General features: G+C 35.4%; 2 protein-coding genes across 2 annotated transcripts; both read left to right on the forward strand.

Moving 5' to 3' along the window:
* The first annotated feature begins 37607 nt into the window (after window positions 1-37607).
* LOC140768532 (uncharacterized) lies at window positions 37608-38866 on the forward strand. The gene has a single exon (XM_073108846.1). It carries the CDS (start codon window positions 37891-37893, stop codon window positions 38554-38556), a length of 666 nt encoding a protein of 221 aa, XP_072964947.1. The 5' UTR covers window positions 37608-37890; the 3' UTR covers window positions 38557-38866.
* A 14014-nt stretch (window positions 38867-52880) lies between these two features.
* On the forward strand, window positions 52881-54707 carry LOC140775055 (protein IQ-DOMAIN 17-like). Its single transcript, XM_073118299.1, has 5 exons — window positions 52881-52988; window positions 53082-53345; window positions 53431-53673; window positions 53763-53879; window positions 53975-54707. Exons 1-5 carry the CDS (start codon window positions 52896-52898, stop codon window positions 54542-54544), a joined length of 1287 nt encoding a protein of 428 aa, XP_072974400.1. The 5' UTR covers window positions 52881-52895; the 3' UTR covers window positions 54545-54707.
* The last annotated feature ends 17382 nt before the right edge of the window (window positions 54708-72089 follow it).

Consider the following 72089-nt stretch of genomic DNA (forward strand, 5'->3'; position numbering starts at 1 on the left):
AGTGCTGGTTAGTTAACTCTCCAACTATCTCTGATTTTATTAAGGAAACTAATCCGAAAGAAATGGAGTGGAAAACATACATTTATAACAACTTTAACTTTTAAATACTAAACAACTTTATCCTGCTCCTAACTCTTTGATGTCAATAATATTAATTCCTTTGTACCATTCAACACTATTTAATGTAAGATTCTTAATTAATCTATCTTTTATCATCAGCATTTGGATATACAGTTGAACTGGATTATCATTTAATGCATTTGTTGTGATGAGCTCATTTTGTTTAGTAATAATAACACCTAGACTTTCTGGATTTATCCCTTTTTATAAAGCTGTCTCATTTATTTTTCGTAATATATATTAACTATGTAAAACCTCTGAATAACTTACCTATGAGAATAATAAAACAAGTACAAATAAAATACTACATTAGCCCACCCAGGAAAGTTGATAGATAAGAGATATATTTTATCTATTTTGTGATTCACACATTTTATTTTTAAGATTTTTATAATTCGATCTCTTATTTTCTTATATAATTTTTATTTAACACTATGAGTTAACTTAAACGGTATTAGAAAAGAAATATTTTATTATAATATATAAAATCATTTATAAATACCTAAATTATCTCTATTTTCTTCATTTCTCAAAAGGAGGAGGAGGGGAAGGAAAGAAGATAAAAGATGGAGACAGAACGAAGACAACAGTGAAGGAGGTAGGTGAGAAAGATGATGGAGGAATATAGAAAATAAGAATAAATAGTGAGGAGATTTTAGTAATTTAGTCGATATTAGTTAGTGAAAACAACGTCAGGATGTTAAATGAGAATTATAGGAGAAAAGAAAATCTCCGGTTATAAAAAATTACAAAATAGTTAAAATGTAAGATTTGATTTATAAAAATTTCTAAAAGAAATATAAATTGTTATAAAATATTAAAAAAGAAAAAGTGTTATATAAAAATGAGCTACAGTTTATAGTCGATAGGTGTAGGCTGTAATTAACGGTATCCTTTTCTGACAAATTTCAGTAGTCTTTAATTTTTTTTTCTGTCTCTCTTTTCCTAAAGAACGAAAAGGAAAAGGTTCTCTCTCTCATATCCTTTGCTGACAAGTTTGAGTAGTCTATTTGTAGACAGACAAATTTCAGTAGTCTTTTTGTAGACAGACTTCTGTCCCTCGCTTGTCGCCATCCAATCTCGCTTTCCAAACTTTCCAGCTTTCCAACTTGTCATCCCGATAGATGGCAGGCAATCCAGAGGTCTCCCCCTTACGCACGCCTCAAAGCAATTGGGACCTGGGAGATCTGCATTTAAAACCACGTCTTTTAACATATTTGTAATTCACACTTAGTTTCAATATTTATGAATCAAGTCTTATATTTTATATTAAAAAAATATAAATATATATAAAATATAGGATGTGATTTATAAATATTGATATATATTATATATTAATGTTATTGTTCTTTTGGTTTGAAATTCTGCCTTATAATGATTGTATTAGACGGAGAATTAATTATATATTGCACTATGGGACATAAGTCACATGTAGTAACTTTTTACAACCATGCTTATAATAGGAGTAGTATTTTGTTCTTGTGCGAGGTAGCACTATTTATAATCATGCATTTATTATCATGAGAGTTACTAAAGATTTGCTCGAATTTTATAATCGTAGCATCATGACAATTATCTGTTATGAACTGGCTTAATCTGATATGAAATGGTTCTGGATTAGATTGAAGACGTGATTTTCAAAGGAAGCTGCAGATAATTTAGCTGCTGGATCTTACTAAATTTTGGATATGTTGTCGTTCTTAAAAAACTTTCCAATGAATTCAAGATCGTAGGGTTTGAACGGTTAAATCTTGAGATATTGACCAAACAGTGGCCGAATGTCAAATAAACCTTAGTTTATTAGCCCTCCAATGGCTAGATAAGTACTCGGTTAATTCCTTGGTGTGAAGAAAAAGAAATTATTGTAGAAGAGAGGGATTACAAGTTAGAGGAAGTCGACTAAAGACTTAGGCGGTGGAAGGAAGGAGGTGAGAAAGGGTGCCAATGGCTAAAGATAGTTGAGAAGAAGATAAATGCACAATGTCAATTTTAATTATCAGATTCATAAATTCCAATCAGGGTTTCCTCCACATATTTATAGAGGCTCACCCCTAGGGACCCAAATAACTAAGTTAAAACCCTAACAAACCAACTAAATTAGTCTTCCTTGTCTTCTCGGATTAACCCTTTGTTTCGCCGCTTATCTTCTTAGATTAACCCTTCATTTCACTGTTTTTCCATAGATAAATTTCGAATCTAAAGAAGTCATGAATACCAAAGTTGTAAGTCTGAAGGTTGGCAATCTTATACAACTAGTTTGATATTATTCGGATATCTGTAGAATATTTTGTGAATATTTTCTCAAAACTGCGCAGAGTCGAATTTAGCTAATTAAATAAAATCCTAACCTACTATAACTCTAACTAAACCAAATAACCAAATAATATAATTAGACTTAATTCATTGAGCCCAGTCTCTTCTTGATGTGATCCGATCTGACACGGTTCATATTATAATCCCTCTGGCAAAATCCTAAAGTATTAATAAGAAAACACCTTTTAGAAAATAATAATTACATCAGACTCATTAAGAACTCAATCTACGCTATCACATAGAGCAGCTCGCCATAGAGATAAGAAAAATTAAGAATCAATGCTCTTAAGTATATCTATCAACAGCTTTGTTTCTACCTAGCTCCAAATCCGAATAAGAAATTTTTTGCATATAACTGTGTCTTTTAACGAAATTGTTGTTTACATCCTATATTTTTATGATTTGTAAATCGAGCCTTATAATTTAGTAAATATGTGAAGAAAACATCCTACTGTTAGACTTTTTAGTTAAACTTAATAAAACCTCTAGGTTAAGTTAATTATACTACAAAAATTATAAAAATACCTTCAACTAAGTCATACTAAGGGCATTTAGTTATTTCAAAAATAAAGACATTTTAGTTATTTTAGTAATAAAATATCTCTATTTAATGAAATATTTTCATGGTGTTAGTTCAAATTTAATTTAGAATATTTTCTGCTTATATTCGCTAAATCATAAGGCTCAATTTGTAAATAATGAAAATACAGGGTGTAAATCACAATTTTATTTAAAAAAAGCAGAGTGTTATATGCAAAATTTTATTTGAATAAATCCAATCATGTTGTAGGAATCCACTATTAAAACAATTATATGAGCTAGCCCTATCCCCATTTATTGGAAATCTAACTTCAATGCTAGTCTTAGGATCTCGCCCATTTAGACTATTTGCTTCACAAAAAATTAGTTGAACAATATGTTAATAAATTTTTTGCAAAAATTAAAATTTTAAAAGAGTTAAATATATAGTACCACCATATACTTATGACTAAAGTGTGACTATTAGTTTTTTCTACCAAACTTAACTTAGCACCATGATTATTTTGGTCATTTAGCGGCATTATCTCAAAAATCTGTATATCTTGTCTAACAAATATGGTGGGATATTTTGGTCATTTTAATACGAGTTAGTTAAATTTAATAAAAAACCTAATTGTCCTACTTTAATTATAAATACAGGGATCGGTGGTGCTAATGACTTTGGATATCGTCTTTAAGATCATGAGAGTCATACGATCATTAGGAGCATGGATATAATATTTAATGAAAAGGTAATGTACAAGGATAGGAAGAAACATAGGGAAGTCTCTGCAAAGACAGGTTTTGTAGATTTTGAAGAAATATCTATCAAAGATGCCCTAGGATAGTAGAACTAGATTGTGGTAGGAGATCAAGCAGGGTTACTAGAGCACCAACTCATTATTTTTCATCATTATATTATTTGTTACTGATTGATAATGAAGAACTATAATGTCTTGATGAAACATTGCAAGTTGACACTAAGGTTGAGCGGGGGCATGCTATTGAATGAAGCAATGAACTCTTTTAAGGCAAATCTTAATTATATGAGATTTGGTTTGGCTACCAAAATGAAAGAGTGTCTTGCAGAATAAGTGCGTATTGATTTTATAGAAATTTTCTCATATATTGTAAAATTATCTACTATTACGACTACACTCAAAATTGTGGCTACAAAGGACCTACACCTAGAATAGTTAGATGTGAAGATAGCATTCCTTTAAGGAGATTTGGAGGTGGACATTTACATGAAATAGCGAAATAATATGAAGCAAAATCTAAGGGTTTGTATATAAACTCAAGGAAAGTTTATATGGAATAAAACAGGTTTTGACCAAGAAGTTTTACAACTTCATGGTACAACATAAGTATAATTATTGCAACTAAAATCATCATTGCTTTTTTAGAAAGTTTAAAATCTTATATATTATTTTACTCCTATATGTAAATTATACATTAGTTGTAGGTTCTAATATGAATGAGATTAAGAATCTCAATGTTCAATTATCACAAGTTTCCTATATGAGGATTTAGGTGTAGCTAAGCTAATCCTTGGAATACATATTGAAATAGACATAGAAAGGCAATTTCTAAGGCTATGCTAGAAAGACTACATTGACAAGGTGTTGAAGAGGTTTAACATGGAGAATGTTAATTAAACTAGTTAGCACACCTCTTGTAGGCCATTTCAAATTTTGAATTCAGTAATCAACAAAGACACGGGATGAGAAGATAGAGATGACGAAGGTTCCATATGCCTTGGCAGTTTGAAACTTAACGTATGCTTTGGTATGTATAAAACCAGACATTGCGCATCCATTGGAAGTTATTAGCAAGTACTAGGGAAATCCTACTAAAGGGCATTGGAAAATGGTGAAGTGAGTATTTCAGTATCTACATGACACAAAAGATGTCCCTTTATGTTATGGAGATTTCAAGATCAAGCTAGAAGGTTTCGCTAATTCAGACTCTTTTGGAGATAATAATGAAGCAAGAGACCAATGGGTATGTGATTATCTTAGGTAGCACAATAATTTTTTAAGTTTCAAGGTTACAAAAGATTGCCACTTTATCAATTATAGAGGCAGAGTATGTTGTAGCTTCAAAAGTCACCATGTTCTAGCCTTTCCTTTCTCTTTCCCTTTCTTGCAATCTAAGAAATTGATTCAAGTTTTTGGACTCTATATTAAGTTTATCAATTTCAATCTTAGCATTATACAATTTATTATTAATACACAACCTTTTCAAATAAAATTGTTACAAACTAGATTTGGACCGATCTGGAAGTAAAAAATTATAAAAATTCAATGGAGATAGCCTTGGAAATTAAGGTTTTAATGGATCTAGTTTCACAATAATCTGACATCTAAATGAAAATATATTAATAAAATAGTGGTGCAAGGTCATATAGAGCAGAATGGTAATTAACTAACATTGCGGCGGTTATCGGAGGGTGGTAGACGGCCAAGGGTGGTGGTGGTGGCCAAAAGGTAGGGTGGCTGCTGGTGGAGAAAGATGACTAGGGTTTGGAAGATCGAAATACTTCTACAGCTATGATATATTTCTAGAAAGATAAAAACGATCTAACGACTATAGTAAAAAGATAAGAATGAAAATATTAACTTGGCTAAACTCATATTCCCTCAATGATTATTATCAACATATGTCTATTCCTATTTATAGGCATAAAAATTCCTAGTGGATTGGATTTTTTGATTTATTTGAAATTCAAAATAATAAGATAAAACTAACTAACTAACTTGACTTGACTCGACCAAACTCATGTTGTTGGATCGTAATAATCCACTACGCTTCCGACACCTTATCCTCAAGGTTACTAGTCTCTCACATCTTTATACTTGTACAACTTGTCATGCCAATTAGTGGATTCGGGTTCATCCTCCTCAGGTCTGCTTACGAACTTGACATGGGCTGGCTGGCGCTTGCATTTATGATCGGGGGTAAATCGATCATCACAGTAAAAATACAAACCTTTTTTTTTCTCTCTTCCAAGTCACTGGGTACAAAGTGGCGCGAGATCATCTGTTGGTTAGGCTAGGTGTAGGTTGAGTCAAGGCAGATGCCATCTCTAGTGAGCCGTGGGCTTGGGCCATCTTTCTTCTCTCTTCCTTGTGGATTTGATTCAACTGATCCAACTTAGACTCCATCAGAATAGCTAAGGAGAATGCCTTGTCAAAAATAATGGGCTTCAAAGCCTTGACCTCAGCTTAAATGTCTAGCCTGAGCCCACTAATGAAGATATTCTTTAGTGCCTAGCCAGACTAGATAGTGACCCGGTTGCAGATCCGCTCGAACTCCTCCTGATAAACTTGAACTATTATTGATTGAGTTAGCTTAGTCAACAATACCTAAAAGTCCTCGTACTAGGTCGGACCGAACTGAGCACAAATGGTATCCACAAAGTCCTACCAAGAATTGAATGGCGAGTCTGCTCAGCCAACTAGTACCACCTAATCGCAATTCCTTCCAAGTGGAATGAGGCTAGCTGGACCTTCTAGTGGTTAGGCGTGCCATGGTACGTGAAAAATTGCTCTGCTAGATAAGTCCAGTCTAGCAGGTCTCCTCTAAAAAATTTTAGGAAATCAAGCTTGACGAATCAAGCTTGGATTCCAAGAGGTAGCCTGTCATCGTGGGCCAAGTAACCTCACGATTGAGGCTGGTGACGTGTAAAATGAGCCCATGGGTCCGGCTCATGTCACCTGTGGGCTACACGCGGGTTCAACTCAGTTTGATAGTGCGAGCGCACAGTTCATTCCACAATTCATCCTTGGCCTCGTACTTGTGCTTGGGGTCATATTCATGGGTTCCCAATTAGTTCGCACGAGGTGGTCGAATTGGTTTGCAAAAATCTGGCCTGCATTAAAATTCATGCACTTCATCACTGATACAAATCAGGTCAGATCAGATCACATCAAGGGGAGATTGGACTCAATGGATTGAGTCTAGTAATCTTATTTGCTTATTTGGTTTAGTTAGAGGGTTATGATTTTATTTTATTAGCTAAATTCATATTTGCACAGTTTTAGAAAAATATTCGCAGAATATTCTACAGATGTTCGAATAATATCAAACTAATTGGATACCAGATCTACAACTTTGGTATTCATAACTTCCTCAGATTTGAAATCTATCTATAGAGAAACGAATGATTAATCTGAGAAAGATAAGAAAGGCTGATTTAGTTAGTTAGCTAGCTTTATCTTGTTATTTGAATTTCAAATAAATTGGATAATCCGCATGTGGATCCGATCTGCTAAAGATTTTTACTCTTATAAATAGGAGTGGACATGTATTGAGAATAATCGTTGAATTGAATGGAATGAATCTGATAACCAAGTTATTATTTTTGTCCTTACCTTTTATCTAGTCGTTAGATCGCTTTATCTTTCTAGGAATATATTATAGCTGTAGAAACATTCCAACTTTCAAAACCCTAGCCACTTATTGCCTCTAGTAGCCACCCTATAATACGGCCATCCACCACCACCCTTGGCCGTCCGCTACCCTTCGACGACCGCCGCAACATCGGATATTTACCGATCTGCCCTCTCTGACCTATCTCCACTATTTTATTTTAAACTTCTTATCCCAACATCCGATATAGATGAAACTAGATCCATTAGAACCCTAACTTAAGAGGCTACCTCCACCTAAATTTTCATGATTTATTTATGTCCGGATCGGTCCAGATCTGGTTTGTAACAATTACTTTCATGTAAATAACCTAACTCTGACCTTAGTGTTGAATTTGAAATTCGGCCTAAGGGCGCCGCCACAAGTTGCATAGGGGGCGGCGGTGGCTGGGTTTGATCGTGGGTCGCTGGCAATCAGCCCCTAGCCGATCTAAAGGACAACCTCCTTAGCCCATAAGCGATGTGCCAATGGCTATGGAGGACTAAGAACTCATCTCCATCCCTGTGGAGGTTTCCTTGGCACAACCAGCAACTATCGACGATGAGCCGCCAACGTGGGCAAAATCATTTTTTAAAGACTTTTTAGCTGTGTCGAAGAAGAATTCGAAGGAGATCCAAACCACCATCAAGGACTCGTTTCAGGCCTTGATAGAGGTCCTACTAGCCGCCCTCCACCACCCCGCACCACTTGCGCTGTTGGTCACTGTGGAACAGGGACCACCTCCTTCTTCAAGTACTAATAATGGTGAAATCATGAAGACCATCCAAACCACAACAATCATCCCTTCTCCGATTACGATGGAGCACCCTCCATCCCTGCAGATCAAGCCCTCCACCGTAGCAACACCAGAGCAGCCCCCAGCAACAGTCGTGATGCTATCTTCTCCACCCGCGATGGAAGCTAGGGCCAAAAACTCTAACTTTCCATCGGTGATAATCTAGGTACTTTCAGTCCAAGCCGCCACTGTCAGCCTTCCTTGGACTAGTTGTACCTGAGCTATGGCCTAAACTGCATGTGCCAAGACCTTGGCTCGAGCCATCTGTAGCTAGGATGGACTATGACTCAAAATGGTGGGCCCTAGAGCAGCACCCACTATCGGCCCCTCCTCCTTGTGGTAGGTGAGACTCACACGAAGATTGAGGATATAAAGTTCGAGAGCAAACAAAGGTAACCACTATGGACACCTTGAGGATGAGGTAGTCGGAAGCGTGGTGGGTTGATACAATCTAGGTCACATCATAGGGACATTGGGCTCAATAGATTGAGTCTAGTTATCTTATTTGCTTAGTTAGAGCCTTAGTAGGTTAGGATTTTATTTAATTAGTTAAATCCACCTCAACGTAGTTTCGAAAAAATATTCATAGAATATTCTATAGATATCCGAATAATATCAAAATAATTGATAAGATCGCCAACCTCCAAATCTACAACTTTGGTATTCAAAATCTAGCTATAGCAAAATGAAGGATTAATCCGAGAAGATAAGGAAGACTAGTTTAGTTAAATTTATTTAGGACTTTTTGATTTAATCTCTATAAATAGGGCTTTATGGCTTGTATCTTAGGCATGCTTAGAATGAAAGATCAATTGGCTTTTGCCCTGGCATCTCTCTCAACTAGGCCACCGACCTTTACATCTCCCTCCTCCTCCTTTACTAACTAGCGCCACCTCTTTCGCTAGTATGATATCGTCTAGCTTCTAATCTCCCTCTTCCGTCGATCCCCTAATCTCATAGGGCAAGCCTACTTCTCCCCCTTTATCTTTTTACCTTAACATTCTCCGCCTCCTGTACGATTTTTACCATAATTGTAGGCTAATTATAGCCTTTAACCATCTATCGCATCCGCATTCGTATCCGCAAACCACCACCACCACCATCATCTATTACCAAGCCATCTCCATCAACTACTCGGCCTCCACTCCATCATCACCTCTATTCTATACCTATGAATCATGCCTCCACCAACAGATCTCAAATCCCGTGCAGACTTGAATCTCAACTGCTACGAATCGGATCAAGCCGGTTCGTAACACTCGGGCTCAAACTAGTACAACGACGACCATAGCACATCATCGACAGGTACATCAGCCCCAGGCGGCCACGAAAGAGACCTATGGCCCCACTATAAGGGAGCAGTGGCAGTAAGAAGCCACTACGGAGCCACCCCGATGTAGGGGTAGCTTCCCACAGTGGTAGCTATCGGGTTTGGTCACCGGACGATCATCAACAACTACGGCAGCCACCAGTGGCTGGTAGTTAGCCCGACGAAGCTAGTTGTGGCTGCCGATGGCTGTAGCAATAATAGTTTTCGTTGGCAATCTTCTAGCGGTTGTTGGTGCGAATGGAGGCCACATCCCGAGTGCGATTGGTCCGGGGACGCAGTGTATAGGGCCGGGAGCTGCTAGATGGGTGTGAGTGGGAAGCTAGGGTTTTCGGCCCTAACTCCCATTGCAGGTGGGGAAGATGACTAGCGGCATGGGTTGGTCGTGCTGGGCTGGGAGAACGACCGTTAATGCTTGGATCGCCTTCTCGATCCTTTCAGAGCTCTCCTTCGATTTGGTCAAAAATTCTTTAAAAATAATTTTGCCCACGCTGGCGGCTCATCGTCGACAGTTGCTGGTGGTGGAGGGGGCACCGAATAAACTCCCATAGGAACGGAGATGAGTTCCTAGTCCCCCATGGTCGCTCCTTCCTCGTTTGTCTTAGATCGTGTGATAACTATTGTCCGAGGAGCATTGACTCTGATACCAATGTTACGAACCAAATTTGGACTAATTTGGATGTAATAAAATTATGAAAATGTATATGGAGGTAGAATCAAAAGTCAAGGTTCTAATGGATCTAGTTTCACAAGAATCTAAATGTAGATAAAAAGATAATAATTAAATAGTGGTGCAAGGTCATATAGATAGAATGGTAATTAACCGACGTTGCGGTGGTCGTCGAAAGTTGGCAAACGGCCAAGGGTGGTGGTGGACGACCGTAAGGTAAGATGTCTGCTGGTGGAGGAAGATGGCTAGGGTTTAAAAGATCGAAATGCTTCTACGGCTATGATTTACTGTTAAAAAGATAAAAATGGTATAACGGCTAAGGTAAAAGTTAAGGACGAAAATATTAACTTGGCTAAACTCAGATTCCTTCAATGACTATTATCAACACATGTCTACTCCTATTTATAGGAGTAAAAATCCCTAGTGGATCGAATTCACATATGGATTATCTAATATATTTAAAATTCAGAATAATAATATAAAGCTAACTAACTAACTTAACTCGACTCGACTCAACTCGACTCAACTTGACTTAACCCATGTGGTCGAATTGTAACAAAAATCTAACCTCAATAAATTTGATTTTTTTTGTAATTAATGACTTTTCAGAAATTAAAGAAATTGAGTTAAGAGAGTGTTATGCAATTTTTTTTGGAGCTTTAAGTTTTCTTCTTTGAGATGCTTCAAATCTTTCAATATATCCTCTTGTTGCTTCGCCATCTTGGTCTTTTCTTTAAGTTTTTCACAAGTTTTATATTAGCCTTCTTGAGATTGCAGGATTCTTGATACAATTCATTGTAGATTATTTGAATTTTTAAGTCATCTTCAAAATATGAAATGCTCAAGTTTTGTTCACTTACACCCAAACAACCAATAGAAATTTCACTACACAAAATAGAATGGTATATGCTACATAATTTCCTTATTTTGTCTCAAAGGCTTCGCTATCATATTTATCCGAGTCATTCCAAGTAGCTTTAATAGCTTTCCCTTTTTTCTTAAGATGATTTGGATATTCCTGAGCTATGAAGGCAAATCTCGGACATTCGTAACATTAGATAACTCTCTCTAAATATTCATTCTTAGGCTTGTTGCATGAGTCACTTTTAAAATCTCTAAAAGAAAAATTTTAAATCATTTCCTAGAACAAGTTAACTCAGGATCAACATTATTGCTCTCATTTGACTCTAAATAACATGGATTCTATTTTTCTAACCTAAATGATCACATTTATCTAAACGGGAGGTCTATTATTAGATTGACTTTCTCTCAAATAATTCAATCAAAGTTCAATTAAAAAGAAACATTACCCCATTTAATAAACCTGTAGCCCTCCCTAACCTATTTAATAAGTAAGATAAACAAGTTATTTAAGTTAATATGAGTTATTCGGATTATAGACATATTAGGATTTTAGTGTTGGTGGATGCATACAAAATAATGTAAGTGCTTTTATACTTGTAAATGAGCATGTCTATAAGTTTTGAAAATATTCAAACTAATGATTTAAAAGATATAGAGTAGACAAGTCGCTGTGTTCGCACCGTGTTGGAACGCGGTCTCAAACGTTCGCACATACAAAGAAAGTGTTTCAATTGTTTGTACGCAAACTCAGGTGTTTGCACATACGGAGATGATATTTTGGTTGTTCGAAGTACCGTACATGCCTTCATAATGCATTCGCACATACAGACGAGTGTATTTGCGTGTTTGAACGTGCATGAAAAAATAAGCGCGTTCAAACACACTCGAGCCGTATTCGAATGTCCCTACGTAACATAGTATTTCTAGACTTTCATGAGATTTGCTCTGACTTGGATTTTGCCTTATCTTGTTAATATCTATAAGGGTTGAGATGCCCTAAACTAAGGATGTTGGTTCTTGCTTTTGAAAGGGAATTCTTAGAGATATAACGTTCTTTCACCAACAAGGTCTGTCTAATCTTTAACGCATCAATCTCGAGGGCTACTAAGGTTCGAGATCAATCACGAAAAGTGATGAATTGCGTGCTCTAGCGAGCAAGACTAAGTTAAATAAAGTCTTAGAGATTGATGGGTTGTTTTGTAAGTCAGTCTTGTAAACTACTGCACGTTTAGCGATTAGTTTCGATCTGCGTTTGGATTTATGGTTGTTTCTTATTTGGGTTTTTCTATGTAAAAATCTTAGTGTTAATCTTTCCGTTACTCTAAAAAGGGCTAAAAATATTACCTAAGGTTTAGATACATGCGCATGTCTAAATTTTTTTAATTAGTATTAGAACATGCTCTTTTACCTTAGAGAGAAATCTATTAGGCATGAATATCTATAGAGATCGAAAATCTTTAAATTATACCTTCTATTCTTGATAAATTAAACTATGAATATTGAAAGGCTAAGATGACGGTATTTATGAAGTCTATAGATGAGCATGTTTGGCTTCCCATTGTGAATGGTTGGAGTGCACTTATGCACTTGGTGAACATTAAGTTAGTTAAAAAACCTTCGGAGTCTTGGAATAAGTTGAATTTTGAAAAGGTTGGTTGAAATAGCAAAACAATTTATATTATTTTTAATTGTGTTCTTCATATGAATTCCGAAGAATTTCTACATGTGATTGGTAATGATGCTTGGACTATCTTAAAAACTACACATGAAGGAACCATAATTGTTAAGCTTTCGAAGCTTCAGAGATTGACAACTTATTTTGAAACTCTTCGTATAGAGGAGGATGAGACCTTTGATGATTTTATGCAAAACTTAATGACATAATCAATTCCAATTTCAACTTAGAAGAAGAAAAACCCTAAACATAGAATTGTTGGAAAGATTCTTAGGTCTCTATCTCAATGTTTTAGGCTAAAATTATTACCATTGGGGAAAGTAATGACATCGATAAAATACAAGTTGAACAATTGGTAGGTAACTTATAAACATCTAAGTCCACTCTTTCTGAACTTAAGAAGTCCAAAGGTATGGTCTTAAGAACTCAAGAAAAATTTAGAAGAATTGCATGATGATAGTGAAATAGATATTGAGATGTTGGCTATGTTTGTCAAAAGGTTTTCAAAATTTTTTAAGAAGCCAAACAAGTTTAATGCTGTGAAGCTTGAGAAAAATAAAAATTTTGAGAAAAAAAAAGAATTCTGCGAGTTCAAATGTTGCGGTGCATAATAATAATTTTAAATATAAATCATGATAGTAAAATTCGTTGCTATGAATGTTCTGGTTTTAGACATATTGCACAGGAATGTCTTAATATGCACAATAGAAACGGTAAGGCTATGAAGGTCTCTTGGCACGACTCAAATGAGTCGAATGATGATTCCGAGACTACCAAGAGAACTATATAGCCTTCACCACCTCTCTCTCGCATTGACTCTATTGTTGATTCTAATAGTACATATTAGTAGGAAGTGTTACTATCTTAAGGAGAAAAAGAAACAGTTACAAAAAGGATATAATGAGTTGTACCTAGAGTCATTCAATCTTAAGAAAAGCAACCTTCAATGACTCAAAGTAATTAAACTTAAAAGAAATCAATTTGAGAAATACAAAGAAAAACTTAAATGTGTCAAAATCCTCACACAACAACTGGATGAAACTAAAGATAAGATGAAGACCGTGGAGACTGAATTAGAGTGATTGTTGAAGGATGTGATATTTTTAAAATGGAAGAACAAACTGGACAAAATTTTAAAAGCTCCAATTTCTAGAAAAGACATATATGAACTTGGATACACTAGTAAATCAAGTAATAATGTTATGATTTGACCATGTGGGTTAGGTTAGTCGAGTCGATTGAGTCAAGTCGAATCAATTTGAGTTAATTAGTTAGTTTTATCTTATTATTTTGAATTTCAAATAAATCGTATAATCCGCATGTGGATCCGATCCGCTGGATTTTTACTCCTATAAATATGAGTGATCATATGTTGATTATTACTGATCATTGAAAAATAATTGTGGGATTACGGTACCAAAAGATCGGCTACAAAATGATTCTTTCAAGATCTGGATTTATTATAGGAATCAATCCGCGCAATAATGAGAAAATATTTACCAAATATTCTCCTATAGTCAGAAAATTACGAAAACAATTGAGTTAGTTCCATAACTCCCTGATCTACAATTTTTGTATTTATTCCCTTTGCAGATTGAAAGGGCAACTGGGAAGAAAATACGAAAGAACGCGGGTGATGGTGTTGGTGACGGGTGGAGTGGATGTTAGGGTTATAGATGATTATAGAGATAAATGTGGATGGTGGATGTGGTTAATGAAGAAGTGGTCAAGATCCCAAAGAAGAGGAATGACTCGACAGACGAGGAAGATTAGAAGTTAGGAGAGACCTTGCTAATGGTTGAGGTGAAAGGTTGGTGAAGAGGGAGGAGGGAGAGAGAATAGAGAAAAGATAGAAGGCAAGAAATCAATAATCCAATAGCATTATGAATTTGGCTGCCATCCACACCTTTATAGAGGCTAGCCAACAAGCCCTAATAACAATAACTACCACTAATCCTAGTGCAATCCCGCCGATCGCGTTCGAGCGCACCTGATCATGTTCGAAAGCACAAAAGACGTTATCTATATGTGCGAACGCGATGCAGGCGTTCGAATGCATTCGACCGCATTCAAACATGCTTTTCGCGTCAGCGTTCGAACGCGGCATTCGAATGCACCCGACCGCGTTCAAACACGCTTTTCGCGTCCTCTGTATTTGCGAACCTAATACAGACGTTCGCAAGGTCATTCGAACACGACCCCTTCCGCGTTCGAACACGACCTACATGAATTTTATTTTAATGAAAATAAACAACTAATGCAGTAAGAAAAATTCCTAACTAAATGTATTAGCCCACCACGCTTCCCCCACCTTGTCCTCAAGGTGAAAAGTTAGGGAAACGCTCCAAAATATCAGTCTCCAATACCCATGTCGCCTCATCGGATGGCTTGCCAAGCCACTCGACTAGAATCTCCATCTCTGATCTAATACCATGTCGTCATCGACGCTTAGCAAGTACATGAACTGTCTCTACGATCTCTATCCTCTAATGGCTCCGATAGAACTGATCCAATGACCTCATGATCTCCAATCCACTCTCTTAGCAATAAAATATGGAAGATAGGATGCATTCTCGACCCCTTCGGCAATGACAAACGATATGCAACCGAATCAATATGCTCCAACACTCGAAACAGACTAAAGTAGTGATGTGCTAACTTCTGATTTCACATCGGATGCAAAAGTCACCTGTCGATACGGTTGTACTCTCACAAACACCTAACTGCCAATGTCAAACTCCTGCTCCCGATGGTTATGATCATAAACTTGCTTCATGTGGTTTTGAGCAAGTTTAAGATGGGCATGCAACCTCCTCAATGTGGCGTCTCTATCCATCAAAGCTAAGTCCACTTCTGTCCGATCTACAGATGCCACTAGATCATAAGCGCGTAATGTCGGAGCCGTGCGTCCATACATGACCTCAAATGGAGTCATGCCAAGGCTGCTATGGTAGGCGGTGTTGTAAGACCACTTCGCCCATGGTAAGAACTCTAACCATCGTCTCGGCATCTCTCCAATAAAGCACCTCAAGTACTGCACAATGCCTCGATTGACTATCTCAGTTTGGTCGTCCGTCTATGGATAGTAGGCCGAACTAAAGTTCAATCGAGTCCCCTACAATCTAAAAAACTCCATCTAAAAATCACCCATAAATACACGATCACGATCCGAGACAATCGTGCATGGCATGCCATGTAATCGAGTAACATCTCTAAAAAAAATTTCAGCCACTGACTTGGTTGAAAATGGATGAGACAATGCCGAAATGTACGCATACTTGCTCAATCTGTCAACCACCACAAAGATAATGGAATAACCACGTACCAACGGAAGACCCTCTATGAAATCCATAGAAATATCTTCCCAAATACGGTCCGGTATAGGTAAATGATGTAGTAATTCGACCGGTTTCAATGTGGTTACCTTAGCACTTCGACAGACTTCGCAAGCACGGACAAAACTCCTCATATCCCGCCTCAATCCTGGCCAAGTGCAACTCTGAGATATCCTCCTATAAGTCCTCAAGACACCCTCATGACCAGCTTTTGGAGTTTGGTGGAAGTGCTCCAACAATTTCTGTCGCAATCCATCGTTTGCGGGCACCCGAATGCATCCGCGGTCCAGCAGCAAACCGCCTCGATTCTCTTACTCTAGATGGCGCTCCGAATCATCCAACACCTCCTGCAATAATCTTAAAACATCTGGATCAAATGTATATGCATACTTCAGCTCGTCAAAGGAAAGAAAAGTGGGAGAAGAATAGGCTGCAAGCTCGGCGGTATCGGGTTGGCGTGATAATACATCCGCCACTCTATTTTCTGTTCCTTTCTTTTATTGAATTTCATAATCATATCCCAGTAATTTTGTGACCCATCTCTGCTATGCCGGAGTGTGTATACGCTGTCCCATAAAATACGGAAGGCTCCTTTGATCGGTTCGAATAATTAATCGCCTATCAATTAAATAAGGTCTCCACTTTGTTATAGCATGCAGAATTACAAATATCTCTCATAAATCAATAATTGCTGAGATTTATGTGATAAAGCCTTACTAAGAAAGGCAATGGGATGTCCTCCCTGTATTAGTACAGCTCTTATGCCAACTCCTGACACATCACATTTTATAATGAACTCCTTGGTGAAGTCCGGTAGCGCTAAAATGGGCACCATCGTCATTGTTGTTTTTAATTTTTCAAAAGCTGTAATGGCTTCATTCGTCTATCTAAAAGAGTTTTTCTTTAATAAAGAAGTGAGAGGAGCAGCAATCTTGCCATACCCGGCGATGAAGCGGTGATAATATTCGGTCAGCCCCAAAAATCCTCGCAATCCGGTGGTGGTAGTAGCAATAGGCCAAGCAGTCATACATGTTACCTTTTGAGGATTCGCCGCTACACCTTCTGCTGAGATGATGTGGCTTAAATACTCCACTTGTGGTACTCCCCATAAGTACTTGGACTTCTTGATCTTCAATTGGTTTTGCTTTAACAAATTCAGCACATTCTCCAAATGCCGCCAATGCTCCAATTCATTCCTACTATACACCAAAATGTCGTCGAAATATATCAAGACATATCTTTATAATAGAGGTCGAAATATATCATTCATGAGATCTTGAAAAGTAGCTGGAGCATTGATGAGACCAAAAAGCATAACCCAGAACTCGTAATGCCCGTCCAAAGTCTGAAATGCAGTCTTATGCACATTTGCCGGGTGAACTCTAATTTAATGATACCCGACCTTCAAGTCAAGTTTGTTGAATATAGTCACCCCTGTAAGCTCGTCCAGCTGCTCCTCTATAACCAAAAAAGGATACCGGTCCTTGATGGTAATAGCGTTTAGTGCCTGATAGTCGACACAAAAATCTCATGTCCCGTCTTTTTTCGCACTAATAGCACGGGCGATGAGTAAAAGCTATGACTTGGTTGAATGAGGCATTACTCCAACATCTTGACTACCATCTTGGAGATAACTTCCTTTTGCACATATGGATATCGATATGGCCTCACATTCATCGGTGCAGCCCCGAGCACAATCTCTATGCGATGGTCCGCTGTTCTCCTTGGTGGCAACTCCTTTGGTTCCTCAAATAGTCCAGCAAATTTGTCTAATAAATTAAACAACTCGATGGTAGTGTCTAGACTCATTTGAGACTCATCTCCTACTAGTCCTAATTGAAGAAGATAGGCCAAATCACACGCACATGGCAGCCCCACCATTGGCTGCATTGCAACAATCGGCGGAGATCGAACACCATCAAGTAACACATCTTTACTTCCTTGCTTAAATTTCTTCCACATGCTCCGAAAATCAAAAGTGACGGGTCACAAGCTTTGTAACCACTGAGTGGCAAGGACGATGTCCGCTCCTCGCAGCGCCAACGGATACAAGTCCACAATAATGTCGTGTCTTTGCACCCGTATACCGACCCAGCGACACAAGCTCTCCGTCTTAACCTTCGTGCCGTCTCCAATAGCAACGTCAAACCCCGTGGTTGGTTCAGCATCAAAACCCAATCTCCTCACTAACCTCTCATCTAGAAAATTGTGTAATCCCAGAATCGATGAGGATGTGTACACAATGCTTTCTAACAAGTCCGTCTACCTGTAACGTCATCGACGCGAAAGTATCCGAATATGTATGCATCAATATTTCAGCTTGGATATCTTCCTCCGCACCCTTCTCAACGGCCTCCTCATGGACCTCCTTTGGACAGTCACCATCATCAACAACCTCATCATCCTCCTCAAGACCGTTGATGTGCATCACACTCTCGCTCGATTTGGAACACCGATGACTGGGGGTGAAACGTTCATCACATCGAAAGCAAAGGCCCTTCACTCTTCGCACCTCCACCTGGGCAGGCATGAGAGTTTGAATGGGGGTTCTTGTACCTCCTCTAACATTAAAAGAATATCTCAAAGGTGGTTGTGGTCTAATACTAGGAGCCGCTTTCTTTAAACCTGTAGAATTTCCAACCAACATTGCCCCAAATTATTTTCGTTGCCATCTTGAGAGCCTTATGTTTTTGCTCCATCCTTACGGTGATGTGATCTTATACCAAAAGGTCGACTACGGAACAATTCCTTAAGATCTGAATTTATTGTAGGAAGCAGTCCGTGCAACCGTGAGAAAATATTCGTCAAATATTCTTTTGTAGTTAGACAATTACGAAACCAAGTGAGTTAGGTTCGTAACTTTCTGATCTACAACTTTTGTATTTACGCCTTTCATAGATTCAAATTGTAACTAGGACAAAAATATGGAATAACGTGGGTGATGGTGGTGGTGACAGGTGGAGTAGATGTTAGGGTTATGGATGGGTATGGAGATGAAGGTGGATGAAGGATGTAATTAAGGGATATAGATAAAGGAAACGAAGCGGTCGAGATCCCAAAAAAGAGGGGTGGCTCGACAGTCGAAGGAGATTCTAAGTTAGGAGAAACCTTGCTAATGATAGAGGTGGAAGGATTGTGATGAGGGAGGAGGGGGAGAGTCTAGAGAGAAGATAGGAGGCAAGAAATCAATAATCCAATAACATAATAAATTTGGCTGCCATCTACATATCTATAGAGATTAGCCAACAAGTCCTAAAATAATAAGTAACCCTAATTCTAGAGGATTCTCGTCGATCGTGTTCGAACGCACAAAAGACGTTCTCTATATGTGTGAACACGATTCAAGCATTCAAACGTGGGTGTTCGAACACACTTTTCACGTTTTCTGTATTTGCAAACCTGATGCAGGCGTTCACAAGGGCGTTCGAATGCGACCCCTCCTACGTTCAAACGTGACCTATAGGGATTTAATTTTAATGAAAATAAACACCTAATGCAATAAGAAAAGATCTTAACTAAGTGTATCATATGGCCTTCTTAAAGGCCTCCTCAAGAGTGGTTGGATATAGAGCACGAACATTCGCTTGTTTCTCCTCTCGCAGCCTTGAAATAAATATGCTCATCAATGTCGGTTCGGACGAAGGTGGCTCACATCGACTACTAACTTTTTCAAATTTAGCTTAGTACTCCAATACGGTCATCATTTGAACCATCTTACTTAATGTGGCAGCAAAATCTTTATATGTCGTTGCCCTAAATCTGCGTGTAATCCTCCTACAAAAGTCTACCCAATTAGTAAATTCTCCATCATGAATAACCGATTTATACCAATGCAGTGCCATTCCTTGCAAGTGAAAGCTTACCATCTGGACTTTTGCGTCCTCCACTATCCCTTGATAATCAAAGTATTGTTCAACTTGAAACACCCAATCCGTTGGATCACCGTCTTAGAATTTTGGAAAGTCCAAGCATGCAGTTCTCCCCTGACTGGCATTGTCGGATTCGCGAAAGATCCTTGGTTCAGGTCTGAACCTTTGTGCATGTTGATCTCTTTCTCTAAATCCTCGAGCACGTCCATCACTATTTTCGAAGGGATCAATATCATCCTCAAAGTGCCAATCCTCCTCATCGATGAAGCGCATTGGTGCCGCACGCCTCTTGGGTTCCACCACCGCTAGTCTTGGGTTTTGTAACGGAGGTGGGGGATGATGTGAAGGCATAGGTAAAAGAGGATCATTGACACTAACATGTCGCACCTGGACCTATGGGGTATTGGTTCGGTGTGGTCCCACCGCTGGTCCTTCTTAAGGCATCAATCATCGTCGAGGAGATGATAAAGCCGATCGATTCATGGCATATTTTTTTTAAATCATTATGATTTAAAAAAATATGTTTGTGTCAATTCTATGCAACAATGTTTGGAACATGTCCCTAAGTTCATCCGCCAAGCCCATATTCACACCTATGGATGTTGGTTGACTTGGTCCTGCCGGGTCGTTCCAAAGGAATCGGCCTCACGGTTAGGGTTATCGTGGGTTAAGTCTTCCCTTGTCGGTGTGCTCTCTATTAGTCTCCTTATTGATGTCATCTTTCTTGTTTAAACCATTAATAGAGGTTTGAGGTTCGTTTGGCTTTGATACCAAATTTGGTGGGATTATGGTACCAAAAGATCGGCTATGAAACAATTCCTCCAAGATCTTGATTTATTACAGAAATCAGTCCGCGCAACTGTGAGAAAATATTCACCATATATTCTTTTGTAGTCAGAAAATTATGAAACTAATTGGATTAGATCTGTAACTCCCTAATCTACGACTTTTTTTATTTATGCCCTTCATAGATTCAAACTACAACTGGGATGAAAACATGAAAGAACGCGGGTGATGGTGGTGGTGACGGGTGGAGTGGATGTTAGGGTTATGGATGATTATGGAGGTGAAGGTAGATGATGGATGTTAAGGGATATAGACGAAGGGGAAGAAGTGGTTGCGACAAAGAAGAGGAAGGACTCGATAGACGAGGGAGATTAAAAGTTAGGAGAGATCTTGCCAACAGTTGAGATGAATGGTTGGTGAAGAGGGAGAAGGGAGAGAGAATAGAAAGAAGATAGGAGGCAAGAAATCAATAATCCAATAGCATTATGAATTTGGCTTCCATCCACACCTTTATAGAGGCTAGCCAACAAGCCCTAATAAAATTAACTAATGCTAATCCTAGTGCAATCCCACTAATCGCGTTCGAACATGCCCGATCGCGTTTGAACACGCCCGATCGCATTCTAACGTACCCGATCATGTTCGAACGCACAAAAGGCGTTCTCTGTATGAGCGAACACAATGCGGGCATTCGAACGTTGCGTTCAAATCCACCCGATCGCGGGTGATGGTGGTGGTGACGGGTCCTTCGAATGAGCTTTTCGCGTCCTCTGTATTTGCAAACCTGATGCAAGCGTTCGCAAGAACGTTCGAACGCGATTCTTTCTGCGTTCGAACACGACCTACAAGAATTTTATTTTAATGAAAATAAATAACTAATGCAGTAAGAAAATATCCTAACTAAATGTATCAAATAATCTAAATTTAGCCAAATTCTTTTTATCTTTATCTTTTACTATAGCCATCAGATTGTCTTTGTCTTTTTAAGAATAGATCATAGCCGTAGAAGTATTCCAATTTTTAAAATCTTAGCCACTTTTCTCAACTAGCAGCGACCCTACCATACCACCACCTTTGGCCATCCTCCACTCTCTAACAATTTCTGTAATGTCGAATATTTACTGTTATGCCCTGTTTTGACCTTACTCCACTATTTTATTTATATTTTTTCATCTAGATTTCCGATTTAGGTAAAACTAGAGCTATTTATGAATGTCTGAATAAAAATTAAACTAAATTGGAGGTTTTGATGAAAAGATATTAATAAAATAATAGAGAACAGTAAATATCCGACGTTGTAGCTATCGTCGGAGGGTGGCGGATGGCCAAGGGTGATAGTGGACGGCCGTATAGTAGGGTGGCTACTGGAGGAAGGTGGTGGCTAGGGTTTGTTAACTGCTATAAAGGTTCAGATGCCTTAACCTAGGGACATTAGTTATTGCTTTTGAAAAGGAGTTCTTGAAGATATAACGTTCTTCCACCAATAAGGTTCAACTCATTTTTGACGCATCAAGCTATCGTTTTAAGGGTCATTTAGACGAAGGATCAATCTTGAGGGTTATTAAGATTGGAGATTAATCATGGGTAGTAGTAAATCGCGGGATCTAGTGAGCAATATTTAGTTAAACAAAGTGTGTTATAGACTAGATCTGAACCCATCCAGATATTAAGAAAATTATGAAAATTTAGGTAGTGGTAGCCTCATGAGATAGGGTTCTAATGGCTTTAGTTTCACATAAAATTGGATGTCTGAAAAAGATATAATTAAAATAGTGGAGTAAGGTCAAAATATGATAGAACGGTAAATATCCGATATTGCGACGGTCGTCAGAGGGTGGCAGATGGCCAAGGGTGGTGGTGGACGGCTATATAGTAGGGTGGCTAGGTTTGGGTGCATAGGAGGGTTCTACGATTATGATCTACTCTTATGAAGATAAAAATAGTAAATGCGATAAGAAGATAATAACTAAACTCAATTAATTCTCAATGCTTGGATGTATAAATGCTTAAAGCCCAACCCATATATATATAGAGGTTAGGTACAATGAGTCATACTTGGACTTAGCCCTAAAGACTTATACGACTTGAACTAAGACTTGCCTTAGAGGCTTTTATAACTTAATTGAACTTGTTTTAGAAACTTACATGACTTAATTGAACTTACTTTAGTAACTTACATGACTTAAGTAGACTTGCCTTAAGGGCTTATATAAAAGATAAGCATGAATCAAATAAAAGATAAATAGAGTCGATCTATCGAGCTTAATATCCTCATGATTCAATCCGATTAGACCCTGATCGTATCAAAGTTATAGGAATTGACGTGTTATTTTGTAAGTCGATCTTGTAAGTTGCTACACGTTTAGTGATAAGTTTTAATTCGAGATTGGGTTTATGATATTTTTCCCGTTTGGTTTTTTTATGTAAAATTCTTAGTTTTCATCTTTGCGGCACTTTTTGTTTTATATTCTACATATTTATTTAAGTAAATGAGTAGAAATATTATCTAGGGTTTAGATACATACACGTGTTTAAATTTTTTCAAAACTGATAAACACAACACGACTTATTTAATTTTAAAAAATTAATTTTAGATTAAATGAATTAGAGGAACAACCACACACATAATTTTTGTTTAATAATAGATTAAAAATGTAAATAGTTTTATGATTTATCAAGTCAGATTCGTGTCGAGTTATCAACTCTGGTCAAAAGTTACAAAAGTTATATTGAAAGTATTCAACTTCTAGCAGATGTTAAAAAAACTTGATGGTACTGTAAAAGCTAACTCTTATTCTCTATTTTTAGATTTCCCCTCACTTTATTTGAATAAAAAAGAAGAGTGAAATAAAACATCCCTCACTTTGTATTGCCACATAAAATAAAAATTATGTTCGCAATCAAATTTCTTTAACTTAAATTTTACATAATCTCTGATAGATATTCGACATTTCCGATCGCGTTGCTATTGCATAAGACAAGCATAATTAATAATGAACTTATAAAAAAAGAATACCTACTCCTAATTTTTTGCTCACCACATTGCTTCAGTAGAAAAGAAAATGTGTGAGCTCTCCTAACAGGATTTCAATTTAATGATCTTTTGGCTCTTTTTTGTGTCCTCTAAACAGGAACCTTGATGGATCACCATCCAATCATTTTATATACACTATTTCATGGAAATTTATGAACTACTTCCAATTTGAATGAGAAACACCCTCTCTGCCTTTAAGTGATGAAGTTGATCTTTGATTATTTCCAATTTAAATATCTCTTAAGTCATGAGATTAAGATCTAATGGTTTGAGACAAGCCAGTTGAGTTATATTGATAAAATATGACTTATTTAATTTAAATAGATTAATTCTGGATTAAATGGATTAGAGGAACAAATACAAACACAATCGGTTTAATAATAGATTAAACAAGTCAACAAGTTTAATTTAAATGGAATTACCAGATCTGGTCAAAAATTACTACAATTCAAAATGACCACTTAGCTCAACTTCTAGCAAGGTTAAAGTAATAATTCTCCATCTAAATCCTATTTAAATTTAAATTTAAATAAAATACTACTGTGAGGATAAAAAATTATAAAAAAACATAACACTGACAGTACTTTAAAAGGCTAATTCTTATTCACCAATTTTGGATTTTTCTCTAACTCTTGTTAAAATAAAAGGAGCAAAACATTACATCTATTACTTCGAATATTACCACATAAAAAAGATTATGTACTCTATAAGACTTCACTACCCAATCACTTCATCCACAAGTTGGTCCTTATTGAGAGAAATTAATGAACTACTTCCAAATTGAATTAGTAAAGTCTTCTCTGCATTAAATGAAGAATTCGATTATTTCAAAGTAAATTTTCTCTTCTGTCATTGTCACGAAAACCTTTCCAAATAGTCATAATCATATTTTGGGTTTTTTATTTTTATTTTTACAGAATATGTATATAATATTTCTAACCAGTAGTCCCTAAAGTTAATAAATGCATATTAATAACTAAAATATCTTAATTTTCTTTTAAGTTTAGAGTGTAAAACATTAATTTTTGTCTTGCATGAAAATAATCTTATTTTCTTGTAATATTATGTTGGATAATGTTAGAGTATTTAATACAAGGATTAAATGATGTTTTTCAATCTAAGTTCAGTTTTAATCTTAATTAATTAGATTTAATTTTATAATTGCTGCCGAACACTTTAATATATCATAATTGCTGATAATTATTTTTACTATTTCAAAATTGACAGGATATTTATACTATTGCTAAAGTAAATAAATGCATATAAATAATAAAGTACCCTTCTTTCATTAATTTGAGAACATAAACTACGTATCAATAAATTTCGTATTGTATGATTACTTTTTAATCTAAATTTAGCTTTAATTATGATTATAATGTTTATATATATATAATGATAATTATAATATTTAAAATATCTTTCGTAACAATTCTGTTAAAGTTCCTATTTGTCAAACATGAGAACAAAAATTACTCTTTAGCTTTTCCTTTATCCTTTTGTTTGGATATCACTCTCCCATTTAATTATCTACAGCCAAAATCATTTTATTTTTTTGTACTTAAAAGAATCTCAAATTAGTCTATGTATTTATATGTATTTATAAAGTAAAACTACTAACTTTTCCATCCAAATTAAATGAGTGGTTCAATCAATTTTCAAAAAAATTTATGAACAAAAATATCCTTCCCCTGTTATATAAGTATTTCTTTCTCTTTAAAAAAGTACACATATATTTTCTTCTCTTACTTTTTATATTATACTTACTATATAATAAGTTTATTAAACCTAATTTTTATAAAGTTTAATAGTTATATCACATGTAGAAATAATACAAATATGGGGTTAAAAAGATCTAGATAAAAAAAAAAGAATCGATCTATTTTGCCTAATAGAAACGAGGGGGGCTTTTTGATCATTTTGAACGTGCTCCGTTAACTTTGACAGAAAAACTAATAGTTTCAGTTTAGTTATAAGTACATAGTCTCGTTTGAAACGTTTTACGGTAGTTGGGTAAAATAATTTATAGCATAAGAAAAAAAAAAGGTGAAATATGTTGAACACTATTTCTATTTATTGAAAAGATGGTTAGACGGTTGTCTATAGTCATGACACTATTGACAGTCAAGGTACCAGCTAATAATTAATTAGAAGGTGTTAGGCACTCTAAAACGTACAGATAAATAGTGAAGCCTGTGACAGCATAGGAGATAAGATGCTCACCATCCCATGTCTGAAAGATAGCTGGAGAAGAAAAACTTCACACAATGATAGGAAAGTAAAACCCTAAACAGCAAGGCATTGATATACAAAGTCCAAGGAATAGAATATTGGACTCTTACTTGGATCCTGGTTGGCTCTTTAGGTTGATCGGCTTTGATCACCAGGTAGGTGAGTGGCATGAAACCTAAGCAAAGCCCTTACTTTGTTAAATTACAGTTGAACCTTCACATCTTGAGGAAGACCAAATCACTCTTTAGTTGATATTTTATTAGTGTGCTGTGAGCTCGTCTTGCACCAATTGGTTCCCCAGTTAGGTGTTTCCCATTGTCACCTGCAGATTATAAATGTGGGAGAAGAGAAAACTCTGACTATTGTTGAATGGTGAGGGTCAGCAGTGGGCAGAATTTGGACTTTGAAGGAGGATTAGAACTGTGAGAACTATTCCACTTGTTGACTTGTATATCCACTCTAATTTTATAGAATCTTTGTGTTATATTTCAAGCACGACCTGCATTGAATGTATAATAAGATTAATGCGCTAGTGTATATTTAACGCTATACTTGAATCAAAGAACCCCAACAAATTTGTCCTAATCTCACTTCTCTCTCTCTCTTTCAATATATATATATATATATATACACACTGTAATGATATTTCTTGCAGCTTCATCTCATTAATGAGTTAAACTCGAGTTGGCATTGAAATTATTAGATGTAGGTTTGATCTTTATTAAAATGGAAGCATCAACCTAAAGAGTCACTGAAGTTGAGAATCAATCTTCGAAAGTAGTACATCATAAGTTCAAATGAGCAAGACTTACATACATAATCAAGAGTATCCACAAGATTTGTATCCTATGTTTAAGGGGTTTTTCATATAAGAATATGTGTTTCCAATTATCTTTCTACACTTAATATTTTACATTTTCATTAATTATATTAAGCAAGCGTAATGGATCTGATCTCCTATAGCTCATAATCTTTTAAAGGGTATTGTAGTCTTAAAAGAGTCAACTGGGTTCTCCTTAAAAGGAAAACTAAAATTAGGTTAATGCACAAAATGAAAAATAACTATGGTTTTTCATGCAAAAGGCTAAACTATTATAACTCTCCTCCAAATTTTTTAAAATTATTTACTAATCTGTTTGTTTTGAGAATAGGCTCAAATCTGGACTAGCTATTTTTATTTCTTAGTCTTAATATGCGACCTTTAGCTATTCTTATATTTGTTTATAATCTAGAATAGTTGTTTAATAGTTTTTTTTGTGGTGACATAAAATGAAATAAACTACAAATAAGAAGTACAAATAGACTAAAATACCCTTAATTTGTCATATAAATCTAAATTAAAGTATTTCTTACTTATTGTAGGTACATAATACATACTTGTAAGTATGTAGTGAAATATGTGAGCGGTAAAAGAAAGAAAATATGAAAATTGAGCGGAAGATTGGACGAAATTTTTTTTAAAAGATTTTTTTTTTTTGTTATAGAACAAGATAAGCGGGCGGAAGGACAGCGGAGGGAGAATTTTCAAAATAATTTTAGTCAAATTAAAAGTAAAATTATATTTGGATCATACCGTGGAATAACGGGAATCAATATTTTAACCTAAAATAAGAATAAATTGATGCTTACTTTCCAATCTAAAATAAGAAAAAAAGATAATTTGTATATGTTTTCTATCTTTTAAGTAAATCACTCTGAGTCCAACATAAAAATTCTTATTCTACAAGATTCAATCGTTAAGCAATATACAGTGTCGAAAAATTCTAACTTCCCTAATCATATAACTTACACAACTGAGTCAATCCTCTTAGCGTATATTCCGCTCCAATAAAAACAATCTATCAAATATTAACCCTAACTGGTCAATAAATAAGAATCTTGCATTCACGTCATTTATCTTATACAAAGTTTACCAAAATATACACAAAATTATTGTTAAAAAAAACCCTTATACGGGAACCAACCACTATAGTTGTGGCCCCAATTTGGTAAAAAAAAAATTAATAACCATGATAGAGACAACATATTGGCCAAAAACTCTTTTAAAAGATGGTCCTACAACAACTATTGATATATATAAAAATTCCAGGCAAAAGTTGCAAGTAGGATTCACCTGTTCACCAAATCAAACAGCTAGCTGTAACCGGTCACTGGGACCCCCCACCCCTCGTCCTCCTCTGCTAATTGGTTAAACGAATTAGGATATAGAAACCACCGACAGGAGTCTGAGCTGAGAGAGCTGCAAGCCCACCATCCATCTCCATCGTCGTTTGGTGAGCACCAAATCCAACTCGTAACAGCGCACCGTATGTCCACTTGCCATATCAAATGTTAATTAGATTTCACGTGACAAATAGATGTGTGTGTGTGTGTGTGTATATGTATATATGTATGTATGTAATAAAGTTTTAAAACTTTATAAGGTTATTACTGGGACCATTCACGTTGTGGAAGTCTTCCAGTTTGGTACATCGGGGCCTTTCACGTGGAACCCATGCAATACAAAAAGATTGGCCTGTCTCTCCAGTGGAATACTGTGACTTTTTGACCGACACGCTGTCCAGTGAAATATATATATATATATATATATATATATAATAATATTATTATTAGTCTACTCTAGATTTTAGGGTTTTTTTTTTATTCGCTTCGCTACCATGTGAGAAATATGATCAATTCTAAAATATATATATTTATTTTTTATTATTTTTAAAATAAAGTTAGGACTAGTTGTTCTTATGTTTACTTGTATTTTGAAAAAATTATGTAATAATTATTTTTGATGTGAAAAAGTAAAGAAAAAGATAGAAAAAGAGATGTTTTGTTTTTAATGAAATTATATTTGATTTGATATAAAATAGATTGACGGGATTGATTTTAAGAAATAATTAGTAAATAAGATTATTATGATATTCAGCTATTATTCTAAAATAAGGAATTCTATTATAAAATAAGGAAAAAGTTATTCCTAGAGTGAACGAAATCTTAGGGCATTTATTAAATCGTAATATTTAATTTATAAATAGTAAAAATATAGGGCGTAAATCATAATATCATATAAATTTCTCTTTTTAAATTTAGATTGCAAAATATTTATTGCATATTTTCTTTCTTGCAAAAATAATAAAAGGTCTTGTATTGAAATATCGGGTAACATTCCATAGCTATCAAACCGATTTAAATCAATGAGATCTTCTCTTAAAATAAGTTTATTTTTAACTATAATTAATTAAATATAACGGAGAGAATGATAATTTCTAGAGAGTTAAATAATTTCAGTGGCTACCATGTAAACATCTTTATATTTTATATTCTAACACTCTCCCTTATTTATAGAGTTAAAATATTTTAATGAGTTCAAACTAAAACTTATATTAAATGCTTTGAAAGCTTATGGTGTTTTCTATATTTTATATTATCTCTTTCCGACCAAACTACTATGTAAGCACATCAAGGATAGTAGAGTCTACGTAAATTGTTAGTTAATAATTGCTTTGTTAATTAATAATTGATATTAATTAATTACTGCCTTAGCAGGATAGGACTTGTTTATAGGAGGACTCCTAAATTAAGGACAAAGGTGGTTGATAAATAGAGAGTTCTTGACTTGTCTCAAACTTCTTTTTATTGAAAGAGACCGCTCCCCAAAACTTATGTTAAATAAAAGGTTTATTTCACCCTAACTATTATTAAAACATGTTTATATAGGCTTATATACATAAAAATTTGAAGTAATTTGATGCTTATTTTGAAAAAATTTAGACGAATCGTTGATAGATTCAGCTAGAAAAGATATGAAATATTATCGTATTAAATTTGAGGAGTAATCTATTTTTGTAACAAAAAGAATTTGAAAATCAAACGTTCGATGAACAAAACAACTAATGTTTGGAAATATAAATATATGTCAAAGTTCAAAAAGAAATTTTACCGTTTTTGTAGAACGACGGTAAAAAGGTAAACTAATACAAAGATTAATAATGATAACAAGCCATCGGAAATTCTGTTCTCTATAATCTTAAAAGGTTAGTAGCTAATTATATTTCACTAAAACAATGGCCCATTAAGTTAATTTTTAGAATAACTCATATATCCAATGCATATAAATAGTGATGAGACTAATGGCCCATGCCTAGTCAGTAAACACTATTTTGTAATTTCTATTTATGTTAAATGTATAATATATAGAATTTATTTGTTACTTAATAACTTAAATTTTTGAGTTAACTAGTTATCTAATAAGGCATCAGAGCTCATTTTTCTTGCAGTTTTGGGTTTGAACTTCAATAGCCCATTTTTATTTCTTAACTCTTAGTATTTCTTAACTCAATTTGTTCGGCTTGTTAAGATTCTATTTATTCAAGTTTGATTAGCTCAATAGGCACAATTAATTTTAAATTGAGCTTGACCATGAGCTGGATTGATCAAGCTCAACTCAATAAAGCTGAAAAATATTATAATTTAAGATATATATTAAATAACATACATAATTAATATGAACCTTTAGACCATGATATAAAGGCTCATAATATTGGTTACTATAGGGCTATATTGTTTAGCCATGTAATGATTGCAATAAGAGGAAATATTAGAAGTGATGTATATTTAATTATTATTTTTATTACTTAATAGTTTAGGTTTTTGTAATCTCAATGATTTTGTAGTTCAAATTATTTGCACAGAGATGGTTGAATTAAGTCTAGCTAATTCGAACTCTGGACTAGGCTAGATTTAGGTTTGAGTCTGCAGTTATATAATTGATCGACTCATTTTGACTCGAGCTCGAAATTATCTCAATTTTAAATTGAGTCAATTCAAGCTCAGCTTAATTACACCCCTAATTGCCGTATGGTGAGCTGCACATTTTATATCTGTCAGGTGTCCACGCGAGGGGGACCTCTTGAATCAAATAGTTAGTTGTCTAACAATATATAAAGTTTTCTTTCTGTGATAATAGTACGAGTCCATGTTTGTGTACTGTTTACTGTGTACTGTTCATGTTATGATTACGATTTGTAATTGGCAATGCATGAACAAAACACATGTTTTTCGGTAGTATCTGCACTTTTGGGAGAGAGAAGGATTCTTAAATCTACTTGGTTTAGAAAATATGAAAATAAGAGTCCAGGTCAAAATCAAAAGTAAAAACACACAAAACCAATTTGGTTTAAGAGCAAATTCTACTGGGCCGGAGACCGATCCGAAACGTAAAAAAAAATTATGAAAATTTAGATGGCTCTAATTTCAAATCAATTCGAATGTCCTAATAAAAATTTATAATTAAATTAGTAGAGCTAGATAAGAACGAAGCAAAACGGTAGATAACCAACGTTGTAACGGCCGTCGAATGGCCACCGGAGGTGATGGTGACTATGGGTTAGTGGTAAAATTGAGTTTCTAACTTAAATCTATTCCTAAAAAAATAAGCGATTATGATTAACTTATTTTTATTCCTGAATTATCTAACTCTTACTTCTAAAATAAACTCAAGACAAATAATTTTTTAATGCTTGGATTAATAAAGCCCAACCCCTCTATATATAAAAGCTTATACAACTTAAACTATGACTTGTCTTGGTGGCTTTTATAACTTAATTGAACTTGTCTTAGATGCTTACATAACTTAATTGAACTTATCTTAGTAGCTTATATGATTTAACTAGACTTGTCTTAAGGATTTACATTAAAGATAAATATGACCTAAAGATAAACTTGGCTAAATCAATCTTCCTTATTCTTCTTGAAATATTTCTTCATTATGCCACAAATAAAATCCTAATCTAGAAAAATCTTGAATATGAAAGTTGTAGATCAGGACGTCTTCGATCTTCTTCAACTAGTCTCTTAATATTCAGTCAACTAATGAATATCTACAGAATATTTTCTTAAAACTACGTAGAAGTTAATAAACTTAACTAATTAAATAAACTTTAACATACTTACACTCTAGCTAAACTACATAAACAGAATAAATAAGATAACTAGACTCGATTCATTGAACTTAATATCCCTATGATATAATCCGATCCGACTCAGATCGCATCATAAGAAAGAAAATAAAATCCAAATCCTAATAAAACTATAGAAGTTCAACTCAAATCTGCGATGAGAAGACCGAGTATAGATAGGAAACTAAAAGCCAATACCAAATAAGAAAAGTAAACACAACAATCATACAACAGTAAATTTTTTAATATGAAAAAATCACGAACCATCTATTTCACCATCCAACACTCCAATATTGTAATGTTTAATCAACCGTGTGTATAGGAACCACTTAATTACTTACCCTTATGAAGTAAAAGGCCTCTTTTGTAAGTGCTCCAGTGACGGATCAATCCTCAACCCAAGCATAGATGGTGGTCAACAAATATTTCAGCTCCTTGGATGCTTCTAGATCATTCTTAATTACAATAATTACAACTCAAACAACCAGACATTTGATGAAGCTTTTCTCACACTAGATAGGAAATTTTATTCCACGATGGACGTAGAAAACTCTTCTAAAATGAGATTAGAAATACCTTGAATTCTCACCTGAATAGATGTCTTATCTTCTGGCTCAAGGTCCCCTGAATAGAAGTGAGGAATACTCAAAATTCATAGTAAGACAAATCATCAAAGGAAATTCTAAGTTTGTTTCAGAATCTGGCATATATGTTGCTTGGCCAACATATATACACACTAAGAAAATATTCTAAAACTTTTTTCATTTAATAAAAATAAAGATATTAATTACATAAATATTTGATACTTCAATTAATTTACTAGATTAATAAAATATCTAAAAGAATGGCAAAATAACTGGACAATTTCTTAATTCTAATTTTCACAACTTTAATCAAATAGAAATATAACAAAGTTTGTCCTCAGAATAAACAAATATGTCTAATAATACATAATAAAAGTGTCTCTCCTTAATTCAATATCTCATATTGTAATTTTCACTGTAACTAGAAACATAACAAAAATGCCTTCACAACAAGACATATATGTCCAATACATAATAAAAAAAGTAAAACCCACTTCAAATCTAAACCTTATCAGTGAAATCTTTGATCATTGCATTGTAGATGCAATTTTTCTACAACAAATAGATCTAATTAAAAAGGAGACTACATCAACAAATAGATTTCGCTATGACTGAAGAATATTCAAATGTAAAGGACAAGAAATCAAAAGAATCTTTATATCTAAACCCACTTGCCATAACAAATATTGTAAAGGAAACTGAAACTGAAACATACCATATCAATGAAACTATCATCCTACAAAAACATAAAATGCATTCTAGAGCTATTAACATTCTATTGAAAGAATAAGATATATAATATCATGTCAATAATCAATATTAAAAAACTCTACTTAAACCAACAGTAGGCTAACATAATAATAAAGCATCAAAATCGTGCTTACAATATAATAAACAAGGTTTAAGATTAGCCTTCAAAGTGAACCAAAATCATATTTGCGTTCAGTTTTAGCCCTTGGCTACTTCCAAATTATTAGCTATTTCTCTTCAGAATTTTCAGAATTTCCGCAAAGAACAAACCAAAAGTAGGCATTATTCCTGCAAAAGCTATAATATTAATATAAATTTAAAATTCATTCTTCTGTATAAGAAATTGACATGATTAGTCTATTTTTAATTGAATCTGCTAACAAATTGACATGATATAGAGCACTACATCCGCTATTCTTTGCACATTATTTTCTCATAAAAGGAAATCACAAAATACCTAGTAACAATTTCATGGTCAAGGGAGCTAAGAGATGAGGAAGTCAGACCCTTCACTTCATTAACCTTCAAAATAAAGCATGATATGCAAATTAATTCCAAGGGAAGATGAATTCAAAGTAAATCATGAAATACACATAATTCCAAGTTTTTAAGCCATATTTGAAAAGATCGAGGGGGATTTTAGGGTATGTTAATCCGTTTGAAAAAGATTTTTTAACAGTAATATAATATTTTATTGGTAATGCTTTTGAAGATCTCTAACACATAAAAACCCTACGAGCTTTATTGAGAAATAGAAAAATTATTTATTGTACAATATAACATAAGCATCTTGCAGGTTCTACACTTGGTTATCTACATCAGCTCTTCAAAGGTACCGAAAAACGGGCGTTTCAACTTAATGGCTTCTAATTGAGCTGGCAAACTATAGCACAAGAATAATTTGTCATGAGGACTAGCAAGAAAGGTCATTTAGCCATGAGTATCGAGTTATTAGTTATTGGAAAAAAAAAAAAAAACCTTACGTGAACCCTTAAGTATGTTATGGTACCAATTAAAAAAAAGCATAATAAACGCCTACGAGATGGAATCTATCATACAATTTTTATAATAATATGTGAATAATAAAGCGTGGCAAAAACAATCGCAAACAAAAAAACTTTTACGTGGAAAAACTGCAAATTCAGTAAACAGATTTCACAAAGTAATAGATTTTGTATAGATTTGTGATTCCGTTCAAATGCACTTTAAACGACCTAACTTAAATGTGCAAAATTGTCTCTGTAACTTTGAACGACAACCAAAGTGCATCCAAATGACCTTTTATGTCTCTATCAACGATGGCCGTGCCGGTCGGCACAGAGCATGCCAAGCGGCACGCGTCGACACGCCCCTATGTGCCACTGGCACGTATTTAAAATATTTTTAATAAACTTTTTAGGATATTTAAAAATATTTTTTGGTCTTTGATATATCAATTTTTAGTTTTTAGTTGAAATATATATATTAAAAGTTTAAAACCTATATTATAATGTTTTATCTTTAGATTATTTTTGTAAATGATATATTTATTAAAGATAAAAGTAATAGTTAAATATAAATATTATTTAATACATACAATGATTGAAGACATTCATTAAAACTAATATTAATGATTGAATACTTCATAATATAATTGAATACATAATATTAATCGATAATAGTTTAATAATCAAAATTAATATTTAGTTGAACATAAAATGACGAAGAGAATCAAATACTTTATTTGTCAGCATAAGAATAACACAAGAATGTTGCATTAAATATTGCCAATATTTTTCAAAACTCATTCACTGATAGTATTGCTCGTTGTAACGTTTCATATAGCATTCATACAAATAGAAATTTTATAATTCTCCTATGATATGATATGAATATTGAATTCTAAATGATCAATTGATCAGTTGATTTAATAATGACTGATAAAAATAGAAAACAAATTTAAAAAAATAACTCCATATGGCACAATGACTGGCACGGGGCTGTGCCAAACGGCACACAACCATGCCAGCCCAGCACGGCTCGGCACGGGGGTGTGCCACTAGCACACCCCGTGTCCAAGTGTTGTGCCATTACTAGCACAGCAAGTGCCGGTCAGCACGGGGCGTGCCGACCGGCACAACCATCCATGGTCTCTGTAAATTTGAGTGATTGCCAAGGTGCGCTTGAATGGCAAAGTAAACAGTTGAATACAGAGTAGTTATTCTTATGTCCTTAAATATTTTTTCATACTACTCCAACTATCATGACATCGTTAGAGCACTTCAATGACGATTTTAAAATTGTTTTGAACACTTTAATTTTAATATATTTCATCAAATATCTCATAACTTGTCATAGCTTGTCATAACTTTTGCATATACTCATACAAAAAATCTAGATACATTACATATATAAATATTCTATTTTGGAACACAATTTTTCAATTACATAAATACAAATAAAACTGAACAGTTATTTTATATCTGCAATTTATACTGCAACAGTCTTAATTATTTATTACAAACCAAATCTGGATCAATCCGGATATAAAAAATTATAAAAATTTAAGTAGTGGTAGTCTTATGAGTTAAGATTCTAATGGCTCTGGTTTTACCTAAATCGGAGGTCGGAATTAAAAAATATAAATAAAATAATTGAGTGAAGTCAAAACAGGGCAAAAAGGTAAATATCCAACGTTGTGGTGATCGTCAGAGGGTGTTGGACGGCCAAGGGTGGTAGTGGACGATCGTAAGGTAATATAGCTCGTGGAGGTGATAGTAGTTATAGGTTGGAGGTAAAATTAGGGTCTAAGTTAAATCTAGTCCTAGAAAAATAAACGACTATGATTAATTTAGTTATACTCTTAGATTATCTTACTCTTACTCCTAAAATAGTCTAAAGCTAAAACATAATTCTTAATTCTTCATTGGATGATTGGATTCCTAGAAAGGTAAAGATGATCTAACAGCTAGGATAAAACGATAAATTTAATAATAAGAAAATAACTAAATTCAAGTAATTTTCAATGCTTAGATTAATAAATAAAAAAAACTCAGCCCCTCTATATATAGAGGTCAAGTATAATGAGTTCTACTCGGACTTAGCCCTAAAGACTTATACGACTGAAACTACAATGAGTTCTACTCGGACTTAGCCCTAAAGATTTATATGACTCAATCTATAATTTGTCTTAGAGGCTTACATAACTTAATTGAACATATTTTAATAGTTTATGTAACTTAATTGAACTTGTTTTAGTGGCTTAGATGACTTAACTAGACTTACATTAAGGACTTACATAACATAACTAGATTTGCCTTAAGGGCCTACATACGAGATAAATATGAATCAATCAAAAGATAAATAGACTTGATCCATCAAGTCCAATGTCCTCATGATGCTATTCAATCTGACTCGATTCGCATCATTATCAATGAAGATCTGTGATTTTCACTATTATTTAATAAGGGTTTTCCACATAAAAGTTATTGCATGTTTGGTTCGAGAATCATTCCAAATTCCTATGATTCAAACCCAAAACATTCTACCAAGCACCAATGCATCAATATTGTGATAATCAGCTTTACTTGCTAGTGTCTTTACCTAAGCATAGGGTTAAATAGGAAATTTTGTTGTCATCTTTGAAGCCTTTGATATTTCTTATCTTGGCCGTTAGGAGGTTGAAAAGGAAAAGGAGATGATAAGGAGGAGAAGTGAAAGAAAGGAGAGGAGAAGGTGCAAGGAGAGTGCAAAATAGAAGAAGAGTGAAAGATAGAAGAAGTAGAGGAAAAGTACCATAATACTTCTTTTCATTAATCCTACAATATCTCATCGGTATTTAATAAGACACTCAAGTGACAGATGGGTAAACTTAGAAAAAGGAAAAGGAAAAAAGACCTAACTTGTAACTGAAAATCAAAATAGGCCTAGAAGACAAAATTAAAAATCAAGTGTACTATTCGTCGTTAAAAATCACTTGAGAATAAATGTATTTGACATGGATTGACCGATCTGTATCGCCGAAACGGATTAGCCGATCACCAATCCAAATCGATCAAATGGATGACCTATACATATCTTTTCTAAGCACCTGATCCTGATTCTGAAACCAATATTTAGTACCTTAGTACTTGACCCAAAAAAGGGTAATGCTTTCTGTCTCAGTTTTACTAACGAACCTCTGACATATGATTTTACTTTAACCAAATGAAAAGCAGAAGGATGTGAAACTCTCATCTCATGCTGCTTGCTTGATGCTCTCTAATTAAGTACAAATTTCACGTGATACTTAAATTATTAACTTAATTTAGTCAGAGACTGTAAAAGGTTAATGCATTCGATAAATTTAATACAAAGATCAACGCAAAATTAAATTCTAGACACAATTTAAGCATTTAAAAGTATAAAGTCAACAGAAATCTCAGCTTATCTAATTACCCCACTTCTGGTCATTACCTACAAATCCCACGGGAAGACCACCAAATTTCCCTTATTTTTAACCATTGATGAAATCCAAGTTGCCGGTAAACAAATTAAAGCCCATACGGATGCATCATCCACAGCCAATCCAATAACTCCTCTTATCTCTTCCATTCTTTGTCACACTAAATGCTCCCAAAACCCACCGAATAAATTAAGAATAAGGATAGATTGAGAGAGTTACCAAATCAAGATGAGAAATGGGCGTCCGCGAGATCGAGATCTCCGGTCGCTCCCTCACCATCCACGAGCGCGACGACACCCATGACTCCGCCACCGGCCGCGCCCTCACCGGCTCCTGGCTCTGGGACTCCGCTCTCCACCTCGCCCACTGGATGGCCACCTCCTCCTCTTCCTCCCACCCTGACCACGACCTCTCCGGCGCCGCCGTGCTCGAGCTCGGCGCCGGCGCCACCGGCCTCCCGGGACTCTTCGCCGCCGCCTTCCTCAACGCCCGCCGCGTCGTCCTCACCGACGTGGCCCCGCTCCTCCCCGCCCTCTGCGCCAACGTGGAGGCCAATGGATTGTCCGATCGAGTCGAGGTGAAGGAGCTCAGGTGGGGATCGGAGGAGACGAGCCGGGATTTGGTTGAGGGGGAGGAGGTGGATTTGGTGTTGATGTCGGACTTGTGGTACGATAAGGAGGAGATGGTAGGGTTGGGGAGGACGATGAGGGGTGTGTGGGGGAGGAGGACGAAGGGGTGGGCGGCGAGCGAGGTGAGGGATGGGGTGGAGGAGTGCGTGGAGGTTTTGAGAAGCGAGGGGTTCGAGGTGGTGGAGGTGGAGAGGACGAGGAGGAAGTTGATGAGGGGGGCAAGCGAGACCGCGATGTTTGCTGTCTACCATATTACGAGCAACGTCGACTGATGAGAAAAAGTGTGAGTACAGCTCCTTCTTGGCTTTTTTGTTTTATATAGAAAGGATTCCCTGAAACTAAACCAAGAAGCCCGACAAAGTAACACAATACTTCCGCGTCGGAACCGGTGTAGATGGGATCTTTATATAAGATTGAAGTGAATTTAGAGAAGTCTAAGTCTCTCTATAAAAATTTATAAAATTTAATCTAGAATGATTTGTAAGCAGTTTGCAACAGTGTTAGCTTCTCAGTAGATGTGGTTACTAACAGTGTCTCTGATAAGGTCATTTTCTTCGAAGACTAGTGCGTTTCTCTACTGTTAACTGTATGTAGTAGCGCTAGAAACTTAATTTCAATGTTTAGCACATTCGAAAATTAATTTCAATGTTTAGCACATTCGAATTCTACGATTGCTAGCCTCCATCAAAGCCCAGGTCTCCAGAAACAAAGCATTGTTGCATCTAATAGTAGCACCATTTGCAAGAAGTATATCTGAGTTAGAATCTCTAAAAAAAACTAACCTCCTGGTCCATCCAATAAATAGATAAGGAGTTGGATTTCCTGGGATGCTTGTTTTAGTATTAATCTTCAAGTAGTCCATAGTTATTAAAATCATATTTATTTCACTAATATAAACAAGAGTCTTAGATTTTGTTAAACTTACAATTGTTTCGGAAAATCTAGAGATGCCAAAAGGAACTTACAATAATAGCCAAAATTAGGTTTTTTTAATCAGCAAGGGAATTGTTACCTTCTTTAAACTAATATTCCTGAATGAAATCTTCATTGAAGGAGAACTGAGAACCAAAAACCTACATGCTTAAATTCCACATTTGTTTATCAATCTCACAATCAAGGAAAATATGTTGAGCAGATTCAATATCTTGATTATCGATGTCGCATAAGGGAGAATTTGCATCCTATGAGTTAAAAGTCTATCTTTGGTTGGTAGTTGATTTTAAGTCAACTTCCATAAGAAAGAAAAGACTCTCGGGGCAATCAGTAACTGTCAAAGATAATCCTAATTAGTCATGCTTCTATGGCTATCCTTGAGAAGTTTGGCCAAGAATTTATAAGCATACTTCACTAAGGCCTTGCCTCTAGGGTTCCCCGGCTAACACCACGAGTCCCATTGTGAGATAGTAGGTAGCATAATTTCTTGAAAGAGAGCACTCAAAATCTAGTCAAACTAAAGATCCAGTCTATCCAAATTTCAACATCCCTTCTGCATTAATGAAGTCATTATCTTATTACCAAAACTTACATTCATATTTCAGGTAAGTAGGCTTGGGAGAAAGAGGCATAGAAAAGATCCAAGGATCATTCACAATAAAAGTAGTGTTGTCATCACTAATGTATTTAATGGAACCATCACGAAGCACTCTACTAGTATGGAGCAAGTGCTTATACATAGACGAGGTACCTTTCTCTTTAATATTCTTGGCCCAAAATTTTTAATTACTATACTTATACTTTATGAGCTTAACCCACAAGCTATCTTTGTTACCCATAACGCTAGCAATCGTAGAATTCATAAAAGCAATATGAGCATGCAGAAGGTCTTTGATGCTAAGGCCACCAAAATTATTAGGCAAGGTATGCTGTATTTCAATCAATTAAATGAAGCCTATTTTGTCCCCTTGCTCCCAAAAAAATCTTTTAGCACTCTTAGTGATGGTATCAAGAATACCAAAAGGGATCACAGAATAACTAAGCATAAAAGTATACAAAAATTAATAGTAGAGTTAATAAAAGTGAATCTACCCATGTGAGAAAGGGTCTTTCTTCTCCAAGAGTTAGGCTTGCTATTAATTTTATTAATAACACCCAAACAGTCTATCAGAAGAAGAATTTTAAAAAGAGACATTTCAACACCGAAAAACCGAAAAGGGAAGCTACTACAATCAATAAGCAAGGAAATTTTTAATATCCCTACTAATCCGAGGATCACTCCAACTAGGAAGATAAAAAGTAGCTTTGTCTAAGTTAACCTTTTGATTGGTTATTTTACTATATCTGTCAAAAAAAATTTTGATAGTCTCACAGCTAGCAAAAGAGGCTTTAGTAAGGATAACAAAATTATCAGCATATATAAGATAGCAAATATTATAATCATAGCTAATAGGGAAACCAGTAAGAGGACCCTCATCCATACATGCATTCAGCATAACAAAAAGAATGTGCGAAATAATAATAAATAAGTAGGAAGACAATGAGTCACCTTGTCTTATACCGCAGTGACCAACCATCCACTTGGTATAGGTACCATTTATAAGGAAGGAATACATTACCATGGTAATGCAAGCTTTAATTCAGCAAATTCATTTTCTTAAGAGTTTGTAAAGTAGCTTGCTAATTCAAACAGTTATAAGCCTTATTCAAATTTAATTATCAAATAAGGTTCAAAAGATTTATCCTATCCAAGTGAATACACAATGTCATTAGCAAGGAGGATACTATCTTCTATAAATCATCCCATACAAAGGTAGACTACTCAGGAGCAATGTTTTGCACAAGCAAAGGCTAAAAGTCTAGTGACTTTGTTTAGTAAGTAATCGATACGTCACATTGTTGATACAATTTGGGTCTAATTAGATCAAATTATGAGGACATTGGGCTCAATGGATTGAGCATGTTTATTTTTTAATTGATTCATTCTTATGTAAGCCCTTAAGACAAGTCTAGTTAAGTTATGCAAGCTACTAAGGTAAGTTTAATTAAGTCATATAAGCCACTAAGACAAATTTAATTAAGTCATGTAAGCCACTAAAGCAAGTTCAATTAAATCATGTAAGTCTCTTAGATAAGTCCTAGTTAGAGTCGTATAAGCTTTTAAGTCTAAATCCAAGTATGACTCAGTGTACTTGACCTCTTTATATAGAGAGGCTAGCTTTATTCATCCAAGCATTGAGAATTAATTGAGTTTATATATTTTCTTATTCTCGTATTTACCATTTTTATCATAGCTATTAGATTGTCTTTATTATCTTAGGAGTAGATATAAGTTAAAAATCCAAATTCAACCTCCAACCCATAGCCACCATCACATCTAGCAGCTACCCTACCCTACGGCCATCCACCACCACCCTTGGTCGTCCGCCACCCTCCGACGACTACCGCAACATTGGATATTTACCGTTTTACCCCGTTCTAACTTTGCTCCACTATTTTAGTTATATATTTTTATCCAAACATCCGATTGATGTGAAACTAGAATTATTAGAACCCTATCTCGTGAGACTACCACCATCTAAATTTTATAATTTTCTTACATTTAGATCAATCCAAATCTGGTCAGTAACAATTAGTATCAGAGTCGACGTTCCTTAGACAATGGTTAACACGTGATTCAAGATGAACGAGAAAGGAGGGACCATGTGTTACGGACCAGATTTGAAACAATTTGCCCATAGGATGATTTTGAAAATTTATGTGGTATTAGCCTTATGAGATAGGGTTCTAATGGATTTCATTTCACATTAATCGGATGTCTGGATGGAAAGATATAATTAAAATAGTGAAGCAAAGTCAGAACGGGGTAGAATAGTAAATATCAAACGTTGTGGCGGTTGTCGGAGGGTGGCGGACGGCCAAGGGTGGTGGTGGATTGCTGTAGGATAGAGTGGCTGCTGGAGGTGATTGTGGCTATGAGTTGGAGCTACTCCTAGAAAGACAACAACGATTTAACAACTACGGTAAAAGATATGGAAGATAAGTAATGTAAAGTAAATAAACTTAACTTAACTCAATATTCCTTCTGTTCAATTCCCTCATAAATAAAGAAGCCCAGCCTCTTTATATATAGAGGTCGGGTACAATGAGTCCTACTCAGATTAGTGCTAAAGACTTATACGACTCGAACTAAGACTTACCTTAGACTAACCTTAAAGGCTTATACGATTCGAACTAAGACTTACCTTAGAAACTTAATTGAACTTGCCTTAGTGGCTTACATAAATTAACTAGACTTGCCTTAAGTGCTTACATAAGAGATAAACATAACCTAGAGATAAATATGAGTTAACTAAATCAGCCTTCCTTATCCTTCTTAGATTGATTCTTCTTTCTGCCATAGATAGTGTCCAAATCTGGAGAAACCTTGAACACAGAAGTTGTAGATCAGGACGTTTTTTATCTTCTCTAAGTGGTTTCATAATATTTGGTCATTTATGGAATATCCTTTGAATATTTTCTCAAAACTGCATAGAGCTGAATTAATTAACTAACAAATTCTAACCTAATAAGACTCTAATTAAAGCAAATAGGCAGATAAAATAACTAGACTCAATCCATTGAGCCTAATCTCCTTTTGATGTGATCTGATTTGACCCGGTTCGCATCACCATGGAGGACCAAGAACTTATCTCCGTTCCTTTGGGGGTTTCTTCGGCACCACCGCTACCACCAGCAACCACCGACAACGAGCCACCTGCTTGGGCTAAAGCATTGATGAAGTCCATCGACTCATTAAGAGAATCATCGAAGGAGAACTTGCAAGAGATCCAAACCATCATCAAGGACTCGATCCAGGCCTTAATAGAGGCCTTACTGGCCGCCCTCTACCGACCTGCACTACTAGCACTACTAGCCATGACGAAATTCGACAGGACGCAACTAGAAAACTCCACCCATGATGGAGGTGGAGGGAAGCCCAAACCGCGGCCTCGGCCTTTCCTCCAGCTGCAGTGGAGGTTACTTCACCACCATAGTCCCCATCCCTCTCTACCACATCCGATACCTTCCATGAGAACCCCACACCTAAGCGCAGGCTGCCGTTTGCACCAGCACTGGCTGAAAGACTGCCAGCGACAACTGTTTATGCTACAGCAAACTTGTGGCTGGTGCCTGCGGGTTCGACGGTTCCCTAACCATCGGCAGCCACGCTTGGCGTCCTCGGGCCTACTGCCAGCTAGTGGTGGCCGCCGCAGCCGTCAGCAACTGTCAGGTGGTCGAACCAGACAGCCACCATCGCAAGAAGCTACCCTTACATCGGGGAGGCTCTACCGCATCTTCCCATCGCCACCGCTCCCATGTAGTAAGGCCATGGGTCTCTTCTACAACCATTGGGGGACAAGGGACGGGGGACTCATCGGCGATGCGCCATGGCTGTCGCTGCACAAACTCGAGTTTGGCCTTCCGCCGTCGCTTGGACCTATTGGATGGCGACTACCACCGACCACCTATCTTGCCCAACGACCACCGAGGCTATAGCGGCCTGTAGCGGTGCCCTAGGCCAAAATTCAATTTCAACCCTAGGGCTAGGGATATGGCAAGTTCATGAAGAAAATGAAGTACATGATTTCCAAGGTAGGTCAGATTTTTGCGAACCGGTTTGACCATCTCATGCGAACCAATTTGGAACCTATGAACAGGAACCCGAGCATGAGTACGAGTTCAAAGATGAATGGTGGGCTCGCACCATCAGATTGAGCCGAAATCGTGTGCAGCCCACGGGCGACATGAGCCAGACCCGTGGGTCCATGTCCCACGTGACCAGTTTCAATCACGAGGTCACTTGCCCTGCGATGATAGGCCACATTTTTGGATCCAAGCTCTAACTGTCAAGCTTAATTTTCCAAAATTCTCAGAAGGAGACCCACTAGACTAGACCTAACTAGCGGAGCAGTTTTTCATGTACCATGGCATGCCCGACCACCACAAGGTCTAGCTAGCATCATTCCACTTGGAGGGTGTGGCGATTAGGTGGTACAAGTCGACTGAGTGGACTTGACCATTCGAGTCTTGATAGGACTTTGCAGATGCGATTTGTGCTCAGTTCAGTCCGACTATTAGAGTCTTTGTAGAACTTTTGACGAGGTCTTCTCCTTAGCTATTCTGATGGAGTCCAAATTGGATCAGTTGAACCAAATCCGTAAGGAGGAGAGAAGAAAGACGGCCCAAGCTCATAGCCCACTAGAGACTACATCTACCTCAACTCAGCCTATGTAGACAACTCAATCCAACTGCCAGATGATCTCACATCGCTTTGTATCCAATGACTTGGAGGAGCACCAAAGGAAAGGCTTGTGTTTTTATTGTGACGGCCGATTTACCCTCGATCATAAATGCAAGCATCAACTAGCCCACGTCATATTTTTAGGCAGTCACGAAGAGAATGAACTTGAGTCTATTGATTTGCATGATCAGCTCTATGAGTACAAGGACATCAAAGGATTAGTCACCTTGAACATAAGGTGTCAGAAGCGTGGTGGATTGATACGAGCTGGGTCTAATCAGATCGAATCATAAGGACATTGGGCTCGATAGACCAAGCATATTTATCTTTAAATTGATTTATGCTTATGTAAACCCTTAAGGCAAGTCTAGTTAAGTCATATAAGCTACTAAGGTAAGTTCAATTAAGTCATGTAAGCCACTAGGACAAGTTCAATTAAGTTATGTAAATCCCTAAGACAAGTCCTAGTTCGAGTTATATAAGCCTTCAGGGCTAAGTTCGAGTAGGACTTATTGTACTCAGCATATACACATATATATAGAGAGAGAGGCTGGGCTTTATTCATCCAAGCAGTCAAGCATTGAGAATTAATTGAATTTAGTTATTTTCTTATTCTCACATTTGCTATTTTTATCATAGCCGTTAGATCGTCTTTATTTTTTTAGGAGTAGATCTAAATTAGAAATCCAAATTCTACCTCCAACCCACAGTCACCATCACCTCCAACAACCACCCTACTATACGGCCATCCATTACCACTCTTGGCCGTTTGCCACCCTACGACGACTGTTGCAACGTCGGATATTTATCGTTTTACCGCGTTCTAACCTTACTCCACTATTTTATTTTTATTTTTTTTATCTAGACATCTAATTGACGTGAAACTAGAGCCACTAGAACCCTATCTTGTGAGGCTACCACCACCTAAATTTTCATATTTTTCTTACGTCTGTATCAATCCAAATCTGGTCGATAACAATTACATAAAGAAATGGGGCAAATTAAGAGATTCTAGCTAGGTTCAACTTTTCAGGAATAAGTATAATTAAGGTCTAGTTCCACGAGTTGAAATTCTCTCAAAGCCTTGCTGACGATTGGATGAATATTGGTCTAGTTGCTTTTATAAGATTCCACATGATATCTATCAAGTCTTAAAGATTTGCCAAAGAGGCATACTCCATAAAACACTTTTAATTTCATCATCCAAAAATGGCACAATCAAATCATCATGACAATGGGAAGGCATAGAAGGTAATCCCTCTCCATCCCCAGTTAGAAACATGTTCATCATTATGGATGACCCAAAGATTAAAAGTTAATAAAACCATAATTGATAGCTTCAAAATCAGAAATTCGTCCACCAAACTCAAGAAGTAAAGAAAGAATCCTATTGCATCGTTTCTTGATCATAGTGGAGAGATGAAAATAATAAGAATTTGGTCCCCCTTTTCAACCCACAAATCCCTACTATTAGAGTGCCATTTAGTTTCAACTTGCCTCAAGAGGACAGCATGGCAGTCGTTGAGAAAAGTAAGGTTAAAGTTTAAGAGAGGAACAGTATGAACCATCGTATCGACCTTTTCAAGATGAATAATTTAGTCATTCAAAGCATTAATCTAGTATTCAAATTTACCTAGGTCATGTTTGTTCCAAAATCTAACAATTTTCTTGACATCGTCGAGCTTATAATATAAGGAATTATTGCCAACAAAAATAGTAAGGGAATCAAAGGCAACTTTCATAATATTTTCTATTTAGGATAATCAAACCAAAAATACTCAAATCTAAAAAATCTTTTGATGAAGCAAGACTGAGGTTAATGTCAATATGAAGAGGCATGTGATTAGAGGCTGCTCGACTAAGACAAGACGCAATAGCATATTGAAAGGAATCTAACCAAGTAGGATAACAAAGGTGCGATCAAGCCTACATCAGATCCTACTTTCATTTGGGTGATTATTATACCAGGTAAAACGAGAACCCTGAAAATCAAAGTCCACTAAATTTGCAAAGCCAACACAATTAGCAAAGTCCTTATATTTTAGTATCTAGGGTGAAGAATTTTCCTCCTATTTTATCATAGCATTAAGAAAAATACTAAAGTCACCCACAACCCACAGTAAACTAACATTACAAAAAAAATAGTTAAATCGTCCAAAAGAACTTTCCTAGTAACGCAAGAAGTGCTACCATAAATATCTAACTAAATTATTCCTCATTAAATACACTCTAAGTCGTGACCTAATTTTATTTTTTTCTGACTTGATATGATAGCAGGACACTTTGGCCATTTTTACACTTACGGTTAAGTTAACTAATATGAATGATTACAACAATAGAATATTTTGTTATACGTTTACTATTAAATAAATTAATATTTCACTCATAAGTACCTGTGAAGAAAAGAAAAGCTTTTAAGGGTATCCGTGCAAAAATCAAGTGTTTTGAAAGGCATAACATATAAATAAGATATTTTAGAGGGGCATAAAAGCAAAAAGAAAAGAAAACCTCTAATTAATTGCTCTTCTTATAGTGGGGAACGCGGACCAAACAATAACCCGAGCTCTTCTATTGCGGCCGACCTGCAACCGGTGGTTTGACTACTTTTTTCTTTTTCTTTTATTTTTTTTCTTTTCTCTTTCTTTTTTATGGACTGACCGCCTACAACAAAGGTCTTCGGGAAGTTAACCCAAGTTACGTTTTCCGAGGAGGGAAAGAAACCAGAAGCTCTACAGCGAATCCCGATTACCCCTACAAAGAGGTGACAGAAATACACAGAGCCCAAATCCAACGTTTCTCTTTTAGATATATATATATATATATATATATTTTACTTTTTATCTTATGTTTCTCTTTGGAATTACTTGTCTAGCTCATAGGAGACTTGTTCATTAGGTCCGAACCATTAAGGCCCTAATTTTAAGTTCGGCCCGAGTCCAAAATAGTAATAGGCGGTATGGGATAAACTTTTGTTCGTGCAGTTTCGCCCGTTATGCCTACCCTACCAACGGCCTGACCTATTATGCTCGCCCTTTCTTATGATTTTTTAGTCTCGCCTCAAATATTTAGTTAATTGTATATTACTATGTAAGTAAACTAATTGAAATGTTTTCATCGGAGGCTAATTACACTTAGTCCATTATCATATATGATAGTTTTATAACCCAACCTATTATATCCGGCCCGAGCGCGATATCTCAAGGGTTAGTGAGCAGTAATATGCTATAATACTCTAGGCCGACTTGTACCGACCGAGCCTAAGTAATTAGGGGATCAAGTTGTAAACAAATTCTTGAGCATGGTCTGAATCTGACCTAGGCAGTAGATTTTGATTTAAAGATATATTTTAGAATAAAAAAACTTAATTTAATTTCACGTTAAGCTGTTTGGTTTTCAAAGAATAAAACAGATAAGTGATATAATAAAAAAAATATGAAATAAGATGGTGTTTAATTATGATACTTTGAATAAGAGATAAGATATTCAAAATGGCTTTATTAAAATTTTCTAATTTATTGTAAATAATTTTTTATTATTCTTTTGGAGAAAGGTAAGAAATGGGCTTAAAATTAAATATAAATTTCTATTTTATTTTATTACTATTATAGTATCTTTTCATGATTATCTTTACAATTGTTGGCTAGAAAATAATTTGGCTTAATTTATCATAATTTACACAATATAAATGTCATTATATATAGCACCACAAATGATCATCACATATCAAAATAGTTTTACTATAAAATATATTCTAATATATTACAAAGCATATTATAATTATATTTATAATATTCAACCAGAATCTCTCATAATATATCACCATAAATAGTATATAAATAAGTGAGAGCAAATTAGCGATTTGTGTTTTGGAATAAGTTCCTGAGACATTTTAAGAAAAATATCTAAAATAAAACCCAAGAGAAAGATATCATAAATAAGGATTTATTCTATTTTCTTATCCCGCATTTGGTACTAGTTTTTTTAAAATAAAGGGTGTTTATTCTAAAATAATCTACTTATTCTACTCAACCAAATAGCCTCTTAGGGACCTATAAGTCACATATGTAACTGGTTTAACCACAATTATCGAAATCAAATCAGATCTTATGGTCGGACTAGTAAATCAATGAATCGAGTATCAAGTGAATTCAATTTGGCTATCTAATTGAAAAAGATCGAGCTATTAAAAACAAGCAATTTATTGATTTAAACCGATGAACTATGCAACTCAGACAAAATTTTGCGAACCAACTAGGTTGCTAAGTTTTCCAAAATTACCTAGTTGTCTATAGTAATTTTTCTTTTCTTTATCCTAAGGGTTATTTTGTTAGGCATTCCTCCCTCAAACTTTGTTTTGTATTAGTACGCTTCTACTTTTGTCTAAATTGTAAATATAAATAGCCAAACATCATTAGCAAAGATGACAAAATACTTAGGTGGTTGAACTAACCCATATACAGGTGGTTGAACCGACTTGCATGTGTTTGCCATACTAGGTGCATTAAAACTACATCATGCTTGTCCATCATGATCGTGTATGGCCTAGCGATGCTTAGCTAGCAATCGCAACTATCCATGGTGTCTTTCATGCTGGTCATTGTTTTCAAATTAGTTTCTCCTTCATTATCTTGTTGCGGTTTAGTCATCCTATGAAAGTGTCACCTCAGAGGGTTATAAACCCTAGATAAATTAAGTCGATCGCAAGTCGAAGTCAAGGCTAGTGCACCCATGGACTTAGTGAATTCACGCCAATTGGAGCTCTCGGATGATATTTGGATCATACCATGACAAGGTGCACCCAATCTAAAACTCTTTAGTATTTATTGATGTAGCCCAATGTAGGGGTACATCTGATCAGATCTTAGCCAACCAAAAGAAGCACCCGATTTGGACCGGAAGCGATGCATAGTGACGCTATTAGGTGCACAACATAGCAATTAAGGATGTTCTTGGCATTACTTCTCCTGCGGGTGTTTTCCACATTGATCACCTTCAACTTAGCAAGGGTTGAGCTCATCATGGGAATTAAGGACTTGATATTTGGATCAGTTGTATTTCTTCTTGTGAACATGGCTTGTGGTGGACATGTCGGTGAATATTGTTTGAATACCATTTAATGCAGACCGACTTGGGGGTACTTGAGCTCTAATAGCAATGAAATCTACTACAAACAATAAATAAGGTCCATGTTCCTGTCCAAATGCGGTGTGCACCAAGCTTGGGCTAGCGCTAGTATTGCTGATTTTAAAAGTAGTGTGAGTGCACCAATATAAATTGGTAAGTATACTGAGACTAATTTGATGATCTATTGTAGATAAGACTTTAGATGGGACTTTTAGGGATTGTAGGAGGCCATGGGCATGTTTGGACTGAAGGGAGAGTAATGGAAAGGCTTAATTAGGAGATGAGATGATCTAGGATTGGGATATGGTAAATTGATAGCTAAGCAAATGTGAGTGATAATAGAATGTGACTAAAGTCAAGAATCTGATACAACTAGTGATGGAGGCTAGTCATAGGGTGGGGATGATGATGGAGTGAAGATTAAGTGGTTAATAGAATTGGCTTGGTAGTAGAAGATGGTGGTGGCTTACAAATGTGATAGATAGCTGAAGACTATGATTGGCCTATACTCATGATAATAACAACAAGAAATTGAAATGATTAAAACAAAGAGATACAAGAGGGACAAGTCAGAAATGAAAGAGATGATTAGTGCTAAAAGATATAGAAAAATAGAAGATATAATAATTTATTCAATCATTAATTGCATGCTTAAGATACAAATCACTAGGCCCTTTTTTTAGATAATAAAACAAAGAATCATAAAACTACATAAGAAATAAACTACAAAGAATGATCTCTTAGATTGGATTACTATACCATCCCAAATAGAGTCTAAATTTGAAGAAAATTCGAACATAAATAAGTATAGATCATGATGTCATAGATCTAATCCATCTTGTTTCATATTTTTCAAACACTATATGAATATTTTATGATTATTCTCTCTGAATTGTAAATTATAAATTCCTCTAATTCAGAGACTCAAGCTAATTCACACTCAAACTCAGTCTCAATTCATACTTGGACAATATCATTGAAAAATCCCAATAACCATAGAGCCAAATTCGTGTCAGAACCGATTACTAATAATAATAGCAATTACAAAAAGCTCACAAATCATCTATCGATTTTCATGACTTACAATAACAATAGTGCGGTTGACTTGGGTCGATTGGATTAATAGTTCGGTAATGCGGTTGATTTAGACGAGCAGTTCGATAGCGTTTAGCAATTGTTTGATGACGTTTGGTTCGGAGCAATTATTCGGAAAAGCACATTGCTCTTACTATATTTATTAAATACTTGGTAAAACCTAAGTGTATATGTATCTAGGGAGAGTTGGCCTTTTAGCCAACCTATATCTAGCTTTAATGAGAAAACAAAAAAACAACAACAATAATAATAACAATATCATTCTTGTGAAACAAAGAGAGGGTAAGTAACCAACCCATCTAAGTAAGGCTTGACATAGAAAAGGGAAACCATTAAAGATAGGAAAACAGAAGAAGTAAACCCTAAGCCCACTGGAATATCACGTGCAGTCAGACTGATTTATTCCTCGCTTCCAAACCCCTCTCAATGTGTGTCAGCTTCATTTGATCTTTTAATCATACCCCTCGTTTTAAAAGCAGGCCTCTGACCTTTTGCTTTGGAGGTGCTTCTCTTTTCACTAAAATTTATTCCAGTGTTTTAGTTACATATTAATAAGTTCACTATTTCTTTTTTTATAATAATATAGACCATTTTGAGATATTATTAATCTTTCAAGTCAAAACCTCCCCAAATATTTCTATCTTAGTCGTGTTAACGAGTCACGAAAATCTCCTGGCCAATTAATTTATTCGCAGTAAAGAACCAAAGGAAGGGTCGATATATATTAATATAAATCCCCCCCTCCCCCTCGGCCCATAGCCAATCTGCATCAATTACCGTGTACTTCTCGTGGGGCCCATCTGTCAGCCAACCATTTACTGTTGACTGTACCAAAAGGAGTGTCACCGTCGCCTCGATCCCGCTCTCTCGGTGCTCATAGGTAGCAGACGAATTTACATAAAACAACAAATACTAGATCGAATTTGCAATTCAACCCCTTAGTTTCACTATTTGCAGATCACCCCTACTGTTTAGTAAAGTTACATGAGACGAGAAAATTTGACTTATTTATATTTAAATTTAAACTATCGTGAAACACAAAATTATAAATAATTGAATAAGTTTTCCACTCTTTTCTATCCTATTTGGCCAAATAATGGTGGAATAAGAGATAATCTTTCTACGTATTTAAAATATTATTGATAAGATAATGACAAAAATAAATATTATATAATATTAGAGGCATTGAAAAATTTATGATACAAATAAAATTATTGAGGTAAAATAAATTTATGCGTAAAGACGGGGATAAAAATATAATATTTACCTCCGTAATCATGCCAATACACCATTCCTCTGCTTTTATTGTACGGAAGTTCACCATAGTCATGAGTAATCATTCATTTAGAGACAAATGATTCAGTATTTACCTTTAGTTTCCCTTTTTTTCTTTTAATCCAATGCTCGAGATTGCACGAGTACGTTTATTATTACCGGAAGTACCGGTTGCCCCCAGAGACATAAGATATACTAGTGTTAATTTTCATTATTTTATATCATGATTGTTCCCTTTTTTTCCTCACTTAATTTGAACGGCTGCCATAGTCTTAGATTTATGAAATATTAGAGGTACGTACTAAATTATTTGCCTAAAGTTTGCTTTGATTTTTGTGACCAACGTAAGGGAAGAAAATAATATACTATTCTATTCTTCAGATGTTAGTGGATTATCTGTTTTTCCGAGTCATATATTTTTATCATTCTTATGGAGTTATCTTAGATATTAATTTCAAAATGTTAAATATAAAGCATAATATATATATATTGTTATCTAATAATTTGAGTTTTTTAAGTCAAGTAGTTTTATTAAGCTAAATAAGGATGAAAAGGTGATAAATTATGTTATCAAAATAAAAAAGGTTATAAATTAAACATAACCGAGGTGCTTTGCTCAGTTTAGATAATCTATAATGTTCTACTTCAAGCTGTAAATTAGGTGAAATGTAGGGTGTTATTCGCATACTTTACCGAGTAAAATCTGGTCAGGTGATAGCTGACTTTAGTTAGGTAGTTACATAACCCAGGTGCTTTGCTCATTTTACTTGCATAATATACAATATTATTCTTCAAACTGTAAATATTGTTAACTGTAAGGTCTTATTCGCAAACTTTTCCAAATAAGTATTGGAATGGAGGGCCGGCCTCTAAGGAGGGGTTCAAGAAGTCGTTTTGGTCATGGGGAAGAAGGGTGGGAGCTCATGGCTAACCGCCGTCAAAAGAGTGTTCAGATCTCCCTCCAAGGAGCCGAACCAAGAAGAAGACGAGAAGGTATCAAGTCGATCACTCTCCTCTTCTCCACCTCCTCTACTTCTCTTGCTTAATTTACCTTCTCTGCTCCTCTTCCAACCATGGCGCTCGTAGCACAAGAGAGATAAGAGGAGATGGCTATTCCGCAAGTCTACCTCCCACGAGAACCAACAAGAGCAGGAAGCGAGGGCGGCCGCCCATCTCACACCAGAGCAGAGGCACGCCATTGCGCTGGCCATGGCGACGGCAGCCACGGCTGAGGCCGCCGTCGCCACCGCGCAAGCGGCGGCGGACATGCTCCGCCTCGCTCGGCCTTCTTCCTCCGTTAGAGAACACTACGCCGCCATTGTGATCCAGACTTCCTTTAGGGGCTACTTGGTAAGAAACTAACAACCCATTTGGGTTTTTAAAGTTAGAAATAGTGGTCATAACTATAGCTTCTTGTTGGTTGATGGGGATTAAGGCGAGGAGGGCATTGAGAGCTCTCAAAGGTTTGGTTAAGCTCCAAGCTCTTGTTCGAGGCCACAATGTAAGGAAGCAAGCAGATATGACATTGAGATGCATGCGTTCTCTGGTGAGAGTCCAAGCTCGAGTGCGGGGCCAACGTATGAGGTTATACCAAGAAGCCGCTTCTTGTAGCAGTAACAATTATTCCATTAGCAGTGATTCCAAGAACATCGAGGAGTTCGCGGAGAGGAGATCCATGGCAAGGAATCCTTTACTTTAGTTGTTTAATATACTCAAGGAGAACTTTTTCTTCTCTTCTGATTTCAAAAGCTGGGTTCTTTGTTTAAGGAACGGTCAAGAGATGTGAGTAGCTTTGCAGTCGAGGAGATCAAAGCTATGATACAGAGAAGAAAAGATGCCACCTTGAAACGCGAGAAAGCTATCTCTTGTGCATTCTCCCATCAGGTAATATATCTACTTTTATTAAAGTTTAAAACTTTAATCTCTTATCCCCTCTATTTTATTCTATTTTAACACTTATTTTTGGTTCCATTCGAAAGATGTGGAAAAACCCATCTCCCTCGATTGACGAGGAAGCTTGGATCGTATCAAGGTCGTCTTTTGACAACAAGAGCAGCACCATTAGAAGGATCTCCACCGACCGTCGAGACCAAATCAAGACCTTGGAGGTCGACAACCAAAGAAGAGGACAACAACGAGAACAAGAACAAGAACCAAACTCTCCTCTCCGCTCCCCTGCGACTCCCTCCCCTTCCAAGTCCACGTCTTTGCAGGTGCGTTCTTCGAGCCCTCGCCTGCCGAACTACATGGCGTCGACGGAGTCGGCGAAGGCGAGGCTGCGCTCGCAGAGCGCGCCACGGCAGCGCCCGGACACGCCGGAGAGGGAGAAGAGTAGCTCTGCGAAGAAGAGGCTATCTTTCCCAGAGATGGACTCGCAGGGGCGTTGCGAAGACTACTCGCAGAGCTTGAGGAATCCCAGCTTTAAGAGCGTGGTTGAGTACTTCATCTCCGAGCAGAGGTCGGCTATGCCGTCCCTGTGCAATGAGAGCGGCGGTGGAGACGCGTCGCCGTCGTCGTCGATGGCTGAGCTGAGGAGGTGGCTTAGGTGAGCAAGGAATGAAGATGGTGAGACTTGGTATTTTTGTTATGATCAGAGTTGGTAATGGTGGCGGTGAATGGAGCATTTACTTTGTTGCAGTTTGGAATTTGGTGGGAGATTTTGTTGGTCCTGATCACTTGTTATATAGTTGAAAGTTTAGTATATGACTTGAACTGAGTATAATAATAAGTAATACAAATCAAATAGTGGATTTAAAATAGAAAAGGGACGAATCCTTTGAGGTACAATTCAGAGCTAAAGCCCATCTCAACTAGTATATATATATATATATATTTCGAAAGAAAGAAAAGGACTAGATAAATTAATCACTCTAATTACAAAATACTTAACTAACATTTGAGGCCAGAATTTGTACGAGTTGCTCTAAGGGAGTGCTTCTGTCCCAAGTACAATTATAACCTGTGAGAGATGATCATCAGATTGGTCAAATGGGCTTGTGCCTCTGTTTGCCGGCTCACCCACTAATTATAACCCTGGTCGAATAGTTGGAATAGGTTAGTAAATCTTGGGTTCATCCAGGTCTCTTTGATATGCTAATCTGAGCAAAATACAATTTTTTTTTTAATTCCCCTTTCCTTCCTTAGCTATAAGATGTAAACTATTTAATCCGAAAAATATAAATGCTCATAAATGATTGATTAATTAACTATTGAATCACAATTAATCATCTATAATTATATTTAGTAGCTTAAATGGTTCAAACAAGAGACCATTTTGGAACATTGTTTCAACATTTCTGCAGCTGTGTGGATAAAACTTCGACCAAGTTATACCAGTTCTCCAAGCATGTAAAAGTAGAGATAACTCCATGAATAGGGCACATACTTCCTTGAATTGAAGATCTCGTTCAAGTACAAAAGCATAGTTTAGCAACCAGCATATATATATATATATATCCAATTTGTTATTTTGATTAGGGGTGTTCATGGGCCGACCCAAGTTTAGGTTGGGCAAAATCGAGTCAATTTTGGGCCAGGTCAGGCCTATGTTGAACTCGAGGGTTATTCAATATGTAGGCTGTAAATTTGAATCTCGAATGGGACGAGGGGGCATTTGGAGCCCGGTGGAGCTCTAACCGGGCTCTATATGGAGATGATTTACCAGAATATTAAACATCTATTGCTTTTATTATGTTTGATTAATTTCTACTTATTTTAGGTAATGTAATTTTGATATTTTTAGTTAATGACATGTAATGTTTATTTCAATGTTTATTTTGTGTAATGTAATTTCGATGCGTTTAATTAAAAAATTAGTAATTTAAAATTACTTCTAAAACTATTGAATATTAATCTTATTTTAAAGATCTCGATGAGAGTTTTCTAACCATATATTTTTTAATAAAAAATAATAACGCTAAGATGATCTATTAAGCAATTTAAAATAGCTAATATAATAATATATATTATATTATTATTATTATAATATATATGGAGCCTGGTGCATTGGAGTGCACCGGGCTCTTGCTCCATTTTTGGGCTCCAAATATGGAGCAAGAATTGGAGATGCTCTAAGAAGTTTTAGGGGTAGGATGCCAGCTTAGTAGTCCTACTTTTGGTTAAAATATTTTACTATCTTGCATGTTTGTGGCAAGAGACGAGATAAAAGGTAGGAGTGATTAGGGTGTGTTAAGTTGTATAGGACCCGAACTTCGAATTTCATGTTCATAGACATCCTTCTTCCTTCCAATAGCGAGTCTTGGCCAGGGAATTGATTGTGCCGCCCCTTAATCCTCTGTTTTCATATAGTTTCACTGAACTTCCATACACCGATCGATTGTACGCTAGCTTGACTACGTGCGAGCCGGGTTTAGAGCAATCCAACCACAAAATTAAAAGAATATTTTTGGTGTAGAAAGTCTCAAATTTAGGATTCGGATGTAATTTCTCATTAAGTGCATGTCTTAGCTAATACAAAACGAGGGTTTCAAATTAGAAGAGTCCTTTACTCCTTTTTGTTTGGCTCGCTTATTCATTTTCTTGATAAGTTTTCTTGTCATGGCAAGCTTTTGCATTTTCCCACTCTCATAGGGCCAGTTATCACTCCCGTTTTCTGATGGGAGATTTGAGCTGCTCTAACAAGCTTTTTATTTCTTTTTTTGAGTAGTGGGTATGGGAACCCACTGTACCAACACGATTGGCTAGTGTTGCAACTCACTTTCCTTTCAGATTGAATAAAAGGGGGATAACTCATCCCTAGGCTTATTCCAAAGATTACATATTTTTTGAGATTACTAATCTTATATTATAATTTTAGTCTATCGTTTGGTTTATACAAGACTATTTATGGGATAACTAAATAAAAATATATTATTATCCTCAGTAAAGAAAATTAATAATATCAATTTCTATTTTAAATTATTGTTGACTACTTACAAATTTATATTATATCATTAAATATCATTAAATTATATTATGTTAATTATCAAAATTAATCATGTTCTTGAGCTCTCCCATTCAAATGCCTAAGGGTCGGTCGAACGCCTAACATTGGTTGTCCTTGAGCAGGAGCATTCAAATGTCGGAATGCAGGAACGCTGGAACGAAACTGTTATTTAAACTAATCTTTTACATCATACTCTTTATATAAATATATCAACATAATTAATATAAGATTTTGTTCACTTAATTGTCGATGAAATAATGTTAGATTGAATAAAACAAAAAAAATATATAAATCCAAGAAAAGAAATGATAAGTAAACATGAAAAACACGGCCATGATTATTTTATTAATTAACATAGAAAACCTCTTTGTTTGTCATTGAGAAAAAGACTATCTATTCGTCCAAACCTCATCAACGTATATTATATCATTTCTAGAAATAAGAAGTATTTATAGGCTTCCACACACTCCATCGTATAAGGTGAAGTTCACATCTACTACACGAAGTCCATCTCAATTAACTACTCCATAATTAAATATTCTTTGCATCTAGTTCGTTGTATGTCGTCGTAGATCACTCTCAAATGCGATGGATAGTCGATGCAGACAACTCAATTGCGTCTGTGGACTTTTCTTTAAAAAAAAGAGAAGAAGATAACAGAGTCTGATTCAATCGGTTCTATTTTATATCGGACTAGTTTTATTGTATATAGATTTAGATTTGCCTATAGTTTATATCCGAGTCCAAATAGGTTTATCTAAGTACCCAAACGGAGTTTATCAATTGTCTTATAAATTTGCCTAACAATTTATTTTTATGGTTTTACGAGTTTTTTATTTTTAGGGATTTTTTTAACAAAATTGCTACCGAAAAATTATGGTTTTCACCCTATATTTTTACTATATGTAAATCAAATCTTATATTTTAGCAAATATGTGTAGAAAACACTCTGAGTTAGATTTAAATTAACAAGTTAAGAATATTTCATTAAGTAGAAATATATTCTTTCTAAAATAACTAAAATACCTTTAGTATGACTTAGGTGAAGGTATTTTCCTAATTCTCTTAGTATAGTTAATTTAACCCAGATATTTAATTAAGTTTAACTAACCGACTTAATAATAAGATGTTTTCTACACATATTCACTAGATTATATAGCTCGATTTATAAATAATAAAAATATCAGGTGTAAATCATAATTTCGTCAAAAGGTAGAGTGTTATATGCAAATTTTCTAAAATATTATTATTACTATTAAAATCTTAACTCTTTTGTAATTACAATTGTTGTTAATTTTTAACAGTATATTCCTAAGATACTATTATCAAAGTTAACAAACATATTTAAATATCTAAAACATCCTTATTTTATCCTTAATTTTTGAATTTTGGAAGGTAAAATATTTATTAATAATTTGTGTCTTATTTCAAAGAAGATATTTGTGGTATTTCCAAAGTTTTTAGTGACAATTATGTAAATATAATTCTTTTTTTGTCTCCATGTATTAAACGAATATGTTAATCATTTTTGGTTTCAAGAGAATAGTCAATCTTCTAGATTAATTTTAACTAATACAAATCTCTGTGCTAATTTGCCTTTAGAGCAACTCCAACCGAGCTCCAAATTCTAAATTTGGAGCCTGGTTGAGCTCCAATAGGGCTCTAAAAGCAACTCCAACCGGGCTCCAAATTTCAAATTTGGAGCCCGGTTGAGCTCCAATGGAGTTCTAAACCTAGCTCCAAATTTGAAGCTAGGAATAGTGGGGCTTCAAATTTGAAGCTGAAGCCCCACCATGAAAATGGAGCCTGGCTCCATTTGTCATTTCAACTTTTTGAAAATGTCAAAATTACACAATAATTATTATATTCAATAATTTTAATTTTATTTGTATTTTTTATTAAATAATTTAGTTAGTTAAACTGAATATATAATTAATTTTACTAATCGATTTTTAACAAAAATAATATCATTGGAAAGGTCTCATCGAGACATTTAAAGTGAGTCTAATATTAAATTATTTTTGAGTTAATTTAAATTTTAAAATTTTTATTATTTATAAAAATGAGTCTAATAAATTATGTGTCCTAAAATATAATTATTCAAAATTATTCCCAATGTAAATATTAAAAATTAAAATACTTATTTCGATGTTTATTTCCTGTAATATAATTTCGACGCATTTAATTAAAAAATTAGTAATTTAAAATTACTTCTAAAACTAATAAATATTAATCTTATTTTAAAGATCTCGAGAGAGTTTTCTAACCATATATTTTTTATTAAAAAATAATAATGCTAAGATGATCTATTAAATAATTTAAAATAACTAATATAATAATATATATTATATTATTATTTTAATATATATGGAGTCCGGTGTATTAGAGTGCACGGGACTCTTGCTCTATTTTTGGCTCCATATTTGGAGCCTTTAGGTTCCAAATATAGAGCTAGCGTTGGATATGCTCTAAAGAGTACAAAAACTCAACCCGCGGGAAAACAAATAGATTGCAGAATGACTCTAATTTGCCTAAATTGAGATTTGATTTAATATAGAAATTGTTACATAATTGTCGGTGAAAACTTTCAAAATATAATCAATACCATAATACAATGAAAAATATATTCTTTTATGTGACATAAAAGTTGTTGATAAATATTTTACATTCTAATCTTGAAACGAGATAGAGTATTTTAGCTATTCACATATATTCATTAACTTTAACAATAATCTTTTAACATGTTTTACATGTGGCTAAGAAGCTGCACAGATATACAACGTGATGAACTATTTATAGTTGAATGAGACAATTATAATAATGAAATAGTACAACAAGATCAAATTAATACTAATTAGTATTGATAGATTTACACTAAATATAGGAGGGTAAGTATGGTATGAAATAAATGATATTATCATCATGTATATATGTGCTATGAATAAAAATTTTTCTTTGATAATATATCGAAATGTTTTGAGAATATTCTACTACCAATTATGATAATATATAGGGAAATTTATATATAACACCCTGCCTTTTAATTAAATTTATATTTACATTCTACGTTTTCACTATTTGCAGATCGAGCCTTATGATTCAATTAATATTTGCAAAAAACACCATGGGTTATATTTTAACTAACACCGTTTGGGCAGATGAGAATATTGCGTCAAATTTATAATTAATTTTCTTAAATGATGAAAATAACCTTATACTTCTTCTTCTTCCTCCATATTTCTATTTCTTCTCTCTTCCTCTCTTTTAGGGCAGAACCCCATAGCTTCTTCCGATCAAGAAAAGGTAGGATTTTCTCTTCTAACAACTCTCTCTTCTCCTCCTCTATCTTGGGTTTGATATTTTTTTAGATTTCGCTTTAGATTTGAAAAATGGCATAGCTTCGATTTTTGAAAATGGCATAGGTTGGGTTTTAGTTTTTACAACATTTTCACTGATCAAATCTTAAACCTACATCCTATTCGAAATGTTAAGGTATAGATTTCAGAAATGAAATAGCTATTAGCTAATTAATGAGCTCAAATTTACTTTTTATGTAGCTCCCAAGAGGATTAATGTCATCATCAATGAGCTCAAATTTGAGTTGTAATGATGTGGGCGAAAATTTTAGTTGCCCTTGTGGTAGTGGTGTTTGCAAAATTCGAGTTTCTAATACAAAGAAGAATAAAAATAGAAGATAGTTGTTGTTGTTGCTGTTGTAAAGCTAGTTGTTGCTGTTGTTACTGTTGTAAAGCAACAACAAAAGTAGTTGTTGCTGTTGTAAAGCTAACTATTGATAGTAGTTGTTGTTGTTGTAATTGATAGTAGTTTTATGTAAAAACATGAACTAAACAACTATTTAACATACAAAACTAAACTGAACTTTACAACAAAACTAAAATGAACTTTATAATAACTAAATTGAACTTTATAATAATTAAACTGAACTTTACAACAACTAAACTTAAACTTTACAATAACTGTACAAAGCTAAGTTTATAACAACTAAATATACAACAACTAAACATATAACAATCTGGATCTACAGATTATCCACATTTACAATAACTAAACATACAAAACGAAACTAAACTTTACAATAAGTAAATCTGAACTTTATAACAACTATACAAAGCTAAGTTTATAACAAACTAGATTTACAGATTATCCACATTTACAATAACTAAACATACAAAACTAAACTAAACTTTACAACAACTATACAAAGCTAAGTTTATAACAACCTAGATTTACAGATTAATAACTAAACATACAAAACTAAACTAAACTTTATAACAACTATACAAAGCTAAGTTTATAACAACCTAGATTTACAGATTATCAATATTTACAACTAAACATATAAAATTCGTAACCAACCAAGCTTCTAATACTATAAAAATTACACAACTTGTTATGCTAAAAGCTATTATAATCTGGTACAAAGCCATTGAATTAACAAAGCTTCTGGTACAATTACACCATAAGATCCAAAATATTAACACCAAGTTTTAGTACAATTACATAGTGGCTAAACTAAATAGTAACTCCAAGTTCAAATTATAAAAATGATTAAATAGCAACTCCAAGTTTAAATTACAAAATGAGTAAATAGTAACTCCAAAAATCCAGCAGCTGACGACCACAACAATACTAATGACCTGCATAAAAAAGAGACAAGATAAGTATAGTTCCTAATTTGTGAGACATGAGTAATTATTGAAGCATGTGCATTCTAAAATAAACAATATTTAATAGTACCTATTGGGTACTACGTGTAAAATCATGCATAGCTCTAATGACTGAATTACTCCTTGTTCTCATAGCTATGGATGACCCCAACTTAGTAGGTGAAGTTTCTCTTGTACATCTCCTTCTACTCTGTCTAATATTAATATTTGTAGAATTTTTAGCTACTTGCCCTTACCCTTGCCCTTGTTCTATTGGCTCTTTACAACTTCGCTTGTTGTGGCCTTTCCCACCACAACGTCCATAACTTTTGACTGGCTTCATCACCCCATTTGGCATCCGCTCCTCATTAATACCTCTTATCCTCTTTTTTCTTGGTCTTTCCCTAGGTCGACCTCTCTTAAGAGCATTGATAATTAAATCATCTGTGGGTTTTTTCCAATACTTTTTATCTAGCAATGCTGCTATTTTTCCTGCATAACTTAGCTTATATCTTTCAACAATGAAATAATCATTGATATAATCAGCCACTCTTCGACGAAAAGATAGAATAACTGCAACGGCATGAATACAAGGAAACCCACATAATTACCACCTTCTACAAGAGCATGTTTATTCATCCAATTTAACAATGCATCTCTCATTTTCCCCTTGCACTTCTGCTTCCTTATTTCCAGATCGAAAGATGCTACCAACACCACTAGCCTCTTTACTCACCCATTGAACATATTTAGCTAATACTGGTGTTAGTTTGCCATGCCACATCTCAGAATGCCTTCTACGGTGGTCCATCTTAACCATTAGTTTCTATCTGATACTGTCTATAAGATCAATATATGACTTCGCTCGATCCTCTAAAATAAACTTATTAAATGACTCTGCACCACAGTTAGTATAGTAGTGGACTTTGGCACCCTCTTGATACTCGCTCCTTGTCTAAATCTACAATAAAATGAAGAGGTTAGATACATCATAATAGTGAGTGAAGTAAACTTCTAAAAAGGTTAATACATCATAATAATAATAAAACAATATCAATACATCACTAAACTTTGGCTTCACATGCAACATACTTTCTCATTTTGAGCTTCCACCCAACCTCTAGCTGGTTGGGATAAATCTTCTAGTGATTTCATGAAATCCTACCAAACTGGAGAGACATAGGCTTTAGCAGCCTCACACATAGGCTTCTTTTACACCTTACCAGTGAACTTTCGTCTAAAATTCTTATAAAAATGTTTTAAACACACTCTATGCTCTACTCTGGAAATACCCTATTGACAGCAACATCTAATCCTTTTTGACGATCCGACGTGAATGTTAGATTCTATATATTTCCAATACCTTCTTTTAAGCATTCCAAAAACCACCTCCATGTATACACACTTTCAATATTTACTACTGCAAATGCCATTGAAAATATCCCATAGTTTGCATCCCATGCTGTTGCAGCCAACAAATCACCAAAATACTTTCCCTTTAAGTGACAACCATCAAATCCAAGATATGGGATGCAACCTGCCTTAAACCCATCTGAACATGCCTTGAAACATACAAAAAATTTGACAAATGATCCGTCTAAATTATCAACATCAAGTTTGATTATACTGCCCGGGTTTCTTTCGTTTAACTCTTTTTGTAGTGTAGAAAAAAACTGAAATAATTTTTCTATATTTCCATATATTTTCTCCAAAGCCATCTCTCTTCCCCTCCATACTTTCCAATACCCGAGCTCAACTTGGATATGCATCCTTTAAACAAGCCTTGATAACTTTAGTAGAAATGGCTGGCTCAACCCTAATCCAATCAATTATCTTGTTGCATATCCAACTAGCTTTGGCCATCTTATTTCCACAAATATTGACAGCCTCACATGTATGCTCCCCTTTCACTGTTTTCACCTGGATTAGTGTGCCACCATGTACAGTTGAAGCATGCAATCTCCAAGAACACTCTTCTTTGGCACATTTAACAGTTACCCTATGCTTCTCATTATAAAGATAGATCGTTTAAAAATATTGTTTGATTGCATAGTCTCTAAGGGCATCCCTGAGCATGTAAACATTGTCAAACATGCTCCCTATTGCAAGTGATGAATCCTCCGCCTCTCGCTCATATGCGTGGATTCTAAATTGTTTAATATCATCCTCAGAAGATAAAATATTATCAACTTCTTCCTCATTTATAGCAACATCTTCATCACTATCACTACTAGTAGAGTATTCTGAAACACTTGTGGGAAATTTAACATCATCTCCAAAATACTTGTAATATCTGTTTCTCCAACATTATCTTCAACATTATCTCCAGCAATATCTCCAACATTATCTAGAGATATATTTGGATTGTTTGCCACTAACTTTGAAGGTCCTTCTCTTAAGGCTTTTGATGAATTTATGCTACGGATCTCAATACCAACTACAAACATATCAATATGATCTTCAGATTTACATAAATCAATCATTCTAAGAACATCATGATCTGAAAATATAGCATTATATGCTTCCCTTAGACCCGGTCTCTTATAACATATACATAAGACAACTTGTCTATCCATCTTTGTTTGATCAAAAATATAATCCAACAGATCTATGAAATTTATGTAGTCTCGTTCTATAGTGAATGTCATTTGTCTCCCATTAACATATTTAGATTATAAAGTACTTCGATTTGTCTTCCATGATCCACCATAGTGGAACCGTATTGTCGAAATATCATCTTCTGTAGAGGGATCACATATGAAATACAATTAACAAACTATTTACTGTATATAGACTACAGAGATAACATAAACAAATATTTAATTACTCTATGGGAATCATACAAGAAATACAATTAATAAAAGGATTATATAAGACCAAATGTTCTACAACTTGACAGCAGGAAATATGTCGTCCTTAAATGTAGTATGTAGGGACCAAATAAGAAACATGACAGTAGGAAAGATGCTTTACAACATTATTTTTCCCTATTTGCGCAGTATAAGACCAAATGATTTACAACATTACTTTTCCCAAATCTAATGGAAGATCTAGCGCGGAAGACAATAAACCCTCTTATTACTAATCTTCACCTCTGTGAAAAGATACGACTAGCCGGAGACTTAGCCAGGAGAGAGAGCGTCACCAACTTTAATGGAAAGTGGCCAACTAGACAACCGATAAGAAGATAGCGCAACCTACTACAACTGAGAAAATCTGCCGGAGATCCACCATTAACAATGATCACATTGAGGGTCGAAATCTGAGATAGATTTGGGTATTCGTTTGGTTAAGCTTGGTTAGGTTAAGTTAGGTTAGGTTAGGTTAGGCTGGGTTAGGTTAGGCTGGGTTAGGTTGGGTTAGGTTGGGTTGGGTTTGGATTAAATTATGTATATGTTAGATAACTTAGACGAGGATATTTTGGTAATCATATTAGTGTAGTTAACTTAACCGTGGGGTTTAGTTAAGTTAAGCTAACAGAACTAACAGCAGGGTGTTTTCTGCAAATATTAATTGAATCATAGGACTCGATCTGTAAATAGTAAAAATGTAGGGTGTAAATACAAATTTAGCTAAAAGGCAGGGTGTTATATACAAATTTCCCTAATATATAATATAATCTAAACCTAGTTCACATGTGAAATAGGATTGAAATAGAAATAGGAATTTCTATTTGTTATTACTAAAATATGCAATTATTTAAAGGAATAACTATTTATTTGTTCACTAGTTTTTTTTAAGAAAAAGAATAAAATAATTACCTTTGATGTGATATAAAGTGAGAAAAAAATATTTTATTTTTTATAAAATTATGATAAATACTTTTTGATTTTATATAAAGTAGGTTAATGGACAGATATTAAAGATGAATTGGTAATTCAATTAATGTGTGATGTAAGATATAATTTTGATAAATAATAGTTATAATCTGACCACGAAAATTGAGTCAGTTTAGTTGAGTCGAGTCGAGTCATCTTTGAGTGCGGCCATCCTATGCTGCCAGTATCATTGCATATGGCTGAAATTGGCCAGTTGTGGCTAGAGGATTCCACTCGTCCGAGAGATAGAGGAGAGTCCCAAACAAAAACCATAACTCCTCCCCAGCTGCCATGGAGACCCTCCCACCTCTATAGACCCTCTTAGCCACCTCTTCCATACTAGATAAGCCCCTAGCGATGGCCTCAACACCATTTTCCCTAGTCGTGGTGGAAGCTAGCCCGAAACCCTAGCCTTCCATTGGTGGCAAGGTGCTCCTGGCCCAAAAGACCACATTCATCCCTTCCATTAGACCCCGTTCACCTGATCTAGGCCAATGATAGTCGCACTTGATGGCTAGAAGAGTGTCGTAGAAGACGCACTTTACTGTAGTGAACCCGAGCTGCATGGCCACGGGTCACGCATTCCAACAACCACCAGCGACCATAGTCAACCTCCTCGAGTCGATTGCCATCCAATGGTGGCCATCATAACCTCCAAAGACCACTGCACGGCCAAACTCAACGAAGCATTATTGCCTGAACAAGTCCACATTAAGGTGGCTTTCGCAGGCCTTGATGTCACCTCAGATCCACAATAGTGGGACTACGACCACAAACCACAGTAGTGGGGGAACCCATCCGCAATGCACCATGGTCGTCGTTGTAGAACCCTAAGCTTGAGCTCAATTTTCAGCTATCACCATTGCTCGCCACCGCAAAGACCCACCTAACGCTGACTACCACCAACCAAAAATCTTGCCCAACCGTCGCTAGTGACCATGTAGCCCATAACGGCGCCTTTAGGTTGAAAAATAATTTCAGCCCTAGGGTTAGAATTTTGGCTATTGAATGAGAGATATGAACTGCACATATCTCAATGCATGTTGAATTTTCTTGATCTGACTCGGCCATCTCGCATGAACCAATTTGAGACTTATGTTCATGACCCCAAGCCCGAGTACAAGCCTGAGGATGACTAGTAGAATGACTCGATGGACCCATATTAGCTAATTGAGTCTTATCTACATTTAGACCTGTGGAGCAATGAACTTGACGTAAACCAAAAAATCTAGCTTGCATACTAGTCATCTTGTGGATAAGGTATCGCATGCATAGTGAATTGTTATGATCTGACCACGGGAGTTGAGTCAGTTCAGTTGAGTTGAGTTGAGTCAAATTTGAGTTAGTTAATTATTTAAATTTATCTTCTATTTTAAATTTTAAATAAATCAAATAATCATATGTGGATCATATTCGCTAGGATTTCTACTCCTATAAATAGGATTGAATATGTGTTCATAATTATCATTGAATGAATCTAAATTTAACCAAATTATCATTTTCGTCTTTTATCTTTTGATATAGTCGTTAGATTGTCTTTATTTTTTTTAAGAGTAGACCGTGACCGTAGAAGACTTTCGATCTTTCAAACCCTAGCCACCATATTTCTCCAGCAGCCACTTTATCTTAAGGCCATTTACCACCCTCTATCGATGGCCGCAACATTGGATATTTACCGTTCTGCCCCGTTTTGAACTTATTCCACTCTTATATTTATATCTTTTTATCTCGATCTTCGATTTAGGTGCAACTAAATCTATTAGAACCTTAACTCACGAGGCTATAAAATTTTATAATTTTCTTATATCTAGATCTAATTCATAATAATAATATTTATAATTTATAATAGAGTTATTATGATGTTTAGCTATTGTTCTGAAATAATGAGTTATATTTCAGAATAAAAAAAAAGTTATTCTTAAAATAAAAAGGGCCATGCTTATATTAAATTTTTAGGGTATATTCTAACATCTCCCCTTAACTCAAGATTTTCAATTCCTGTAGTTAGTTGAGTATATTTTAACTTGCTTGAATTCCTCATTTAAAAACAGTAGTATATACCACGAATGATGGCTCTTGCAAAATTGGTTTATTTTTCAAATATATTGGAGTAGGTGAATTTCTGCACGCTTATTATACAATTCTGCACATAAACTCATAAAGAAATTTTTTTGCTATTATTGTTTTACTTTTTTCTCTTTTTTCCATAATGTGAGACTAAACTCTCACATCTAATACTCAATAAATTCATTAGCAAAGTATTTGAAGCTTTGATTTTATTTACTAAAGATAATATACCATTTAACACAAACTCCTCTATCTCTCGGTATATATTCTTTAAGACTGTAATTCTGTTTTTTATTATGTTAAAAAATTCAGTTGATTCAAAATTTTAAGTTGTTAAGTAATAAATCAACACCATATACAAATGGGCTAGTACTAAGATGGTTAAAGAGGTTCACATTGAGTCGGAATCTTAGGTGCACATTAGATTGTAAAAAGAAAGAAATTAAAATAGAATGAGGTAATTGTGTGTTTCATTAAGATGAATCAAGGTACATAAATAAGAGGAGATTACAACAATCTCTCATACAATTAAGCTTGTCTATCCAACAGATTAGGATAGAGCTGCTATATTCAAGGAAAGTAAATAACAAACAGATTAACCAAATCAATAACAATAGAAATAAAATCTGATTTCAATATTTCTTTCCAACACTCCCCCTCAAGTTGGAGAGTGGATATCTTGCATGCCGTACCATAGGTATAAATATTTCCTTTCCCAAAGGTTTAGTTAACAAATCTGCCAATTGATTTGTTGAGCCAATATGCTTGATAATTATTGAACCATCTTGAATCTTGTCTCGAATATAGTGACAGTCTATTTCTATGTGCCTTGTGCGTTCATGAAAGACTAGGTTTGCTGCTATATGCAGAGCGGCCTTGTTGTCATAATATAAGGAAGCAGGTCCATGGTGAATAAGGCCTAAGTCTCCTAATAAGCACCAAAGCCACAGCAAGCTCCAGTTATTACGCGGTATTCCATTTCGGCTGAAGACAATAATACAGTTTTCTGCCGTTTAGATTTCCATGAAATTAGTGAGGATCCAAGGAACACATAGTACCTTGTAGTGGATCATCTAGTGAGAGGACAACCTCCCCCAATCTGAATCACAGTAGGCTTGTAATTTCAAATCATTTTTTGAAGAAAAGAATAGACCTTGATCTGAGGCACCCTTTAGACATCGAACAATGCGTAAGGCTGCCTCCATATGATGTCTTCTCGGTTGATGCATGAATCTACTCAAGACATGAACATAATAGGTAATATCAGGTCTTGAAACTATCAAATATATTAGGCGACCAACCAATCTTCTGTATCTGCCTGGATCTTTAAGCAATTCATCTTTATCTAATAGTTTTAAGCCTCATTCCGTAGGAGTGTCCACCGGAGCAGCATTTAATAGACCTACATCTTTGATTATTTCTAATGCATATTTTCTCGGTGACATAAAAATCCCATTCCTAGATACAGAGATTTCTATTCCTAGAAAATATCTCAACTCGCCAAGGTCTTTAAGATTGAAATTTTTATGCAAATGCTTCTTGATGGAAGCAATACTGTTTGGATCATTTCTAGTGATCAAAATGTCATCGAAATAAATTAGGAGAATAGTAAAGGACTTGCCTTTCTTTTCGGTGAAGAGGGAGTAGTCGGCTCATGATTGTACAAAGCCAGCGGAAGTGATGGCAGAAGAAAACTTTGAAAATCACTAGCGAGAGGCTTGCTTCAATTTATAGAGCGATTTGTGTAGGCGACAAACGAGATGTTCCTCCCCTTGTCTCCCAAGCCCTAGTGGTGGAGACATGTAAATTTCTTTAGTCAGATCACCGTGGAGGAATGCATTGTGGACATCAAGCTGATGAAGTGGCCAGCCTCTAATAGCAGCTAAGGCAAGAAGATAGCGAACAGAAATAATTTTTGCTGCGGGAGAGAAAGTCTCGTGGTAGTCGATGCCCACCATTTGGGTGAATCCTTGGGCAACTAGATGCACCTTATGTCACTCTATTGTGCCATCAGAGCAACGTTTGATCTTATAAACCCACCGACATTCTATGGGTTTCTTGCCAGCCGGAAGAGAGGTCAAATTCCATGTGCCGTTGGCAGCAAGGGCATGTAACTCAAGCTTCATTGCATCACGCCATTGAGGGTTGGTGATAGCTTCATTGTAAGAGGTCGGCTATCGCTCTTGACTGATAGAAGCAATAAACAATTTATGTTCAGATGTATAGCAATGATAAGAAAGGTAATTGGTCAGTGGGTAACTTGTCTTTTTGTACGAATCTTATAACAACCCAATCCCAAAAAAAAAACTAATTACATGGCACGACGTGGTCGGCCACAGTGTAGCCAGCCTCGTGCCATGCAGTGGCAGGAGGGGAGCGTGCCACACACCCCCTTGCGTCGCCGCAGCCAATCGGCTGCGGCCAACTTGCCGCGACGGGCCCCAGCGCCACCGTAGCCACCGCCAAGACCCCCCACCGCCTTCCCCCTCTCTCTTTAAATCTCTCTCTCTATATATATCTCTCTTTCGGTCACTCTCTCACTCTACTCTCTCTCTCTCTACTCTCTCTTGCACTCCTTCCTCTCCTCGTTGCCGACGTCGGCCCGCCGTCACCTTCCTGAAGCCGCTACCGCCGATGAGAAGCTCTTCCTGTCTCTTTATATATATATATCTCTCTCTCTTGCTTGAGCTCGAGCTCGACGGAGCCGAGCCGCCAGCGAGAGGCCGGCCGCTGGCTAGCCAGCAGCGGCCGGTGCCCTCCCCGCCGGCCCAGGTCTGCACCTCCTTCCTCTTCCCTCCCTTCTTCTCTTCTCTTCTTCTTCTTCCTTCTTCTTCCTTCTTCCTTCTTCCTTTCTTCTTCTACTTCCTCAACTGCTTCTTCTCTTCTTGTTTTTCTACAACAGTGCTGGGCCGAGCCTAGCACTGTAGTAGGCAAGCACAGCACTAGTACTAGTAATCCCTTATTCTTTTTAATTTTATTATTTCTTTATTTAGGTATTTCTGTCTTAATTAATACAAATAGATTTAGACATTATTTATTTTAACAATAATATATATTCATCATTATGATTATTGTTAATTATAATTAATTAATGATTAATTAGGTTATAAACTATTACACATAAATATAGATAATACTTATATTTATTTATTTACCTATATGTATATTAGACTAATAGATAGATTTGTAAATTATAATTATTAGATTTATATTCTAATATTCTTATGATATACATTTTAATTAATTCTAATAATTTATTATATATTGTTATTTTTGTAACAAATAAAATACTAGGCTTATGTATTTATTTATTATTTTATAAAGTAATCTCTAATTAATCAAGATATAATTATAGTTAAGTTTTCATCTATATTTATATTTTTATTTTTATCTGTAATTAAAAATCTAGCTAGTTATAAAGATAAGTAGAAATTCTAAAACCTTCTAAATCATCATATATTACATGAACGGATTTTAATTAAATGAACGATTAATTTCATGCTACTTAAATATTTTTAGACCCCGAACCCCTTATTTGAGACCCCATGGACCTTGCTAGCAATTAGTGTCACTCGGTTAACTGACGAACGTGAGAGATACGTGGTTTGTGTCTTCTGATCAGACGGTGAGTGGTCTTATCCCCTAGATCCCTTTCTCAAATTAAGTTATATTATATATTATGTATATGCATGTTTTGGCCTCAAGCATAATTATATGACTCTATCTAGAGATGATTACAGTCGAGCATATTTTTATCATGCATATAATTAGGCTGATTTTAGATATGAGTATGATGATGATAAATAGAGATGATGAGAGATGATTATATTATTGTAAGATTATGTCTAGTTGATCTGTAACATGGGTATGCATGTAATAGATTAGCATGAGTATGCATGTATTGACTACATGGTTGGAGACTACATTGCATCATTTTCTCTTAGTTCATGTTCCACCTAAATTCCTATTATGCATTAATTTGTTATCGTACTAGATATATGTATATAATCTATCATTTAGAAGAAAAGCATGAAATGTGATTGATAGGATAGTTGATAGGAAGTGTGAGGATACCCGAGTGGGCGCGAGGGTTAGGACGCGCTTGGTGGATGATTGATCGCTCGACATAGTCGCGATCCTGTTGGCTTTACGTTCGAGGTCGTTAGTCTATGTGTGCAGCAGACATTCGGACACATGCTGTTCACTAGGGCATATGTGGCAAGTTATCCTCACGAGATTTCTATCAGCTAGAATGGTGCTTGGTCTGGATGGATGTTGATACCCTAGCGGGTGGCGGGGTATGGTTATATTTGAGATACTCTTGCGGGTGGCGGAGTATGCTCTGAGCCTTCGGGCATGATGTTGAGACCGGCTACCGGATGTTGACTATGCATAGTGGTCTAGTATGATGATGTCATATAGAGATGACATTGATGACTGAGATGTTGAGAAATACATATGATTTCATTATCATTTGATTACCTGATTATCGAGTGGTCAATATACATCATATATGGTTGCATTTGATATCATAACATGGTCATGGTCGGCATGCATCATGTGTCATATTTGAGAGAGAGTTATGATGATAGTATGA

The sequence above is a fragment of the Typha angustifolia genome, chromosome 2, assembly GCF_048772165.1.
Source record: "Typha angustifolia cultivar Huaian chromosome 2, ASM4877216v1, whole genome shotgun sequence".
Taxonomy (NCBI): domain Eukaryota; kingdom Viridiplantae; phylum Streptophyta; class Magnoliopsida; order Poales; family Typhaceae; genus Typha; species Typha angustifolia.

Coding starts and splice junctions, on each gene's coding strand:
- LOC140768532 (XM_073108846.1), top strand. CDS start 37,891: ATGGGCGTCCGCGAGATCGAGATCTCCGGTCGCTCCCTCACCATCCAC.
- LOC140775055 (XM_073118299.1), top strand. CDS start 52,896: ATGGGGAAGAAGGGTGGGAGCTCATGGCTAACCGCCGTCAAAAGAGTG. Junction 53,346..53,430: donor CTTCCTTTAGGGGCTACTTG/GTAAGAAACTAA, acceptor ATGGGGATTAAG/GCGAGGAGGGCATTGAGAGC. Junction 53,880..53,974: donor CTTGTGCATTCTCCCATCAG/GTAATATATCTA, acceptor TCCATTCGAAAG/ATGTGGAAAAACCCATCTCC.